At 32.2% G+C, this 72,089-nt stretch overlaps 2 protein-coding genes across 2 annotated transcripts; both read right to left on the bottom strand.

The window, feature by feature from the left end:
* Positions 1-33,318: 33,318 nt before the first annotated feature.
* On the bottom strand, positions 33,319-36,090 carry LOC148601594 (uncharacterized). The gene is made up of 4 exons (XM_088556512.1): positions 35,968-36,090; positions 35,355-35,602; positions 34,181-34,405; positions 33,319-33,691 (listed from the first exon to the last, which is right to left on the bottom strand). The coding sequence occupies exons 1-4, from the start codon at positions 36,042-36,044 to the stop codon at positions 33,426-33,428; spliced, it is 816 nt and encodes a 271-aa protein (XP_088412638.1). The 5' UTR covers positions 36,045-36,090; the 3' UTR covers positions 33,319-33,425.
* A 6,455-nt stretch (positions 36,091-42,545) lies between these two features.
* LOC148601593 (uncharacterized) lies at positions 42,546-71,057 on the bottom strand. Its single transcript, XM_088555935.1, has 12 exons — positions 70,936-71,057; positions 70,586-70,739; positions 66,401-66,642; positions 64,279-64,432; positions 63,698-63,930; positions 62,961-63,114; positions 59,749-59,978; positions 59,231-59,281; positions 47,615-49,000; positions 47,213-47,351; positions 46,093-46,343; positions 42,546-45,760 (listed from the first exon to the last, which is right to left on the bottom strand). The coding sequence occupies exons 1-12, from the start codon at positions 71,006-71,008 to the stop codon at positions 44,028-44,030; spliced, it is 4,800 nt and encodes a 1,599-aa protein (XP_088412061.1). The 5' UTR covers positions 71,009-71,057; the 3' UTR covers positions 42,546-44,027.
* Positions 71,058-72,089: the final 1,032 nt, after the last annotated feature.

Raw genomic sequence — 72,089 nt, 5'->3', positions numbered from 1 at the left:
ATCTCATTTTATACAAACTCGTAGAAACATACCAATTAAAAACATATTTTTCGGCATATTCATTGTCATTTTCAAGTTCGTAGAAACTTACATTTTCCTTGTCCTTTTGTCTTTTTCAAATTCAAGATGGTATGCAAAATACAAACATGTACTATTAATTTACGGGTTAATTTTTTTATCATAAAAAAACTATGCCTTTTTTATCTGAAAAAGTATGTACTTGACTTCCTGTTTCCCTTTTATTATTATCCCGTCACACATGCAATCTATCATGACAAGGACAAAACAAAAAACACTTTTGTAAAGGAAATAAAAGGAAACGAAAATTGTTTAGTATTATCCTTCAAGGATGAGACAAAACTATGTTTTGTTTCTGCCGATTTAATCACAATCAAATTTCTGTGGCATATATACCATTTATAAATTAGGTTATATGACGTACATCAGATTTAATGAGTATTATATGGTTTCTTTATACTTTTTTTATCATTTTGATCCTTATGTGGTTTAGGTATTTTACAATATAACGAGTATAGCAATGTCAATTATCAATTACACAAATGCACAAACTAAGAACTACTAGCAGTTAACTGACAGGCCAGCTCGAGACCAGTTTAAAACCTACGAAATGTTATGTCTCCATCGTATATAAAATCAATCCCAATTCTTCATTTTTACATCATAAGGCATGCAATATTGACACAACCCATGTTATGCCAAACATATATTGGCTTGATTTCTATGTAAATAACGAATCAAAGTTAATACCAAAAAAAAAAAATGCTATTCTTAACAATTAAACAATAATTTCATAACTATACCTCTTAAGAACAAACATATTTAAAAGTTTAAATAACTTATTTGGTGAGAATCGAGCTTTTCGTGCTTTGTGAAGAATATAACCGTAAAACAAACGGTAAGAGATGCATGTAAGTATTAATCCATTACAGGTACATATGTATTTAAGAGTGAGTTCCTTGTATCTGTTGAAAACAAAATTGCAAATGTTTTTGCGAACTTGAGATATCGAAAACCTTGTTGTAGTAAATTCTCGGTAAAGGATGTACACTATGATTGTTCTATAAATGACCAAAACGACACGATGTATGTTTATGCAAATGTTTTACCATACTCTAAAGGATACGATGTATGTTTATGCAAATGTTTTACCATACTCTAAAGGATACGATGTATGTTTATGCAAATGTTTTACCATACTCTAAAGGATACGATGTATGTTTATGCAAAGTTTTTACCATACTCTAAAGGATACGATGTATGTTTATGCAAAGTTTTTACCATACTCTAAAGGATACGATGTATGTTTATGCAAAGTTTTTACCATACTCTAAATGATACGATGTATGTTTATGCAAAGTTTTTACCATACTCTAAAGGATACGATGTATGTTTATGCAAATGTTTTACCATACTCTAAAGGATACGATGTATGTTTATGCAAAGTTTTTACCATACTCTAAAGGATACGATGTATGTTTATGCGAATGTTTTACCATACTCTAAAGGATACGATGTATGTTTATGCAAAGTTTTTACCATATTCTAAATGATACGATGTATGTTTATGCTAAGTTTTTACCATACTCTAAAGGATACGATGTATGTTTATGCAAAGTTTTTACCATACTCTAAAGTATACGACGGTCACTTCATATTCATTAAAAGAAACAAATGGTTTCAGAAATAAAACTATAATTGTGTAAATATGTTTATACCATGACATATTACTCCAATCAATATATATTTAATGTCTTTTGATTTGATTTTTGTTTGTTGTTTGTCTGTTTTTTGGTTTGGTTTTGTTTTGTTTGTTTGTTTGTCTTTGTTTATAATTCACATTCGTGCTAAACCTAACCACTCCAAAACTCTCATTATTGTACTCGAAATGATAACTGAAAAAAAACCGAATAATTTCGCGCCGTTTTTACCAATTCGTTTTTTTATTGTTTCTTTCTTTGTTATGTCATTATTGGTTTTTTTTGTATGTTTGTTTGTATTGTTTGTGTGTTTTGTTTTTTGTCCTGTTTTGTTAGTTGTTTTTTTTTCTTTTTGTCAATTTAATTTTTGTTTATTTCACGATCATTTATCTAATCAAGGAAAGGTCGAGCAGCGTTAAGTAAACCTAGATCACTGACATTGTGTTTATATCATGTATATTTCGTTGTCTTTCTGATAATAGGTTAAGTGTTAACGATAAATATGATTGATCTTATCTGTACAAAATAGAATTGAAAATTAAAACAAAATACAAGAAGAATATTCAAGTATTTTTGTTGATTCAAGGTACGAAGTTAAAACTTCAAAAGGGCTTTATCAAGAAAGTATCCTGTAACAATTACGTTAAAAAATATTGATGAAGGGTTTTCTATAAGTTTTTAATGAAAATAATTGTGCTTTGACTTTAAAACACAATAGTCGTACTAAATTGAAAAATTACAAATTTATGTACGTACTTAAGAAATTGAGAAATATTTTTTTAATCTTTAAACCGTAAAATTATACCCTTGGGTTGCATTATCACATGTAAATGTCAGTCCATTAGATTAAGATGACGACAAGAAAGATAAATGAAATAAAAAAACCAAGCATCGCTTTCACAAATATTCGTAAGTGTGAAATTGATCGTCAATTTTTACGTCACAGTGTTATTTAATGTTGTGACGTCATTATTTACGATTGACTTTACACTTACGACTTTTGATGAAATCGACGCCAAGACCTAATAACGTAAAGAGACATAAACAAGAAGCACTGAGGGTGCACTAAAGGTAACAGCAAAATTATCGAACACTAATGTCAAAATAGCGGCTTGATTTACTCGAGAAATAAAGCCTCCCTATTCATAATCGGAAGTAAATCTGTAACTTTGGAAAAAGGAGTTCAACTTATTATGTCATACAGTTTCTAAATATGTCAGTAGACCGACATTTAAAATTACCTTTTGTTTTAATTGCCTAAAGCTAAATGAAATTATGTTTACCATATGAATAACTAATCAGCAAAATATTTCAATAAATAAACGATCATTATCTAAACAATAAAACCTTAATTTGTACACGCAAAACATATAAGTCTATGGTATGACTTGAACAAAACGAAATTATTATTTATCATTGACGATAAAAAAGAAAACCGATCTTCATTCGGGAATTGTTTATACAAATATCAAACTCAAGGGATGAAATCGTAATTTTGCATTGTTTTTTGTACGACAATCCACATTTGTTAAATTTGCATATAATGCATTTGTCCAGTCTTGGTTGCATTAGATTGTGTTTGAAAATATCAACAGAAGATGGGCCTGTAACAATGATTTTTTTTTATTTAAGGAGGTAGACCTAGGGAAAGAGAAACAACTCTTACAAATCATTGGAACAATTGTATTCAGCATTCGACATCAATTTCATGTAAGCCATAAAGATGCCTAGATTGATTTCATTTTGTTTAAAATGAAAACTGGATAGGATTTGGTGAAATTGAATATACAAATGTATCACTGATCACTGAAAAGTCTTAACTGAAATATCTGTCATATATTGTATAATGATTCGGGAGAAAGATTCCAGAAAGAATATGGTAGAGAAAGGTAAATGAGGGTATTATGATTCCAATCGTAATAAGCGTTTAAGATGGCTCCTTTTCTATGGAATTTCTAATGTTCCCATTTAAGGGAGTCTGAAAACTATTTCATGTCAATATATGGTAATGTGAACAAATTTATATTTGTTAATCTATTTGTTTTAAAGGACAGGGAAGGGCATCAAAATGGGAAGATGACTCAATTATTAGAAAATTATCAAGTATCACAAATATGGCTGTTGTACTATTGATTTTTTGTTGTTGCCAAACTTATTTTCGGATAGCTATTTAATATCAAAATGCTAATTCCAATCCATCGATTTTTTTATGACCAAATATTCAACCTTTGGTAAAAAGAGGGCGATACGACATTTTTTCACATATCTTTGTAAATAGTCCGGTGGACCCATATTTTGTTCTTTTAAATTGTTTCAATTTTATTTCTGTAAAGCATATTAGTTTATGAAAAAATTGAATTAATTTATAAAAAATATAAATTTGTGAATTTTTTTGGGGGGGGGAGGGGGGGCTGAAAATGGGTCTTAATGGCGGAGAACAGATTACTAAATGAACGTTGTACTAATGTAGGATATATTATTGTATTTACAATTAAAAATATTATATGCTGAACAAATAACATCAATAAAGGCGTTTGCGAGACAAAAAAATGGTAATTCATTTATAAAGCAAAATTCCCTATTTTGAGCCCCATTTATAAAAAAATTGAGTTTTTTCATCTGTGGAATAGGGTAAAATGTTGTATAAAATACATCAAAATAAAAAAAAAGTATGGCTTATTAAATGAAGGAGCCACTTTAGATTTTGTTGCACGTGTTTTTACATTTTTTTTTTTCAATCGTACATCGTCCTAACTTGAATTCGAAATATCAATACCGGTATTTAAATCAAATTATGACGCGTATGGTTTTTAAAGACGTTAACGTTTTTAATTCAATAAACTCTTAATGTTTAAGTTTCTTTGTTACTTCATTTTTAATATGTCATTGTTCAATGAATTGCTGAATTTACGATAAAAACTATTAAACTTAACACCTTGTTCGAGACTAAATAATTCATATTATCTTCTATTAATGAAAACTTGCAGTTAGTACATCAAATCTATTAAACTAAAATACAAAAGGATGATTCAAAATCAATACCAAATTTCTATATATAGTAGGACTGATGAGTATAAGTCCAATTTTGCATATTATTTTTGTAAAGAGCGGAAGCTTTGATCAACTGTATTACAATACACTCTCAGGTTTTTACTCGCCGCGCTTTCTAATTTAAATATATATATATATATATATTAATATATACAAAATGCCGTCATGTCAGATAGATCGAGCTGTTTATTAGTTCCCAATCATTATCAAATAGTTAAAATGAATTAACCCTTGAACCTTATATCGTTAACCTAAATAACTTTAGAGTTCCGTATCATTGTCATTGAACATACAATAAATAAATCAAAAAATGCAATGAAATAGGTTAGTAGTATCCGGGGAAACGGTGGATGAGTAATTGATTCAATTGTTTAAATATCAGTCTTTCTAAAACTCAGACAGAAGGTGATTCATGCATGTTTATAGACATCTTGCTTATAATAAGGAGACGCAGTTTCATGAGATTTATTCGGAATCCTAGATCTGTACATTGTTTAGTCCGTCGATGTATCATTGTATTTTTGCACATTAAAATATGTTTAAACTATAATGATTAAGGATATTTTTAGATGTGGACGTCTGTGTCTTAGACATTTTCTGAATAAGTTTAGCGAAGATATTGGTCATTGTCCATTATGCAATAAAAAAATCAAGCTTAAACTCGAACCTTGGTTCTCTTGTTTATACTAACAGTGAAGGCTCTAAATTTAAACGAAACTATTTTGAATTGCTCAATTTTGCGTAAATGTCAAAAAGTAACAACATGTTAAAAGTTTAAAAGCTCAATTTGTATCACTCTTAACTAAAAAGGCAATTTAACATCGGTACAAATCCTAACAGAAGCGTTTTGCATTATTTCAATTGTGAATAAACGTACCACCTAATCAATAGTTAATAAGTGCTTTCAGTACATCTTGCTAGCTTAAATAAGGTTGTTTTCCCTTGTTTTAGTTCGAAAAGTCGAATTAAGTTCAAGAAGTATTTATCTATCGTTTCCAAATAAAGAGAAACGTTAAATATTATATAAAGATAAAATATTAGGTCACATTCAAGAATGTTTCATTTTTTTTTCCATGTTTAACAAACTAATGATTATCCTTTCCAGCCTATCTTGGATGTTAACGACATTTTTGTTTATCTGCTGAACTAAAATGGACTCATGCAGAAGATTGCAGTAATGTGTTATTTGACATTTCAGTCTGTATATGCTACACTTTCACATAAGAGCAATCTTTTCTGCATTCAGATCAGTACATTTTAGAAGATCATGCATTCATCTCCCACTAAAATCAACCAAATGAATTCAAATCAAGAACGTTATCTCTTGTACAATCTACTTATTTTTTTTTTATTTCAAAAGCGCAACAACCAAATGAAAAACTAAGACGGGTTCTGTGATCAGTAATTGTTTCTGAATAGGGAATAATACTGAATTCGGTAGATTTTTGACATACATGAATCACCTTCTGTCTGATTTTTAGAAAGAATGCAACTTACACCATTTTTGTCTATAATGCATTCGCTTCTTGGTTATGTGTCAAATTGTATCACTCTTATTTAAATGTTATGTGTTATGAATTTATTTATTTTTGTTAAGGTATAAGGAGGGGTGGGATTGGTACATTTCCTTTTCATTTATTTGTAATCTTTTTAAAGTGTATGGCATGTTACGGAAGTAGGTCTAGGGTAGGGGACACTTGCAAATAATTGGAACGTTTGTGTTCAGCATTTGATATCAATCTCATATAAGCATTTAAGTAACTTGGATTGGTTTCATTCTGTTTCAAATGAAAGCTTGATATCCTTCGGTGAAATTGAATTATATCGACTAATACTTAAAGTCTTGTTTTTGGATTTTTATGTCTATGAATTATTCTCCTATTCTAATACTTCGGTAAATTGTTCAATACTTAACCATTGATGGAATAGTTTTTGCTATTGTTGGAATAATTTAGTTATAATTTAATTTGATTGTTTATTTCTCATTTGGGTATGATGGGTTATTTTCCATAAATTAATTTGGTACTTCATCGTCATTAACGTCGATTGGCTGCAGTCCGCAACTAAAGTAAGGCCATACTAAGAAAGGTTTGACGAATATTAGAAAAAAATGTAATTAAATATAAATATAAAATTGAAGAGGAAAGTATCAGTACAATAACTGTGCATTTCTTAGACTTGATTTGTTTTGCATTAGATACTTTGAATGGAAGAAAAACATTCAAATTGATTGCATTTTATTTTCTGGGCATGTTTTTGTAACTTTAATATACCATTGAAATGATAATCAAGACAGGGGAAAGATATCGTATTATCAAATTTATGAACGAACATGTTTTTCGGTGATATTGGTGCAATTTCCTATAAAATGCACTCAAAACTCAAACCAAAATAGTCATATATTGAAGGTTCCAAGTTCGTCCTTGTTACTCAATGCACCGATCAATCTGTCTCATATACGCAACGTATTTTCCTATAGTGTAGTCTAATCTTCATGACTAAGAACTTACTACTGTGACCGAGACAAGCTCGTATTTGAATAACTTTCATTACCTTTGTGGTCATGAATAATCCCTTAAGGAGGTAGACCTACCTAGGATAAGGGACATAACTCTTGAAATCAGTGATATGTTTGTATCATATTCAATTTCACCAAAGCCTTTAAAGCCTTCCTTTGAAACAGAATGAAATCAGTCCAAGTTACTTTGATGCTTACATGAGATTGATGTATAATGCTGAATACGATTGACTCAGACAAATCGTGATATAACAAAGTAACACTATAGTAAATGTTTTACTATGAATAAGGAATTTTATGCTTTGTTATAATATTTTGTTCTCGATTTGATAGTGGTTGCTGGCTGTTTTTCTTCTTTTTTATATTTTATATGCTTCAGTAATCTTGAACATGTAGTTATAGGTTGAAATAGGTTTAATTTAAACCAAAAAATAAAAAAAATAAAGACACTTTTTACCTGAAACCCAAAAAGAAAAAAATATGTTTGTTTGATACAAAGAGTAATCAAGGGAACCAAGGTTATGGCGGTAATGAAAATAATTTAATCCAGGGACAAAGACCAGACATGGAAAACAAAAATACACAACAAAGAACATAAAGTAACTAAAATCATACACACAAAGTAACAAAGGCAAAGAAGTAACTCGGACTCCACTAAAAACTGGGAGCATGGACCAGGTACACCGGTAGGGTAAGCGTCCTCTGCTTTTAGAAACACCCGCCGAGTTTATAAAATTTTCGGTGATACAAGTATCACAGGTAACCAAGTTCGAAAGCAGAAATTAGTTCTATCTTATGCTATAATAGATATATACATCATATATCTTAACCTTGTCTGATTATGTATTGCAAAACTATAAAATCAGGATATAATATAGAAATTATACATTGCTGACTGAGCTGACCTTTATGCCCTGACATTGTAATGTGTACAAAACAATGAAGTTGAATTGAAACAAACTAAACTAAAAAAAAAATATATTGACAAATATTATATCAGGAAATGAAAATTAATAAAATTGGTCTTGTGAACTATATAGATACTTGATATATTTTAATTATGTAGTAAGCTGGAGGTGTTTTTTTTAGTAATTGTCTTCTATACTTTCTGTCTCTTTTGCTTCTTCAAAAGTCTACTATATTACTATATAATTTAAGTATACATTTATCTGTACAATAGTGTACATGAAAATAAGATGTCGTTTTAATGGTGAACTTAATCCCTGATACAAAAAATGAGGCGACACATTAAATTCTGGGGTTTTGCGAATAAATCTGTTTTTTTTTTTATTTTCTCTATATTATATATAAGTTATTCATGATCATTTCACGCTCAATATGTTTTCCCCTATACACAGAAAGTGAAACTGTGAAATATTGAAAGACTTGTATATTGAAAAAGTGTTGTGCTCGTCGATGTATTCATTTACCAGAATACATTATTTTTGCTCTTTGTGTCTTAGTTCGATATTTAGTGGATTAACTTATTGACATAAAGTTTCTCTTTTTTAGTTTGAGGCCGTTTCGATTGAACATTTTTGTTTTATTAAAGGTTATAAAGTTTTATATAATGTTAGAATTCAAAAGTCATTCTATTTATACTATTGCTCAGAGCGACAGTGGCAAGTGCATTACTGCATTTCAAAAGATTCCTCTTGCAGCCGCTTATATACATTTCAAACGGAAAAAAATATACTAATTCAGTTTTTTGTTAGGACTTTGAAGTTTAATTTCTTATTTTCAACCATAGTAAAACAAACATGTAATCAAAGGGAAATTTCTAAAACAAGTATTATAATGCTTTTATGTAGTGCAATACTCACACGTTGTAATTGGGCTGATTCAGTTATACCAATGACATTAAATCAAAGAATTGTTTTTGTTTTTTTTCTTGGTAGTAAACAAGTTTATTTACAGTTCTCCTTGTTTGAATATTGTATCTAATTGTTGTACATTTGACAGATCTATTATTGCGAACTGCGAAGCCAAGAAATGTTCAGTATTTATATTTTTGCAAGTGCACTTCTATATATATACTTTGAAACACATTCTAAACGCGATGTTAAACACCAACTATTTGTATTACATACTCTTCCGTAGCTTAGATACGAAATTTGATATTACATTTTTTTATTGCTACAATAAAGATTGTTTAGCGCGTTGTCTTTTAAGTTTTAAATATGTGTTACGTTGCTTTCATCACGTTTCTTCTTATATAAATTTTGTTTTTCTTTATAAAATTGGCCATCAAATTTGCGGCTTTTTTTAAAATTTTTTTTATGAGTTTTGGTTTGTCAAGAAATGCAGGATGATTAAAGAACTGATTTCAAAATAGAGGTTTATAACAATGAAGTAATACAACAAGAGTCATGCAGATAGATTACATTCATGAAATGGTCTTCTTATAGTTGATAAGGCCCTATATTAAAATCAATATATAGGTCTACTGGCGATAACCCTTAATCTTTATTGAAACTAAATGTTAATGTTGAACTTACATAATCAACTTTTTTGTTCTGTTTATTTCATTTTGATCATGTTCTTTTTATTTTTTTTTTTATTTGTTCGTTATGAACTTTGCATATTTTTTTGTGATTTTTTTTTATTTGTTTTATTATCAATTTGAGCACCTGGCGTCGGTTTCACAAAAAGTCGTAAGTCTAAAATTGATCGTAAATCATGACGTCACAATGCTATTTTAGTTTATGACGTCATTACTTCCGATCAATTTTACACTTACGACTTTTGTGAAATTGACGCCTGGACTATCTGGTTGGATCCACCGCAGCTATCTTCTATTATTTTATATATATTTGAAAAAAGAATAAAACGCAATTTTTTTCGCATTGATATCGGATAACATTATCCTTCCTTTTTACATTCCAGTTTGGACAACAGAAATTAAACATCGTTACATATTGTTCAATGTGGAGAGAACATGGATGGAGGCCAAACTTATATGTGAACAAGATAATATGGTTCTTGTGAAGATCGAAACTTTTCAGGAAAATAAATTTATTAAAGATTTAGTCAATACAAATACTGGACCGTATGTACTATTAACACATTAAAAACCTCCATTAGATGTGACACTCATTTGATCAATCTGAACATGTTTGATGATTGTTTCGTTCAGAATTATTCTTGATTATTGAAATATCGGCCAAGATAATACCGAATCATCAGCAATGGGATGATTCAAACAAAATATAACAAACATGGCATTAACGTGAATACACCAAACACAGACGATCATCATACATAATGTAGAAAACCAAATATGAAAGATCAACATAAAATAAATGATAGGAAAACATGACGTCACACAACGAAAAAACTAAAGCACTAGAAATATGAACTTCCACAAAAAAAAACCATGAGGGACATCAGGTGCTCCGGAAGGGTAGGCATGTCTTGCTCCGGCAGTGAATTGAAGTGATTTTCTCTTATTCCTCGTCGTTTAAAGACACCGATTAAATATGTACATCATGATCAGCTGACAACTGTCGGACACTTCATTCCAAACATTTAACCCTGAAATACACATAAATTCTAAATGATAATAAAAATTTCAGACCCTTTTGGAAAGATATTTTTTTTAAAAGTCGTAGAACAATCAAGTACTGCAGTAGTAGTCAATTTTCGTGTCATTTGTAGGTTTCGTTAACCACGAAATTTGCTTTCCTACGAAAGAAGATTTCCCATTCGCTTTGTACGTAAAGTTGTCAAATCCACGAATTCAAGAAACGACGATTTGAAAATCATTCCCTAAATTACAAAAATATGTAACGACGAATAAAAGTACTTTTCGGAGTGACACTCCAGCTAATAATCATGCAAGTTTGAAAGCCTACATATTTTTGTTTTGATATTTTGTTTCAAAATTGAGTAAACAGCAAATAACATGTTAATTTTCATAGAACTCGTGTTCACAAGAGATATAAATTATATTGAAGGTACTGTATAATTCAAAATAAAGGAAGACTATTCTGTAAAAGACACTAAAGTAGAAACCATTGGAATTTCAATTCGAATTATCTCCTAAGAGCTGACAGACTGAAATGAACGGTTGTTTATTTCATTATTTAGACATATAAAACAACTTAATATAAAAATGAAAATGTGTTGCTTATTTGAGGGTATATCACAAATTATTACAGAATTTGCATGATTCTTAGGTGGAGTAATATTTAGGTATTACCATAGGGTGTCTGTGGACTCGTTATCATTCGGGCGTAAGATTCCTATTATAACCAGCTTTTATCAGATATGATAAAAAACTTATAACTATAGTGTTTTACAATCTAAACATTTATACTGGAAGGAAACGTAAAATTATTTTGTCTTTTAATGACAGTGCTGTTAATACATGGTCTGGGCTACATAGAGATACAGTCAGCCAAGAGAAATGGACCGATGGCACTACTCCAATATTCGCTAACTACGGACAAGAAACCCCGACATCAAATGGGGGTACATTTTGTTTTACTTTACGGGCTTCTGATGGCTTCTGGATTGAAAAGGATTGTAACCAACGATACATGTTTGTCTGCAAAATGAATATAGGTAATCAATTGATTTATTTTAAGCATAGATATATAAGTCTTCTATCGCCCTTTTGGTCAAAATCTTGATGTGATTTGAACGTAATATTTGTATTTTTTTCAATTTAAGATCAAGTTATAATTTAAAAAATGCATTCATAAAAATTTTCTGAATAACATAATCTATCCATATTTTGTTAATGCAGGTTCCTGCACATTTGAGAATAGGGGAGCTAATTCCGGATGTAAAAATGGAAATTTAGCCAAGCCTACGGAAATTTTAAATACACACGAAGTTAGTGAAGCACAATGCAAAGATATTTGTCTTACGTCGGCAAATTCGAACAATGTTGAATGTTGGGCAGCTGCTCACTATCCAGATTACGCTGGGAATGATTGTTGGCTGTTTTTCACCAGGGAAACTGACTATTGCGAATTGAACCAAGGTGTTTTTGGTGGAGTAACCTTATTCTTGAAGCACTGTTTTGAAGGTAATGGTATAAACATATTAAGAAGAGATATGCAAAATAACGGCGTATTGAATTGAAATAAAAACAATATACGGATGAGGCTTCAAATCAGGGTTAAAAGGCGAGGCTTCGTCTACCTTTTGTCCGATTAATGCCAAATGTACACAAATAAAGTCTCCTGCAACATTTTGAAGCAAAAATTTAGAAAGTAAAAAGCAATTGGTCCTAGATGAATTAAAATATTAAACTATTTTCTATACACATTGTACTAATTCAACATATTGTTTTTGATCATGTAAAGGATTGTCAACATAATCTATTTTTATATTGTAAACTAGGTAGGTATATATCAATTGAAATTGCAAAAAAAATGTGGAAGAAACTTGACTGGTTAAACAGTTATATGTGGTTAAAAAATGAATATATTTTTTCAACTTTAATCAGATATCAAATGATTTGTTTGACAAATAACATTACTATCTTAACCTTCGATGGAATCATTGGTATTTAAATCCTAGAAGTAAATATTTTAAGGACATTCTATTGTTAAGAAAGTTGATTAACTATTATTTGTCAAATTATTGACAATTACATGATTTTTGTATCAAATTGGATGTAATCCTGTGAGAAAGACCAGATATGGAAAATAAACAATCACAAAAAAGAACATAAAGTAAATAAAATAATACATACAAAATATCAACTGTAAATCAGCAACTCGGACTCTACTAAAAACTGGGAGCATGGACAAAACGAGTAAAACAGATCCAAATGAAAACGCTGGACATATTAAAAGAGTAATCAAGGGAACCGAGGTTTAAGCGGTAATCAAAAGAATGTAATGCAGGAACAAGGATCAGACATGGAAAACAAATATACACAACACAGATCATAAAGTAACTAAACTCATACATACAAAGTAACAGATGCAAATGAGCAACTCGGACTCCACTTACAACTGAAAAAAATGGACCAGGTGAACCAGGAGGGTAAGCTTCCTCTGCTTTTCTAGCCGAGTTACTCAATAAAAGTCAAGTTTGTAATATACCAAGTTCGGTTATTAAGTAAGTTTGGTAACCTTTTACTACTTGTCACTTTTAAAATAATAGCAAGATTCTTGTTTTTATGTAACACTCCAGCTAAGAATCACGCAAAATGTGATTCATGGGTATTTTTATTTTTGATATTTTGTCTGAAAAGTCATAGTAAACAGTAATTAATATATGGTTTGTTATATTACCCGTGCTCATAGGAGATAAAAATTGTATAGAATGCACTGTAGATTTCAATATTAAAGGAGACAACTCTGTAAATGGCGCTCAAATACAATAGAATCCACTGGATTGTCAATGTGGATTATCTCCTAAGAGCATGCAGATTTGAAAGACTAATTACATATTTCATAGTATAGACCCATAAAACAACTTAATTACAAAAAATAAAAATATGTAGCCTTTTTGGGGGTGTATCACATTTTTCAGATTTTACATGATTCTAACAAAGACAGCTACTTAATTGGATGACTGCTTAATAATTTAATCAAAATAATATTGATTGAGTTTTTGTAAACCTTTCATCTCTTTTTATCATTACTACCTTTATTTGTTTATAGGAGGCGTCAGTACACTGACAACAGATATAGAGACCAAAGGTATGATTTTATATGAAAACTTTTTTAACTATTTAATTGAAATATTGTATAGATACAAAATGTATGAAGATGGCAAAATATGAAATTACATGTAAGAGTGACCACAGATTTTTTGTTATACCAATTGCAAATACTCAATATACAATGTAAAGGAGCCAATGGTGGTGCCATTATATCAGCTAAATAACCTTCATGTTAAATTTCATATCGTTTATTATGTAATCTCAAATTGATGTTATGATCACTTTTATTTCTATTTTCTAAAAACTCGTCTATAGTTCTGTAAGTACACCTTTTACGTGTAGTAATTGTATATTGTCTACGGTCATGCAAAAGAATGATTATTTATTTTAAATAAGGAAACATTTCAATTGCCATTCCACTGTTTTGATGGAAAACAAATTCATATCGTCGAAATACATTGAAATCCAGAAGAATGAATAAAATGTTAAAATGGGTCAGAATTGGAATCCAGTTTCTCCTTATATTGATTACTTGACATCTGAAAGAGGAATCAATTGAGCCAAGGTTGAACCGGAAATCAAAAGAATGTAATCAAGGGAAAGAACCAGAGAGGGAAAACAAATACACACAACCAAGAACATAAAGTAACCGAAACAATACGATCAAAGCAACAAAAGTAAACACGGACTCCAATAAATAATGGGAGCACATGCTAGGTGTACCGGTAGGGTCCCCGTCTTCAGCTTTACTAGAAACACCCGCCGAGTTTCTAATAAAAAGTCAAGTCCGGCATATAAAAAATATGGAAAAAACGTGACTTCACACTATGGTGGGTGTACCTGAATACATGTATTTAAAACATTGTTGTAGTGGTCATAGTGTAATTCACCGTGCTCTTATTAACGCTCAATTGTGTCGTTCATACACATTAAAGAATAATCAACATTTTTGTTTTGTTTTGAACATAGTTGATACCACCGAACCAGTCACCCCAGACAAAGTAACTGAAATAATTTCAACAATTAACGAAAGAATTTCACCAGACACTACAGACCCAATCACAACATCAACAGCAGGAGGTATTTTAATTTTTCATAAGAATTATAATCGACTTCTAATCCAGTCAGTGTTTGGGGGAACCCATATATAAACAATGTGGTTTTGTGAAGGGTGAACAAATATTTCGAATTCACTCTTGATTTGTTGGTCCGTAAAGTCATGTTTTCAGTTGCTCTATGTTCTTTGTTGTGTATATCTGTTTTCCATGTCTGGTCTTTGTCCCTGGATTACATTCTGTTGATTACCGCTATAACCTTGGTTTTCTTGATTACTCTTTGATTACTGCTTTAGTAGCAGTCTTTATATAAATCAGACAGGAGGTACTTCATGCATGTTGAAAACTCACCGATTTCAGTTTTATTTCTTGTTCAGAAACCGTTATAAATCACATAACCAGTCTTACTTCTACATTTGGGGATTGCACCATTGAGATAAAATTTAATAAGTGACGAAAAAACATTTATAGAGATGTAGTAGAGAGTTCTATTTTTGATATCACAGAGAAAAAAAATAGGTGATGGGATGACCAAATTTCAAATTTCTATTTCAAAAGTATGTCAGATAACCACTCCTCAAACTTTAAGCAAATCTATTAACCATTAATTCCGTGCAGAACCTTTCTATAATGTCGTAAAAATAACTTACATTTAGGCTCAATGACCACGAAATTAAATTCAGTAACTTCATTTATTATTTTACGGTATGCTTATTCAAGGTTATCTTTGAGAACTATTAAAAAGTGCTAAATATATAATATACCCAACATGCTGTTACTGCAACTACGCATACGTTGTGGTGACAGTTATGCTTCGGAAGCGTCTTTATTTTTTGTCGAACATATAGTGTCTAAATTTCTTGTAGAAACAAAAGAAAAACAAAGCACAAAATATTTCACTTTATACTGTTATATCATTATATGGTCCAATTCACTCATTGTAAAGCATATTCTAAAGAAGGAAGATGGACAGACACCTGTCGATTTTCAGTCAAATAATTTTCTACCTGTTTTATTGCACTTATAGTCATTGAAGTTATGCAAAATTTAAAAAGTGATATACATGTTTCTATAAGTGGAATGTTTAATTTAGGGTAGTTTATTAAGCATCAATTATCAGAATGAAGTATAATCTTCGTGATAATGAGCTATTATTCCGTCTAATAATGAGGCATGATCTCCATTTTGCTTAAAATTCCTTTGATCTTGCTATACGACAATTTTCAATCTCATGCCAGTCCAGTGAGAATGAAACTTATCGCTAGTTTCTATGTCCCGCGTGACATACAAGCAACAGCGTGGGAATATTTGACGACATAAATAACCGTCTGTTTGTATACTGCGTATAAAATAATGGCTAATTTGTGGCAATATTTTCTAGTCTACAATGGAAAATGAATTAATACAGTAACCTACCCGATTAAAATGAATAAATCCCAATATTATTCCACAATTTTAAAAGCGAGTTATAAACGTCATAATTAACCGATTTTTTAATGTGTATCACAGCTGCACAACATACGTGACGTCACGTAGGACGTCGCTGAAAAATAGTCCCGAAAGGAAATTTTGCAGTACTCACAAAATTTACATATTTAGGTCAAGAAAACTGAAAATAAAAGAAAACTAATACCTTACAATTCAGCAAGACAGCGATAAACAGATTATTAATTTGTTTTTGTCAACTCGCGAGAGTTTCTCATGCTCCTCTAGTCTCGCGGCAAGACGAGATAAGCATGAGAAACTCCCTCTTGTTGAAAAATATTAAATAATCTAATAATAAACGAAATATTAATTTATATCTTTTGGGCAAAAGCAAAATAGTTTGGCTGTATATTATTGAAGACATCTTTTCCAACGTCTTTCAACAATATAATTTTCATTCCAAGTTGGATTAAGAACACATTTTTTTAATCTTCTACCAAATAAAACATTTAGAAACGGTCAATTAATTTTATTTGTATTTTAGATAACAATTAAGTGATGGATTATAGTCTTCTGCATAATATTTAGGCAATCTGACATCATTTGATCTTATATCATAATTTAGATATTTCCCCATCACGTTCCTTCCTTGTAGATACACTTTAACAAAAGTCAAATGTTTCTATAATTTTTGTAGTTTAGGTTAATTGTTAGAGAACAGATTGTCGCTTCTCTATTAAGACTTTTATATGTACGCTTATTTGATATAAATAATTATCATATGATTTCTATTTATCTTTTTTCATTTTATATTTATATTTTGTAATTGTTTATGTAATTACTTACGTGTGAATATTTTGAATTTCATCAGGTTCAACGCCTTTCTGTACATGCTTCTGTCAATCCCAAGTATTGCCTGAAGAGCTTCAGCAAAAAATTGATAAACTTGTAAGTGATATAAAGATTGACCGAAAGTCTACATCTCAGTACAAACGGAAGTTAATTAGTGCGCCGGATGGTAGAATAAGTTCTCGTGTGATTGGTGTATCTGGAATTATAATATTATCCTTTGTGTGCGTATTTATTTTTAGCATTGATATAATGAATATATACAGTGCTTTTAGAATGCTATTTCGAAGAATGAAAAACGTGTAGTATACTCTATATTGGAGAATAATGATAAAAATTGTTTTGAAAATGGTCTTATAGCATAAATTAACATCTGCAAAAATGAAATAGAGGACATTACCAAAAAATAACAAGAATTTAGACAACACGACAATCCATTTGCAGTTGTATTACATTGTATTCCTTAGGTTGATCCAATACACGTTAAAAACTCATTTAAACAGTTTGTACTTTAGAATTAAAACATTCATTTATCAATATCTTCACTTAAAAAGACGAAGAAATTAAGAACACCAAATGTCAATGTCTGTGTAACCTACTACTTATTTCATATTTCCAAGTTGCTAAATCAATGTGTAACTCAATGTGGTGAGGAAACTGCAGGCAGGATTATTCTAGAATGTTAACCATATTGGTATTCACGTTAAAACAACATAATTTAAGTATCAGTCTCTGTATGAATCAAGCATCGGGTGAAACATTTTATGAAAAAAACTCCATATTGACGGTCTAATATGTCTATTTGTGGTATCAGAATCAATGATAAAAATATTCAATTTAGTTTCGGTAATGCAAAACGGGTTTTTATTTCAAACACTGACAATGAAATGACAGGTAAGTGTTTAGAAGAACATATTTTTTTAACATTCTTGTAGATCTTTTCTCAAATATCCATCAGTTTAGAGATGTAGAAATGTATATTTCAAGTAGAGAAGACTTCTTCCAAAAGTTTCATAATAATGCACATTTCAATTTTTTATTTTATTTTTATTGTGCATATTTCTAACAAAGCATTGTAATACATTTGTAGCACTTATAAGCTGTGTAAACCTCTTTTTAATACAATATAAATAACTGAAACGTAGTTGATTGCCACTGCTGTATAATTGTTACAATCTATCTAATAAAGTTGAATATGTACTTGTTGTCACTCTTTTCAATCAACCAATGTGCATTTATTTACTGCGTGGTCTGTAATTACACCGTGAAAACAACGAACCATCGATTTTTTTTTTTCAATAATGATAAAAAGACAGTTTAAAAAGAGTACGACACTTCCAAAATAATAATCGGAATTTGAATCAGGTCCATGGACAGGATAAGAATGTCCTGGATCGCCAATGTCATGTTGCACCTTAAAAATTTACAATTTACGGAAAATAATAATTAGAATGTCAAAATCATTAAGTTTGTCAAAACATTTTGATTTCAAATGCAAGTACATTTTGTAATCTTTGAATCTAGGGATGTATTAAGATAATGAATTATCTGTACATGTATAACTGCAATGGAAATTTAGGAATGTAACTGGTTGCTTATTTATTTTTCTATTGTAGTCCTTACGAAATTGATACAAACATATAAAGAGTTCAGGCGGAAGGGTGTGCAGTTAATTTATATGTGTATTCCAATGCTCTGTGGGAAGCCTTGTCCTGTTCTTCAAATTATGAGATATATTGTCATTCAGAAATTTTAATACTTTTACAACAAAACAGTCAAAGTTCCTCTCGTTAGAGCCAGTATCTTTTTACATATCCGCATCCAGACCCAAATAAAAACGCTGGATATATTAAAAATGGTAATCAAGGGAACCAAGGTTTAAGCGGTAATCAAAAGAATGTAATGCAGGGTCAAAGATCAGACGTGGAAAACAGACATATACAACAAAGATCATATAGTAACTAAACTCATACATACAAATAACAGATGCAAATAATCAACTCGGACTGCACTAAAATTGAGAGAATGGACCAGGTGCACCGGTAGGGTACGCGTCTTCTGCTTGTCTAAAAATACCCACCGAATTGCTCATAAAAAGGCAATAAATTTGATGTTCACCCCCAACAGTTACATTTTGTATTGTAATCTTAAGCATTGGGCGGTTATTGTGCTTGCAAAACGTAGAGACTGAACAAAATTGCGGTAAATCTGTACTAAATATGATTGCTGAATATATGAAAGGACGTACGACCTCCTCAATATATAAACAGAATAATGAATAGAAAATATCAATCAATTAGTAAGACATAATAATGTGTGTGTGTTTTATTACAAAAATTGATTGTGCATTGAAAAAAATTAAAAACCCTTTATTAGGTTTTACGTGAATTTTTTTCAATACTATTCATTTTTAAATTAAATACTATCAAATATTATAGGTTCATTAACACATATATCAATAAATAAAATATCAATATTTAATGTGTTATAATGAACAGGATCATTGACCTAAATACGTAATCAATTAATAAAAGTGTCATTTAATAGAAAACATATACAAACAAAGGTACAGCATGCTGTCAATATGTCAAAAACTGCAAATAGACAATCGGTCTTACTGGCAGATGTTGATACTTATGGTTGTCTGCCTATCTTCAGTACTGACGAAAACTTCATTTATTTAGCTGGAGCTGATACTATCTACTGTGACGGTATAACTGGGCGGGTATTTCTAGAAAAGCGGTGGACGCTTATTTTACCTGGTATACGCTCCCAGGTGTTAGTGGAGTCCGAGTTGCCTGTATACCTTTGATGCTCTGTATGTATTATTTTGGTTGTTTTATGACTTTTGTTGTGTCTGATTTCCCTATCTGGTCTTTTATCCTGGATTATATTCCTTTGATTTCAACTAGAGTCTTCATTCCCTGACTACTCTCTAATAACTATTACATGTATCACAAAATGGCACCAATCAAGATTGAAAATGTCATAGTTTCAACTTTTTAACAGGTAGCAGTTAATTATGAAATGTTTCCAAAGTAATCGGAATTTTTACTACAATGTTAGAAAGAATATCATGTTCATGGCTACTAAATGACTCGAAATTTATATTATGAAGAAAGATTAATACATGTACTACGAACTATTGATACACGCGAGAAGCATCATACTTCATGAATGTCCAAGGTCAGGAACACCTAAATGTAGTAGACCTAGTAGACCGAAAACACACAACACAAGAGAAATAACATGTCAAAAGTAACTATATTGTACATAAATAAAAAAAAAACTACCCAAGACGTTGATTTTCTTGATTTTCTATTGTTTTATGAAGCATTACAGATAAGAATCATGCAAAATGTGATTCGAAGTTGGAAAGTCTACATATTTTAATTTTGAAATTTTTTCAAAATATTACAGTAAACTGAAATTATCTTAAAACCCTTGTTCTTAGGAGACAAAATTATATTGAAATTGCTGTTGAGTTCAAAATTAAGGGAGTTAATCTGTAAATGAAACTAGGATACATTAGAAACTGTTTGATTTTCAATGTGGATTATTTCCTAACAGCAGACAGATTGGATTGAATAATCATACATTTCATCGTATATACATATAAACCACCTAAATAACAAAAACAAACAAAAACAAACAAACAAACAAACAAAACAAAACAAAAAAAAAACAAATTTGTAGCCCCTTTTTGGAGAATATTACATATTACAGAATTTGCATGATTCTTATAGAGACTACTACTTAAGAGACTGTCCGTGTAGAAACCTTTGATATGTGTGGCACAGAGGAATTTAATCCCACCATTTGTTGTTTTAGATATAATATCTAATTCATCATGATGTTAAAAAATAAAACAAAGCAAAAACGAAAATGGATGACTTAAAACGGGTTGTTTGTTTTTAAATATAGCAAATGGAAGGGGGTTAGATATTATGAAATTAAGCAGAGATAACTTCCTTAACTGTATGATCATTCCATATACAATGTTGATAAACTTAAAACATTTGTTGATATATTTAATTTTCAGAAAACGCTTTTTGTGATTTATATGGACGATGAAAGTTCGGCAAAAATTTTGAATGACAGCAGACAATTTGAACAGTTGTATATTTTGGACTGCTGAACGAAATGTTATTGCTCTAAAATGGTGTATAGTCTAGTGACTGGTATTACACATAGTTTGGTTAAGAAGATAATTTTGGTAATTTATTTTTGGAAACAAATGTATATGCTTTCTTAATTTTCATTTAAAACATCAAATTAATTTCTTGAGGTAGACATTGTGTATACTTTTCTTTACAATTCGTCTTACAGCAGTATATAATTATGCTTCGTGTTTTTGACTTCATTTTGTCATACTGTACATATGATATGTTACGTACAAAATACAAATAAAGGTTACTTGCAGGCAAAACCCCCTGATTTCAGTTTTATTTCTTGTTCAGAAACAGTTACTGATCACATAACAAGTCATTGTTTTTTTTTTCATTTGGTTTTTGCGCTTTTTTAATAAAAAATATATAGATTTTATATGAAATCGGTACTTTGCAAGAGTTATCTGTCTTGATTTGGTTCCATCTGGTTGATTTTAGTGGGAGATGAATGTATGATTTACCAAAAGTGCATATCTGAATACTGAAATTGTTTTGTAAAGAATGAATGACTTTACCATTGGCAGTACAAGTGTCTGTATTTAATACAGACTGGTACTTAATGTAACAATACAATAAAATAAGATATTTTTAATAATAATTATAATAATAATTTTAAACACATTGTATCTGACAATAGTTTATTGAAAACTGAAGTACTTGCTGTGTTAAAACATCACAGTTTTATAGATTAAATCATGAGAAGACTACATTCGGGAAAAAACTATGTTATCTGCCTACATTTTTACCTCGATGTGGGCTAGCTGTATGACAATATAAATGTCATAATAGTTAATGCAAACTGATTTCTTTTGTATTGTTGTCATGGTTACATTCAATACCCGCCATTGTTTTTAAAATAGCAGTTAAATTATTCCTTGATCTAGGAGATATAAACTTGAACTTGAATATCGTTTTTAAATTGTGTCCTCCCATAATGTTCATGTTCAGATAAAAGAGTAAGCTAAACAGGGAAACACAGACAATGGGATATTGGGTTAAGAGTATTTAAAGGAATTGTTGCTACATGATGTAGAAGTTTGGTCCAGTAACTTTTAAAACATTTTTTTATCATTTTTATTTTTAAAAAGGGTACTTCAGACCAATTTAGTGTTGTCGAACAATTTTCGGACATAAAAAGAAATAGAAAGATTGGAAATATTTTTGAATCGAAAATTGGTCAATGCTTTATTTGAAAGAGTAATCAAGGGAACCAAGGTTATAGCGGTAATCAAAAAAATGTAATTCAGGGACAAAGAGCAGGCATGGAAAACAGACATACACAGCAAAGAACATAAAGTACCTAAAATCATCAAAAAAAAACAAAGTATGTGAACTAATGTAATTACAAGAATTTTATTGCAATTTCAGTCTTTAATTTATGTTTACCACCATGTACTGCATTGTTATCTTCGGCAGATTAACTAGAACTTTGAAGAGCAATGCGCATATATATACATACATGATAATGTTCTATATCTAAATAAAAGATAACTTAATGGTTTTACCGTATTAAAAAAAAAAGATTATCGAAAAACATTTTTTTTCCTCAAAATATGATGAAACAATTTTAATCTGCTTAATTGGTAAACAAGATCTTAGACGTATACTATTGTTACAGTATCAAATTAAAATCTTATTGGCATTAAAGCTATCATTCAATTTTAGTTATAATTTTATTCGCAGCATGTGTATTTTTCATTTTTTAAAGAAAAGATTATAATGTCATTAGGGTGTGAATATATCACTGACTCTGAATCTAATTGCTCTTAGGTCTAAAATAGGGGCCAAAGTTCTTGCATGTTTATAACGTAGGCGGAAGTAAAAAAAAAAAAAGAACAGTGATCAATATAAACAATCTGACATTGAAGTGAAAATCAACTTTCAATATTCAATGCGGGAGATATTCAGTGACTACAAATGGCAATAATGCCAGGGGAAGCGATTTATATCCATTACTAAAAACCTTATTGTATTTATTTGCACAGTAGTAATATAAATAGTGTATTGGTTTTGGTTAACTTGTCTTAGCTGAAAAAAAATTACGTTAAATGCCTTTCTGGATTTTAAAGCTAAAATGTATGTTCGTCTGTTTAATCAATGATTGATCTTTTTGAAAACTTGAGTGTTTGTTTAAGTGGGTGTTTCTTCTATCTTATCTTAAATTATTTTACTATTCAATTTTGGCTGAATTTATGACAAATAGATTTTATTCCCGTACAAAGCAAAACGCAGCAGCTACCAAAATACAATTAAGGGTTATTTCTTTACAAAAATTATATTGTCTATAAACAGAATAGCACTTCTTCAATAGATTAATATAACCATATGATTCACAACCGTTTTACATAAGTGTGTCTTCTTTACATTGTGGCATGGTTTCCATGGTTTTATCGCTTTCGTGGTGTATACCATCCTCGTTCCTCAGCCAAAATAGTCAGATTCGATTTTTGTATAGAACATATTTTATGTAGAGACCATTTTTCAATACATTTATTTATATTTCGCCTGAATATAAATCAGAGAGGATTACATGTAAGTAATTTGCCAATTGTTCTTACTTAAAATTACCAGCAAACAAAGCTCCATTCAATTTCCTGTCCTTAATTTATAATTCACCACGAACAATAGAAAGTAGTGATTTATCTGTTCAAGAAATGCACATGATTTCACAAGACCAAATAATGTAAGGTTAAACCAGAAACATCCAGGTTAAATGCGGCGTTAATGATAGGACCAAATGTTGAATTCATAAAATAGTCTTTGACATTTAGAGAATCGATTAACAAATACAATTTCGTTTAGTCCATGCGATGAAATTTGAAAAAAAATAATCAAAAATCAATATTGGATCTCCATTTTTAGTGTGTTTCAATGAAACGTTATGTACAAGGTTAAAGTTATCATTTAAAAAAATTATGGTCGTCGCCTGAATCCTGTAGATAGTTATGTTGTGTATATCTGCACCATTAAACCATAGTTTTCCTCTTTGGTCAACCACGGTAAGGAAATTTAATGAGCAACTCGAAGGATGCTTTATTAAAAGCATAGGGCGCTTGCCTTACCGATGCACCTGTTCTATACCTCCACTTTACAATGCAGTCCAGTTTAGTCTTATATATTCGTTTTTGTGTACGTGTTATTTTGGAGATTTTATGTTCCATTTTTGTGTTTGTCTATTTTTCATATGAAGTCTAAATTCTTTTTTATGATTTCCGTTTCATTGATATTTTCTCGGTTTCTGCTTTAGTGTAATGAGATTTAACAAAGATTCAAATAATCGTTATTGTAGCAGCGAAAAACAAGTTCAACGGAATAAATCAGATTTGTTTTTAAATAACAATCTTTATAAAAAAAATAGACAGAAGCTGACCAATGCATGTCAAAAACCCACCAAATTCAGTCTGAGTTCTTGTTCAGAAACATTTACTGATCACAAAACTAGTCATAGTTTTTCATTTGATTGTTGCGTCTTTGAGAAAATTACATAGATTGTGCAAGAAATTGGCATTTTGCAAGAGTCACCGTTCTTGATTTGGTTTCATTTGGTTTATTTCAGTGGGACTTAAATGTAGTTTTCCTTTCCTCGTTTGTCTACCCCGGACTTGACTTTTTATGAGCAACTCGGCGGGTGTTTATAGAAAAGCAGAGGACGCTTACCCTACCTGTGCACCTGGTCCATGTTCCTAGTTTTTAGTGGAGTCCGAGTTGCTCATTTACTTTTGTTACTTTGTATGTATGATTTTAGTTACTTTATGTTCTTTGTTGTGTATGTCTGTTTTCCATGTCTGGTCTTTGTCCCTGGATTACATTCTTTTGATTACCGCTATAACCTTGGTTCCCTTGATTACTCTTCCAAAAATGTGCAGATCTAAATGCAAAAATAATTACCGTTATGTGAAAGTATAGCATATACAGACTTAAAAAGAATCGTTTTTTTTTTTGTGGGTTTTTATGCCATGAATCGCGTTATCACCGACAGTGTTCAACGTTTATGTGGACATACTAAAAAGGAAGATAATGTACTGTTTTATTGTTGTAATAATTATCATTTATAACACATTTAGTTATAATTTTTAAATTTAATTTTAAAGAGCACGGACTAAGTACACTTTGTCCATGCTCCCAGTTTTTAGTGGAGTCAAAGTTGCTCATTTGCTTTTGTTACTTTGTATGTATGATGTTAGTTACTTCATGTTCTTTGTTGTGTATGTGTGTTTTCCAGTCTGGTCTTTATCCCTGGATTACATTCTTTTGATTACCGCTATAACCTTGGTTTCCTTAATTACTCTTTCATATCTAATTTTGGTTACTATAATAATATGGAACTCACTGTTTAATCCATGAATATCTTACTATGACAATAGATATGGGTACAAATTGTGCACTTTTTATGTTGCCACTGTCTAATGAGACCGATATCATCCTTGGTTTACTGCAAGTTAGCCAGTCTTACGGTTTTATTCTACTTTCACTTTATACATTTTTTTAATCTTCTGTGATTTCTCAACCTTTTATCTTTTCGAAAGAGCTTGAAATATGGGTCACCACTGTCAATTCAAACATCATTTTCCCTTCTTGGAGTACTCCACGCTGGTCTTATATCGTTCATGGCGTGGATATTGCTGAGTTTCATTTTTTTTTTTCGCGATATTTTTGTCGTATGAATGGCGGTGTAATATATATATTAAGTTTTCAATGGACTCAACATGAGTTTTTTATAACTTTCACAGGGGATATGGATTCAGAGTTCAATACGGTAGTAATACTTCAGAGTCAGACTATGGTTTCGCCCATTGTTTAGAACATCAGCCGTGTTGAAATGGGGATACATGTATATGGAAATTAAACTTTGGCCTATGTTAGAAACAGTAAAAAATGTAAGAGTAAATTGAATGTGGAAAAGTTTTCTGGAATTAAATGTAAACCTCAAGTTACGATTTGGATTAAATATTGAAGAGACTTAATCAGAAGTGAAAAGATGTGATCAAGAGATTCGTGATAAATGAAGATGGACACAATTTATATATTTTAGATTTTTGTTCTTTAGTTTGCGTTGCATTTATGTTGTACCTTGACTGTAAGAGAGTGTAAGTAGTGTGTCATGCGTTTAAATGTTTATTTTGTTCTTTCTTTTTCATCATTATAAGTAAGTTTTTATAAGTTGATTTTAACGCCAATTGATTTTTTGTTTTGGTTCTACTCCCGTCTTAAAAGAGTCCTTCGTAGTGAAAGTCATTTTGTTACGTATACCTTTTATCTTTTCTAAAGACCTTTCTTCAAAATGCTGGAATGTTTGATCTACAACATATGTGTTTCAAGGGAACCAAGGTTCTAGCTGAAATCAAAGGAATATTATCCAGGGACAAAAACCAGACATGGAAAACAGACAAACACAACAAAGAACATAAAGTAACTGATGATTTTAGAAAAGCAGCAGACGCTTACCCTACCAGTGCACCTGGTCCATGCTCACAGTTTTTAGTTTAGTCCGAGTTGCTCGTTCTTTTTTATTGCTTTATATGTATTGTTTTTAGTATTTTATTTTCTTTGCTGTATTTGTCTGTTTTCCATGTCTGGTCTCTGTTTTTTTTTTTGGATTTCGTTCTTTTGATTTCCGCTAGAATCTTGGTTCCTTTGATTATTCATCATCACTGTGAATAAACGTTAACTCATCACGATTGTAGGACTTACATAATTATTACGACTTTCTCGTTTTGAACAACTGATTTCTATATGGTCACATTTAGTTCATCTCCGAAAGAATGGTCCTTGTATATCCTACGTCAATCAATCACAGTACAGGGACGACGGAGCTATAAACCTTGAAGTCGGAGATTGACATTTGATTTGAGGTTCCAATTCACAGCGCATATATCTTGCTAGAAGTTATGGCAATTTTCTAGAAACTATTTGAACATGAATATGTAGTCCTTACACTGACGTATACGATTCGAAAAGCCTATGATGTCACTGGGACTTAGTTGGTCGTCATGACGTAACTGATCTGGAATAACTAAAGAACTACATTTGCCGTAGGTTTTATTTAATTTCCCGGACTTGACCTTCGTCGGGACGCACACTGGACAGCTTGCAAGAAGTTGGAACTGTTCACATTTCCGGAGTCTCTGAGTTCACTTAAAAATTATGTGGTGCGTCTCTTTTGTCTCATGCATATTGGCAGTTAATCTTAGCGGCAGAAAATGGATTCCTTTTTTATTTTTTTCAAATTTGAAGCATAACACTGCTTAATACTGGAGTACAAAAGGTTTGAAAATATAATATAGCAATGCGTTCTTGACATCAGAGTCTTCACAGATGTGCTTGATTGCTTCTACATATCTATATTGATAAATACGTGATTGTTTAAATATTTGTTTTGATTTAATATTCTCATGATCTGTTCCGTGGAAATTACAACTAACATTTCAATCAATGGCGAAAGGGTATTATTTTGGTCGCCTTTGTGAATAATGCAAATTATATGCTTCACTTATAATACCTAGTATCCTGTGTATGATGATAGTCTTTTACTTTCACAATCAATATAGATAAATGTATCTTACCCTTTTTAGTATTTTGTAAAACTCCTTGAATGAATCTGCAAATACCTACCGGTTCATTCAAACATTTTATTTTCAATGCACTTATTTTGCACTCAAAGTGTAATGAATTTAAGTACACGTAAATCATCAGAGCGTAAATGGTAAAATGTATTCTTAAAGTGTGCAAATAGAAAATAGAAAAACTCTGACCACCTTTGGCAAGTTATCAATATCTCAAAGTCGTAGCGGTACTATTTTATACGATTATTTTACGACTCATCTGTAAGCGATTGCGAGTAGTTAACGATAGATTAATGGATACACAAGACTGTACGCATTTATTTCACAACAAAAATAAGAATACCTAGCCTAGGACGAAGAGGGATAGATTGTATTGACAGGGGGAAAAAAGTCGAAATAAATGTTTTGTTTGATATTGAAGAATGCACGATGTTCTGTGTTTTTAATGCATATGACAAAATGCAACTCCGTTACCGCTTGGAATAACAATCGTAACCAAATCGCAAAAAACTCGTTAAGGTATCCTACACCATTCGTAAACTATCCGTAAAAGCTTGGACTAAAGCGTACCAATTGACATAGCTCTTCCAATTATTCTTAACAATATTTTGTGCATTCGAAACTTCCTCGTATTTAATCGCAATGAATCGTGGAATGTCATCGTAAACGCATTCATTCAAGTAAATCGTAAAGTGATCGTTCATATTCGTAATAAAGCGTAAAGCATTCACAAATCACTAGTTAAAGCAAACATTCGTGTTAGTTTAACGAATCTTATAAATTTTGGAGAATCGTGAGAATTCATAAGAAAGATTTGTGTATGTGAAGAGGGTATAAACAATTTATAGTATAATGTTTAAAATTTCTAACGAGTGGGCAGGGGGAATACCTCTAGGAACGTATATGTGTTCTTACTAACTCTTATACATCTTGACGTTGTTACTGACTTAAAGGAAAAATTCAATTAATATATATGACGTCGATCGTATTTTGCGTTTTTTGTACTATAATGCAGTTTTACCTAGGATTTAAAAAAAATTACAAAATATAAATCTATCCACGGTTTCCCCGAGCGTTTGAATAAATGTTTCTTTTTAGGAAACAAACTTCTAACGTTAAACTAACCCTGCAGGATTTGACTTTCTAGCAATGCATTAGTACTTAGATATTCAATATTTCTGATGATTACTTTTATATCTCTGACAAAAACCAACTAAGAATAAACCATATCAAAAAGAAATTAAGAATGTAAAACATGTCTTTTATAGAAACATGTCAGATAATTCAATGTAAATTGAATTTCGTTGCTGCTTTAATTACTTATAATGTCAGATAAAGATTTAAAATAGAAAGCGATTAAGACTCCAACCTGTCAAGTATGCCACGTTCTAAGAACCATTCAGTTACATTTTACCTAATCCAAGGTTAAGAATATAGAAATGTAGATGCTGGTTAAAATACACATTACAAGGATATTCAAATGTGCGCACAAAAACGAGCAGCATACATCGAACCAACAATCGGGGAGAACACGAATTATTCTATGGGGTTACCCTTCTATTTTCTGTACGACATTCCTCTCGCAAATTGAGGGTTAAATGAGAAGAAAAAAACATTCAAAACCATCATTAGCAACTTAAATTTCAAATATAAAATATTCAAGTCAAAACCACACAAAACAGTTCATTGCTATGTTAGTATGTGTAGGATTAGTAATTGTGCTAATCGCAACAGTCGCGATAAGATTTAATTTCTGCATTTTAAATAAAACTCAGGTCTTGCAAAATATGACATGCCTGATTTTAAGATATACGGATACTACTCGCACTCAGCTATTCGCTGTCGACCTGATTGTCTGAACAGTTAATTTTTTTTTAGCTGCCTGTACTTTACGAATTGCATCATTAAAGGAAGAAAATAGTTGTTTCGGAAGTGCATGCATTTAACGTTGCGTTATAAATAAATTTGTGAATATGTAGTCCTTACACTGACGTATACGATTCGAAAAGCCTATGATGTCACTGGGACTTAGTTGATCGTTATGCCGTTAAGAACTACATTTGCCGTAGGTTTTATTTAATTTCCCGGACTTGACCTTCGTCGGGACGCACACTGGATAGCTTGTAAGAAGTTGGAACTGTTCACATTTCCGGAGTCTCTGAGTTCACTTAAAAATTATGTGGTGCGTCTCTTTTGTCTCATGCATATTGGCAGTTAATCTTAGCGAAAGGAAATGGATTCCTTTTTTTATTTTTTTTGCAAATTTGAACCATAACACTGCTTAATACTGGAGTACAAAAGGTTTGAAAATATAATATAGCAATGCGTTCTTGACATCAGAGTCTTCACAGATGTGCTTGATTGCTTCTACATATCTATATTGATAAATACGTGATTGTTTAAATATTTGTTTTGATTTAATATTCTCATGATCTGTTCCGTGGAAATTACAACTAACATTTCAATCAATGGCGAAAGGGTATTATTTTTGTCGCCTTTGTGAATAATGCAAATTATATGCTTCACTTATAATACCTAGTATCCTGTGTATGATGATAGTCTTTTACTTTCACGATCATTATAGATAAATGTATCTTACCCTTTTTAGTATTTTGTAAAACTCCTTGAATGAAACTGCAAATACCTACCGGTTCATTCAAATATTTTTTTTTTTACAATGCACTTATTTTGCACTCGAAGTGTAATGAATTTAAGTACACGTTATTCATCAGAGCGTAAATGGTAAAATGTATTCTTAAAGTGTGCAAATAGAAAATGCTCATCTAGAAAAACTCTGACCACCTTTGGCAAATTATCAATATCTCAAAGTCGTAGCGGTACTATTTTAAACGATTGTTTTACGACTCATTTGTAAGCGATTGCGAGTAGTTAACGATAGATTAATGGATACACAAGACTGTACGCATTCATTTCACGACAAAAATACGAATACCTAGCCTACGACGAAGAGGGATAGATTGTATTGACAGGGGGAAAAAAAGTCGAAATAAATGTTTTGTTTGATATTGAAGAATGCACGATGCTCTGTGTTTTTAATGCATATGACAAAATGCAACTCCGTTACCGCTTGGAATAACAATCGTAACCAAATCGCAAAAAAACTCGTTTAGTTATCCTACACCATTCGTAAACTATCCGTAAAAGCTTGGACTAAAGCGTACCAATTGACATAGCTCTTCCAATTATTCTTAACAATATTTTGTGCATTCGAAACTTCCTCGTATTTAATCGCAATGAATCGTGGAATGTCATCGTAAACGCATTCATTCAAGTAAATCGTAAAGTGATCGTTCATATTCGTAATAAAGCGTAAAAGCATTCACAAATCGCTAGTTAAAGCAAACATTCATGTTAGTTTAACGAATCTTATAAATTTTGGAGAATCGTGAGAATTCATAAGAAAGATTTGTGTATGTGAAGAGGGTATAAACAATTTATTGTATAATGTTTAAAATTTCTAACAAGTGGGCAGGGGGAGTACCTCTAGGAACGTATACGTGTTCTTTCTAACTCTTATACATCTTGACGTTGTTACTGACTCAAAGGAAAAATTCGATTAATATATATGACGTCGATCGTATTTTGCGTTTTTTGTACTATAATGCAGTTTTACCTAGGATTTAAAAAAAATTACAAAATATAAATCTATCCACGGTTTCCCCGAGCGTTTGAATAAATGTTTCTTTTTAGGAAACAAACTTCTAACGTTAAACTAACCCTGCAGGATTTGACTTTCTAGCAATGCATTAGTACTTAGATATTCAATATTTCTGATGATTACTTTTATATCTCTGACAAAAACCAACTAAGAATAAACCATATCAAAAAGAAATTAAGAATGTAAAACATGTCTTTTATAGAAACATGTCAGATAATTCAATGTAAATTGAATTTCGTTGCTGCTTTAATTACTTATAATGTCAGATAAAGATTTAAAATAGAAAGCGATTAAGACTCCAACCTGTCAAGTATGCCACGTTCTAAGAACCATTCAGTTACATTTTACCTAATCCAAGGTTAAGAATATAGAAATGTAGATGCTGGTTAAAATACACATTACAAGGATATTCAAATGTGCGCACAAAAACGAGCAGCATACATCGAACCAACAATCGGGGAGAACACGAATTATTCTATGGGGTTACCCTTCTTTTTTCTGTACGACATTCCTCTCGCAAATTGAGGGTTAAATGAGAAGAAAAAACATTCAAAACCATCATTAGCAACTTAAATTTCAAATATTAAATATTCAAGTCAAAACCACACAAAACAGTTCATTGCTATATTAGTATGTGTAGGATTAGTAATTGTGCTAATCGCAACAGTCGCGATAAGATTTAATTTCTGCATTTTAAATAAAACTCAGGTCTTGAAAATATGACATGCCTGATTTTAAGATAAACGGATACTACTCGCACTTAGCTATTCGCTGTCGACCTGATTGTCCGAACAGTTAATTTTTTTAGCTGCCTGTACTTTACGAATTGCATCATTAAAGGAAGAAAATAGTTGTTTCGGAAGTGCATGCAATTAACGTTGCGTTATAAATAAATTTGTGTGTTTGATTTTAATGATGCATCTCGTCTTCTGCCATTGTTAAGATAATAACAATTTGTGGACTTGTACAAAGACAAATACAAACTGTAATGCGTTCCATTAATTTTGTTGACGTACTTTTACTAAGCTGTGTTGCTAACTTATTCAATGATCAGACTTGCATAAAAAGCTTGCAGACGATGATGTTATTTTTCTTCAACTTAAGGAGGCAGATCTGGGGTAAGGGACAAAACTCTTGAAATTAGTGATATGTTTGTAAAATATTCAATTTTACCAAAGCCTATCAAGGTTTCATTTGAAAGAGAATTAAACCGAATCAATCCAAGTTACTTTGATGCTTACATGAAATTGATGTAAAATACTGTACACAAACATTTCAATGATTTGTGAGAGTCTTGTTCATTACCTTAGATATACCTCTTTAAACTCGCAATGTTTCATCTATTATGTGCATTTCAACGTGTCATGTCAATGCTGTGTCTGTCGCTATTAAGAACATAAACAATCTACTCTATCAGGAAAAAAACATGGAGTGACTGTGTACCGACACCAACTGTTATCTTTACCAATCAAGCAATTTATTTCCAGTGTATTGAGGTCGATCGGAAGTTATTTGTACGCATGAAGATAGAATAAACTCCCGCGTAAATGGTATCTGTTTGTCTGCTATAGGGTGTAGTAAACATACTTTTCTACGTGATGATAATATGAACAATATCCTTAAATTTAAAATCATCTGCTGACAGCCAGGTACAGTCGTTATTATGAATTTTAATTGCAGAATAATAGCTATGAAATATATAAAAACTTTACAAATACTAAGTACAAATAAGTATATGTGACACACATGTCATAAACTAGATCAAGCGTGTTATTCCGGTGTGAACTTCACGATGATCCGGATTGCATCAATTGATATCACAGCCAGTACTACAAGTGCAATTACTATTGCCCCTGTCAGTCCCATTATTTTAGCAGATAATCTCTCATCATACGCTGACGTATGGGCTCTTCTGTAAATACTGGTCGTCTTCCTGTCAACAGCTATAGGATGTACAGGTGTGTGATCTGTATTTGAGGTATGTGTTGCACCGGTACCGGTACTGTGACATACGTATACACAGGCTGTTGCTGAACCTGAAATAGTTATACGATGTAAAGAATTTCTGTCGTGACGATTCAACTTGTTGGGATGGTAAATATAGAATGCATTTTCCATTATTTGTCACGTTAATGTGTATTTAATATTCTTTTTTTTGAAAATAAAACTATGAATCGTGATTAAATACTCAATAAAGCTGAGACCATCGTCACAACATTGTAAAGTCGTACGCATTGACTTCTGTTCCGACCGATTACTTTTTGTGATGCTTGTAATGTTTTTACTATATCTTCATTGACATTGCTTTATATTTGTTTGTACTAAAGACTTTTAAGTCAAATGTGACGTTACGATAAGATGTGATTCTAAGCTGTAACGAAAGATACGTAAGCTCGGTCCTTTTGTTCTCGGGGAAAATACTTACGATTAGTATGCCTGTCCATACTTAAATCCTGACAATATGCAGAGATTTTAATTATATCTAAATATTTCGATAATATTTAAGGGTACGACTACATATGTACCATTGCTTGGTGTTTTGAGGGTACCATTAGCGGTGACCTGTACTGGTGAGGCTCCTACTTTAATTATTCCAATATTAGCGTCCGACGTAGTTGTGACCTCCTTTGAACTTCCTGCTGCTTCATGAGTTACAATAGAGGTAAAGTCATTCATTAATGATGTAGTTGTCATTTTATCAGTATCAGAAGGAGTTTTATCAGTCGTCCTTTCTGGTACAGGCTGTGGTACTGTAAATATGTAACAGATACAAAAATGAAGTTTCCCATTTCTTTCATTATTGTAAAGTCAACATTGGCTTCTGAGAAGGTAATGAATTAGGTATACCTTGTCATAATAAAACAGATACAAGAATGAAGTTTCCCATTTCTTTCATTATTGTCAAGTCAATATTGGTATCTGTAAATGTACAATATTTTTTATCCTTGGATGTTTGCTACGATAACGTGATTTTTACATGCAAACAGGATTTCAGCTAATGACTTTTAGCATGTACAAAGTGACACAGCAAAGAAGGTCGATCTGTATGATTTCTTAAAGAAGTTTATTTCATATACCCGCGATGCAAAATAAGGACGCTATCTTTTAGAAGAGACATGCTCATTTAAATAATATTTTTGAGAAACTGAAAGGGTACATTTACATTAATCAATCGTAAGGATTATATATATTATTTAGTTTTCCTTAATAAAAGAATAAACAAATGCGTTTATTACATCCTTAAAATGCCAAGATAAAGACGCTATCTTTTAGAAGAGACATGCTCATTTAATGTCCTGTGCACCTTTATGCTTTATGCTGCGGTTAATTCCTCGAATACCAACATTCATTGAACTTGTCTGTAAATGACAATATATTTTATGTCAGCACAGACATAGCACGAATAAGACAGACCTAAGAGAGAAAAAATCATACAATTTAGGATATGTTGTTCTCCTGTATGCTGAATCAAATTTATTACGGCGGATATTTTTTTTTCGCAATTTAGTATGTCTATTCGACATTTTTTTAGTTTTGGGATAACCAATTACTCTGAGAGTAGTCTATAATAAAGAGTCTTATTCGCGGTTATCTCTTTTCTTGATCGCAAAATAAGTTGGGAAAAAAATAAATCTTTGGCTAAAATATATTGATTGACAGAATATTGAAACCATTCAACTTTGCAAAATCAGTACCTACGTTCCATGCATAGACCCTCATACGTTTTATAACAGCCATGAGTCTTCCAATCTAGATTCCTCATTCGAACACAATCTTGGTCATAAGAAGCGGGACAGACAGGGTGTGTTAATTCTGTATTTGTCATACAGTTTGGTTCATGGGGGTAATTTTCCCAATTGTGAAACGTTCCTAGCTTACTACCATCAACCCAATTAAAATTCCTTGTGTCTTTACTCCACCACAATCCAATCCAAACCTCAGTTAATCTAAAATGGTACAAACTAACAAAGTACAGTGCAACCTGTCTAAAATGATCTCATTCTGGACTGGTATTTAAAAAATTGATAGTTATACAGGTTCAAATTGTTTGATATTGATGTAAACGGAATCGGGTTTTAGTCTGGTTTTCGGTTTATTCAGGATATGGTTAAGGTAGGTTACACCGTTACTTAAGGAGAATGAAATCAGTCCAGATTACTTTGATGCTTACATGACATTGATGTAAAATGCTGAATACAAACGTTCCAATGATTTGTCACAGTTGTGTCCTTTACCCTATGTCTACCAGCTTAAAAGTGGTACTGACGTTATCAAATGTTTCATAATTAATCTTCAGCACTGTGCTACTTACCCGTGATTTGATAAAAATGAAGATGCGTCACTGAGAGTAGCAGCGTCTTTTATCATAGCTAAATCCATCCCTAGCATTTGACATTTTGTCTTTGCGTTTTCCCATGTGTCCCTAGTAACATGTTTGAACAAAGCACAACCTGTACAATCTGAATTAAAAAAGTGTGAAACCTTGAAAGAAATATATTACATATCATCGATATCGGATGTCAAATCTATAGAAATCCTACTGCTGTTTTTATGTGGCTTATTTTATCTTTTAAGGGGGTAAAGTTTTCAGTGAACATAGAAAACATAAGAAGAGGATGGTATAGCTTAATTTTAATTAAAATGAAAAATAAACTGTAGATGTTAAGTGCTTAAATAATTCATATTGTCAAATTAAACTCACCGATGCTTAACTTAATCAGCAATAATTCAAAGAACAACATAGATTCCATGACTTCAAACCGCAAGTTGTTGAACAAAGAAACGCAGTTTACCATATACAATTTGTGCAAAAAATAATGATATTTCAAGAATATCTGGTATATTTATTTAGTCCTATTATTTACTTGAACTAATCGATACACAGGCGCTGTTTTATAGGTTGAGCACTACAAAAGAACAATGATAATTGTTTCAAAATCTTTGGTGTTTTTAGACTTTTTGGGACAAATAAATACAATTTACAATAAATCGAAACTTACAAACTCATTAAAGATGTTTGTTTATGTTAAAGTGAACAAACATGCCAGGATTATGTTGAGATAAACTCGGAAGTCGATACGTAATGGATTGAATAAATTTTGTCTTGTGTTTCGTTTCATTATAATTGCAATATAAAAGTATAAAAACTTAAATCATTAATGGAAAGAACACACCAGGAAAGACCGTAGTAAAGATTTCCAAAAGAACTTTGCAGTTTTAGAGTTATATACGAAAGACCTCTTTTTGACTCCTATGTGATATTTTAGTAATGGCGACCAAGTTTTTTTTCGGTGCATAAAAAATAAAAAATCTCGAATTTATTGACGATTAGCTTCTGTTTACTGTTAAAATAAGACATAGGCTACAACAGAATTCATCTAATCTGAATACATTTCTAAAGTGTCTGTTTAGAAAACCATGCGTATTAGGATCATCCGACATACAGAACACAGAGTTTTAAACTCTTGGTTTACATTTTGAATTCTGAATTTTGGAATCTCGTTCTCGGCTTTTGTATAAGGGGGTGGTGACAACTTCATTTCCTCATTTATTCATTGTTGCAATACGATAATCGAAAAAAATGATACTCTTTTAATAAGATGTTGTAAGTTATATGTGCAATTACATTCGTTTGTTTACGTTTATATGCAAATTTAACATTGGATTATCAATTATTTATCATTTTTTGTTGGTCAATTGTTGGTTACTTCACAGTAGTAATGAAACTGTACTTTTCTGATGTATTTTTCTAGGTATATGGAGCTTCCATCCATTTTGCTGGAAACAACTTTAATGTGTATTAAGGTATATGACTGCATTTTTTTGCGATTAAGATCATTATCATGATTATGTTACGGTAATGTAATATGGTTTCACAAAAAAAAAGGAGATAATAATATCCTGATCATATTTGTTCAATTACGGCTCAAAAACTTTTTTTAGAATGAGATGACGTTGCTAATTTAGAGTTTAAATTTATAACAAAAGCTTTCGCGTATAGAAGGTCGTATGAATGACTGTTTAATTGTAAATCATGGTGTTGTTTTTTTTTCCTTTCTTATGATTATATATATTTATGTATTACCGACACATGGTAATTCTGTAATTCACTAAATTGGTTGGAGAAGGAGTTTTGTACTATAACCGTTAATAATGTCAATTTGAGATAGAAAAAAATCTAAGTGTTTATTTTCATTTCATTTTTTGTTACTGTTGACTGTTTTGTATTTTTTTATTTGTTTGTATGTTCCCTTATATTAATGCAAGGAACTAACTGAGATAGAACATGGACGAAATCTGCTTAACGATTTTTCCTTAAAATTGTCAAACTGAATTGCTATGTCTATTTAATTTTGCTCAAAGAACAACTTGATGATTGGTAAATGAAACCTGCAGTATTGAAGGGTAGTAACAATATTACCGACATGACAGGTAAAACACCCAGACATCAGTAAAAATGAAATATATGTATCACAGCCATCAACATAATAATGATATAGACAATTTTAACATTTTTTTTTACAATACTTTTAGACTAATAGGTATATTAAAAGTGTTCGCACACGTACATTTTGCAAACATATGTCATTTGGAAGTTTTTTGACTGAAATATGAGTGTTGCAACCACCAACAGGATACAAGTATTGCCAATTTTAATATTTTGAACAATAATTTGGGACCATTATTGAAATTAAAATTATTCGCACCCTTACAATCTGCAAGAATATGCTATTTTGGAGAAATTTGATTGAAATAAATGTATCACACCCAAACATGATGCTTATTTTGACAATCTTAACCTTTTAAACAATTATATAAGACCTTTAAGGTAATTTTAAGTGTTCGCACTCATTTAATTTTAAAAAATATCTTACTTTCAAGAATTTGGTCTGAAATATATGTATAACAATAATCTACAAAAATATTATCCGGACAATTTTAACATTTTTAAGAATAATTTTAGAAATCGAATTCATTCAGAATTTATACATATATCTAAAGTTTTAAGAATATCTAACATGAATATTTCTCATGCACCTCGGAGTGGCGATTATACGTGTAAACAATGCAAATATCGCGTGATTTCGGTAATTCTCGAACTCGCCGGCGAGATTCTAAAACCAATATTGATTGCACAAAACTTTCTGCATCCTAATGCATTATATGTCTTTGATAAAATATTTACTATACTTTTTTTTCTTTTCGGAATGGGAAAAGGCATTGAACAACGGGAAATAAGTCGACGCAATGGGGGGTGGAGGAATGGGGAATGGGCTATAAGGAATAGGGTATGGGGCAATGGGGGATGGGGGACGGGAAGCAGAAGTTATCAACTATGCAAAACTAATGATTGTAGAATTAAGTTTCAGTTGGAGAGTTGAAAGAGTCCAACTAATATCATAGCCAGTGATATAACATTAACAAATATAACATTTACACTATAACGTTGACGAATATACGATCTTATGAAAGTTGACATCGTTCATCAGAAAATTTGTACTGCAACTTCAAAGAAGAGCTCATCTTACACTGTGACATGACATTTACCTGTCGTCTTCGCAGATTTACATTTAAAACAGATTGATACAGAAGTAGTATTACACCAGTTAATAAACTGCACATGCGTTACGCTGGTATTTGACTTTGTTTGTATTTAAACGGGTAACACGTCTGTTAAAAGTTCAGTAATCTCACAAATATAAGAATCATCTTTTACAATTTTTTTATTATTGGATAATCAATTCAAAATTTGAACAACGATATCTACATCATTGTTTATAGTAAACAAATATCATTTAAAAGAAAACGATGTCTCCATTTTTAACTATTTCAAAATCTTAGGACAAAACAAAACGACGAAAATGAAATCCAGAATGTAAACACCACCTTGTCTTTGGCCAAAAAAAAAACTTTTTGCACATGATAAATTTCGTTTTTTTAAGTACTTCATCCATTTCGTATGTCAATTGCATCATTTCACCAAGTTGGATGCTGGTTATTGATTAACTGCAACGGTTAAATAGAAATAAATCACATAGAAAGCACTAAAATGTATTAAAAAGGGAGACAACTCTTTATATTGGTGCAAAATGGTTTTGCTTTCTTAGGGAAATATAAAATAATTGCCTGAGCCATCCATTGTCGATATTTAAACATATCTTCGTACTACAGTACTTGGATAAACTTTCCATTTTATGGGATATAGGGCAATGAGGCATTGGGAATGGGGCAATTAGGAATGGGGGATGGGGCAATGGGACATGGTGAATGGGGCAATGGGGCATGGAGGATGGGGAATGGTGCGAGGAAATATCTGTGATTGGTCAATCGAACCGTTCATTCTTCCTTTTTCCACATGCAACAGACCTATCATATTCAATGAAGGCAATTAAAATAGTATATATAAAACGTCATTTAAAAATAATATTGAATAAAATACATGCATGTGTCGCAGTTCATTAACTATTTTAGTATTTAGCACAATAGTTTCTGGTTTCTAGATTAAAATGTTCGCGCTCATAAGAATTCTAAAAATATTTCATTTTCAAAACATTTCAAGGAAACGATTTTGTGTCACAGACATTAAAATAATATTTATATTGACATATCTAACTTATATCAATAATATTAGACAATTTGTGAACCTGGAAGTATTCGCTTCCATTCTAAAAGTGTAATGAAAAAAATTATTTAGCACTAATCCGATCCATAATCAAGTCAATTCTAAAATAAATCAGGCAAAATAGATATTACACCACCAGAACAGCTGTTACCGCAAAGGTCCTGACTTGGTACAGACATTGCAAACGAAATTGTTTGTATAAGAGTAATCAAGGAAACCATGATTCGAGCGGAAATCAAAAGAATATAATCCAAATACCAGACATGGAAAACTGACAAACAGAGAACATAAAGTAAGTAATATAATACATACAAAGTACCAAAAGTAAATGAGACCCCACTATAAACTGGGAGCATGGACCAGGCGCACCGGTAGGGTAAGCGACCTCTGCTTTTCTAGAAACACACGCCGAGTTGCTCATAAAAAGTCAAGTCCGGGGTAGACGAAAGAGGAAAGGAAAACTATGACACGTTGAACAAATCAGTTCTCATGGTGCAGATGGATACACCGTAACGATCCACGAGTTCATGATGACGACCATAAAACTCTGTAGTGATGCCTTCAATCTTGTAGCAACATAACCCTGTTCCAGATGCACACTTTTAAGAAGACTAGCACGATACAAAAAAGTCTGCGTAGCTACAGCTCTGGTATAGCGTACGAGTTGTGATTTGAAACTACATACGCAGGTGCTGAATGGATGTTGCCACATTCATGTATGCAAGGAAAGTTGACAATTCTGAATGAAAAGTCATCACGTTTGTCGTAAAGTTTGGTCAATAGTTTTCCTTTACCATCGATCTCTATATGTGTAGGTAAACATATGAAGCTGACTTCACAGTGTAGTATCCTATATCTCAAGTTCTTTGGGGTACATGCCATGTATGAAATCCCCGAAAATAGGATTGTTTAAAGCTAGGTTTTACAGCGCGATAATCCTCGATCTTTGAGTGCGGTGTGAATATACCTGTGGTGATTAAATATAATTTGCATGTCATTGCGTCATGTAGCAGTAAATAAGCGGTCACATTAGCACAAAGAGTAATATGCAAATACTTAATTATTATTGAAAAAGAAACCGAGAATTTTTTCAACCAAGTATTGATATCTAAGAGTGAATTTGGAGACCTTTTGAGACGCTATTATCATACCCGTGAATTAGGAGTCTGTTATGCAGATATTCATGGCGTTCAAGGAAATTATAGTAGTTAGTACTAGAACTTGCTCTATCGTAGCGAATCAGTTGTGAAATATTAACAACATATACAAGAGATGACGGTGTATTGCTACACAGGCAAGGAAAATTCATGATTTAAAAATAAAAGTCGTCTTTTTTATCATAAATCTTAGTGCTGAGATGACCACTTTTTGTCCAATTTGGGATGAAGGTCCAATTAAGATGCAGAACAAGATATTTCGTAGTCAGTCTCCTTCATCTCTGGCTTTGGTAGATATATTGAAGGTAACCATTTACCAAAAGATGTGTTGATGGCCAGTACATCATCAAAATATCTGTATGTAAAGGGTTTGGCATCTTGTATATTTTTGTTCTTTACTAGATTCTGCAAAATTCAGTCTTGTATGAATATAAAACCATATCGGCTACGAAAGGACAATATGAATGCCAAATTGTTGAAAAAAAATTAGCTCCTCCAAATGTGACAAGTTTGTTATCAATGAGAAAACCAGGCATATCGCACCTGCTCTCTGTGTAACACACATAACCCGTCTGTGATGTTCAAGAAAAAATATGTTGATTTGTTATCAAGAACAACATTATGTTTCGAATCAGCAAAAGATTTACGAATTAGTCCTTTCAAACACGATTTTAATACAAGTTCGGAGAGAACTAATTTCCGAGGTTTTGAAGTAAATCTTTAGAACTTATCCACATAAGATTAATGCACTACGGGAGTGTGCGGTATTGAAACTAACTTGCTGTCAATCTTTTACCGCGGACAATATCTTTGTAAGGGGAATTGACTTATCCTTCGAGGAGCAAGATGAAGATCCAGCTATATATCTTTCGTTGAATGGATTCGTATGAAGTTTGGGAATCCAACACAAGTAAGGTAAGTTTTCACATTTGTTTTAATGTTGAGAGAATGCATGAAGGATTTATGGTTGTTAAGTTTTTTTTATCTCAGTCATTTGGAAGAATCTGTCATTTGTTAAGAATTATGACTAAAATTTTTGTATCGCAGCAAACTATATGATACCATATTATTTTTTAACATTTTATTGAAATTACATCTGTAAAAGTGTTCACACCCATACAATTTGCAGGTATATGTTATTTTATAGATTTGGACGGAAATATATGTGTCGCAACAACACATATAATGCATATATATGTTGACAATTTTAACATTTTAAACAATAATAGCATACCATTTGTCAAATTTCAAGTGTTCACACTCATTCAATTTGCAAAAAAATCTCAAATTTAATAGTTAGTATGAAATATATGTATCATCACAGCCATCTGTATAAAATTTTCATTGACAATTTTGATATTTTGTACGATAGTTTTAGACTTATAGGTATACTATAAGTGTTCGCACACATACACTTTGCAAACATGTGCCATTTTGAAGTTTTAGAATGAAATATAAGTGTCACTACCACCAACTTGACACCAATTTATCAATTTTTAATATTTTAAACAATAACATCATACTTTTTTTTGAAGTTTGAAATGTTCGCTCTTAATCACACTGCAGAAATATTTTTTTTAGAATTTTGACTGAAATAAATGAGTTGCTGGCCCCCACATGATTCTAGCATTAACATATTTAATAATCTTATACAATTATTCCAGATAATTATGTAAATTAAAAAAAAAGAAGATGTTTTAATGTTTTTACAATTATATGTATTTTTTAAGAAATTGGACTGAAATATTAGTTTCAGCCATCCCAGTATAAAGTGTTTCAATGATCAATTAGATGGTATAACAGGAAGCACATCTATTGTGTATAAGAATTAAAGTGGTTCCATTGAACCAAAACATTATAATTTATATGAAATTTAGAAGTTTTATAATAATTAAAAGTTAATAAATGAATATGCAACATATCTCCAATCGTTAAACTTAGAAACGCCTTTTCCATCTGAAATTAAGCAAGAGTATCCATAAATGCGTAATCTAGAAATGTTTAAAACTTTGAATTCGTTCTCAATTCATGCATGTATATATCTACATTATTATTAATATCTTACATTATTGTTACCATCCACTCGGAGTGCAAATATTGCGTGATTTCGATAATTCTCGAACCCGGCTGCGAGAGATTTTAAATTCGATGTTGATTGATTAATATTAATGCTACAGCACATAACTTTGCACATCTGGTATTTAACGCTTTACAATGTCTATGATATAACATGTATTTTACTTTTTCTTTTCGGAAGGGGTGGATCAGCGACAACGTCAAATAAAACGATGCAATTGGGGTTTGGGCAATGGGAAAGGGGCTACGGGGAATGGGACATGAGGTAATGGGGGATGGGGACAATGGGGTATGGGGCAATTTGGAAATTATCCCACACAGGGACTGTATTTGATAAAAATATGATATAAAGATAATATTTGAACAAACAATTCAGTGGGATAAATTTGCCATATGCCATTCATATCACAGGAAGTGCCTGGTGACTACATGGACAGTTTCTTAGCTGTATGGCCTTATTTTTTGAACAGGCAATAATTCTGTTAATTTCAATAAAATGTTTTGAATTAGTTTGCATTAGTTCCTAGTTCGCAAGCGTTTCGTCTTGTAATTCATGAATAATCGTGTCATATCAAACAGTAGAACAGAACCCAAAACAGAGATAATTATTATAACGCCAATTGCTCCCAAAACTTTCGACGACGTTCTGCCATCATAAGCCGAGGAACGAGCTCGTAAGGCCGAGCCTGTTGACGATTTATCTATTTTTAACTTCTTGCCAGCGTCAGCCGGCGATTCAGTTTTGACTTCATAAGATGCTGTGTTCACCTGTTGTCCTACTAGGTTACATGGACAGAAACATTGTGGATATATACCTGTCGAGGTCTGGGGTGATGATGAAGAGACAAAGACCGAGCTAGACGATGTTTGGGGTACACTCGACGATGAAAAAGATGTCGTAGTCGTCGACTCCAAAGTAGAATCTAATGAAAACTTATCCTTCGATGCGGTCGTTGTTGAATGCTCCGTCGATATTTCTGTCGACGACGAGGGTGATAAGGATACCGAGTCTGTAGTCAGCACATCAGCATTTTCGGAGGTCGATACTGAAAAAGTCGAAGAAGTTGTTGCTTGCGACGCTGTTAAATCGGCTGTTGAGGCATAAGTTGTACTTTGCGATACTGGTGAATTTCTATTAGAATTAAAAGTTGATGAATTAGTTAAATCAGTTGTTGAAGCAGTTCTATTTGGCAAAGTTTGCGAATCAGTGTTTAAAGAAAAAGTTGTAATTTGCGATGCTGTAAAATTACTCGATGAAACAGAAGTATTCGCAAAAGGAGTTGTACTTGGCGGCGTGGACGAATCAGTTGTTGAAGTTGATATTTGTGACGCTGTTACATCAGATGTTGAGGCAGAAATTGTATTTTTCGACATTGATGAATTAGTAAGGAGAAAATGGGTTGTACTTTCTGACATCAACGGGTCACCTTTTAAAGCAATTGTATCATTCGACGCGGTTACGTTAGTTGTAATAGTAGAAGTAGTGTTTTGCGACATTAGTGAATTGGTTAGGGAAGGAAGAGTAGCATTTTCTATCGTTATTGTATCAGTATTTTGCGTTGATGTAAAATTAGTTGCTGAATCAGAAGTATTAGGTTCCGACCCTGTTAAATCGGTTGTTGAAACAGGAGTTGTACTTTGCGACACAACTGAATAAAACATAGAAGCTCGAGATATGCTATGTGACATTGTTGAGTCAGTATTTAAAGCAGAAGTTGTATTTTGCGCCGCAGTTAAATTAGCAAAAAAAGCAGAAATTGTACTTTCTGACGTTGATGAATGAGTTCTTAAAACAGAGGTTGTATTTTGTAATGCATTTGTTAAAGTAAAAGTTGTAGTTTGAGGCGTATTTAGCTCGGTTGTGGAAGTAGGGGTTGTTGTATGTGACGCTGTTACATCTGTTTTTGAAGTTGAAGTTGTGCTGTGCGACAATGATGAAGTATTTTTTGAAGGTGAAGTTGTAATTAGAGAAGCAATTTTTGACGATGTTGTTGAATCAGATGTTACTTCATTCATTGGTGAAGATGTTGTTTGTCTTGTTGTCGAAGCAGTGGTTGTTTGCAACATTTCCAAATCTGTCGTTGATGTTACTGCAGGATTTTCTAGTGATTGTGTCGAAGAATCAGTTGTTGGCGCACTGCTCGAAAAATCGTTCGCTCCAGTTGGTGCTGTGTGTACAACCCATGACATTGCCGTATTATTCAATAAGGTGTTGGCATTTGTGCTGTGTAATGGTGTTGTAAAATTGGCTGAAAACATGTATCATGATTTTAACATATTAAATGAAAAATTGAAAAATATTATCTTTAAAGGAGTCAGCAATACATGAATCGAATATTTGTATTGGTCTTTGATTAGAACTATATGCAATATGTTCAAAAACGTTTATCATAATGTCTTCGCCCTATCAAAGTATAAAGACGAACGAAAGGATGCATATATAATTAATGATATTAAATCATTGTCATGTATGCGGTTACATGTTAAAAAACTTTATTTGCAGCTACATGTTTATGCGTGCAGTGTATGTAATAATAATCGTGTATTCTAGTATTTATCTTATGTAAGATAAATTACTTACTTTTCCAACATAATGCATATCGTGTTTCATTGCAGTTTTTCGTCCTCCATGAAGTGTGATTCCTTGTCAAAACGACACAGTCCGAGTCATATACTGATGATGAACAATTGGGATATGTGTGTTCTGCTCCCACCATACAATCTGGTTCCGTAGATTCCCAGGGACGAAACGTTCCAAGCTCATCACAGTCTATCCACTGAAACGTCTGGTTGTCTGTGCTCCATCTCAAACCGATCCAAAAATCAGTTGCACTACAATTGAATAAAACATATTTTCTGGAAGTGCTTCTATCCACCCGGAGCATCGTTACAGTATCAGAGATTATGCTTTAGATTCCCACGGCTATGAGGGCTTTTTAAACTTTGGGGGTTGCATGTGTAAAAATAAATTGCAGTAAGAACGTTGTTAATTTTTTAGAATATGAAGTTGACAAAAAAGACGATGGTCCATAGACGCACAATTTTCTCGATCGAATACTCTTAAAACTTCAAGCTAAGTGTCCTACCGTAGAGAAGTGTGCTCTCATCAAAGATGCATACATGTTGCATTAATCTACTTCTGACAAAATGAAAAAAGTGAGTTTTCTTTTCAGACTGTTTATGAGCAACACGGCGGGTGTTTCTAAAAAAGCAGAGGACGCTTATGCTAACGGCGCACCTGGTCCATGCTTCCAGTTTTTAGTATAGTCCGAGTTGCTCATTTGCTTTTGTTACTTTGTATGTATGATTTCAGTTACTTCATGTTCTTTGTTGTGTATGTCTGTTGTCCATGTCTGGTCTTTGCCCCTGGATTACATTCTTTTGATTACCGCTATAACCGTGGTTCCCTTGATTACTCTTTCTATATTTGTTCACATGTGTGCATTGATTTTATTAATGTAGAAATGACACTTAAACAAATATTAAAATAACTAGCTCCTAAGTTTCGTGAAGAAAATATTCATTATTATTATTATGGTAACTCTTCAGCAAAAGATAATACGTAATTTTTATCTATTTGCTGTAAGTATTTGATACATTGTCTTATTTTATATGATCATTAAAAGATGATAAACATAAAAAAAAATGTAGCTTTAAAAATTATAATGAAAAGGCTTATTGCAAATCGATTTTGTACTTACTTCTCTGAGTTTTTTAATAAAAAAACGGAAACCGCCTGAAGTGTTACGTTATCTTTGATCGTAACTAATACTAATCCCAGAATTGCACACTCGTTAAAAGCCTCCATCCATGTTAATCCCTCCACAACAGTTAAGTTACCTGAGTGACAAGCATATTTATCTCAAACATCAATAAATCAAATAAAATTAACTGAAACCTCTGATAACGAAAGTGTAAGACCACCACCTTTTAACTGACATATCTTCGTCATCAAATAAAAACAATACAGAAGATAAGATCACCGCTGGGTTGCGGTGCAATTTTGTTACATTTCCACATTCAAAGATAAATATAAAGCCTCAGTTAATTAATTTGTGAAAATTGCTTCTTAAAGTGACTATGTTTTACCAAAAAAAACTTACTTATCAAAGAGAGGGTTTTTAATGGTGAAGACGACAAATTTGTGGATGACATAGTCGCTGTTGAAGGTACTGTTGTCGGAGAAAAGGTCGTTGTTGTAGATGTGGTTGTTGTTGGAGACATCATTGTCGAAGATGTGGTTGGTGAGGATGTTTTTGTCGTAGATGTGGTTGATGGTGATGTTGTAATTGTAGATGCAAAAGTCGGAGAGGTTACTGTCACAGACGTTGTTGTCGGGGCCATTATTGTTGAAGATGTGGTTGTTGCAGACGTCTCCATAGGAGAGTTTGGAGGCGTCGTTGTTTTTGATGTGGTTGTTGGGAACGTCGTTGTCGAAATTGTAGAGTTTGGAGACGTTGTTGAATACATTGTTGTCGGATACATTGTTGTATGTGTGGATGTTGGAGACGTTGTTGTCGTAGAAGTAGAAGTTTGAGACGTTATTGTCGAATATGTGGTTGTCGGGGACGTTACTGTCGTTGAAACTGTTGTTGGAGTCGTAGTGGACTTTGAAGTCGTTAAAGTTGTTGTAGTAGATGTCGACGATGGAGACGTCGTTGTCATGGATGTGGTTGCCGAAGATGTAGAGATTTGAGACGTTGTTGTCGGAGCCATTGTTGAAGATGTGGTTGTTGGAGACGTTGTTGTCGTAGAAGGAGAAGTTGGAGACGTAATTGTCGTAGACTCTGCTGTTGGAGAAGTCGTTGATGAAGATGTGATTGTTTGGGACATTATTGTCGTAGATGCGATAGTTGGAGACATTAATGTCGTAGAAGTAGACGTTGAAGACGAAGCTGACGTAGAAACTCCTAATGGAGAAGTTGTTGCCATAGATTCAATTGTTTGTGATGTTGTTGAAAGTAAGGTGGTTGGAGATGAAGTTGTCGCAGATGTGGTTGTTGTAGACGTTGTAGTTGATGTAGACGTTGGAATCGTCGTTGTCGTAATATTTGTTGTTGCAGATGTCATTGCTGAAGATTTGGATGTATGGGACGTGTATGTCGTAGAGGTAGTTGTTGGAGATGTTGTTGTCATCGAAATAGAATTCGGAGACGTTGTTGTCGACGAAGTTATTGTTTGGGACGTCGTTGTCGTAGATGAAGACGTAGGAGACGTCGTTGGGGTAGTTGTTGTTGTCGTAGATGTTGCTGACGGGAATGTTGTGGTCGTAGATGATGTTGTCGGAGATGTCGTTGTTGAAGATGTGGTTGTAGGGGACGTTGTTATCGTAGATATTATTGTTGGAGATGTTGTTGTTGTAGAAGTAGAAAGCTGAGACGTTGTCGTAGATGCGGTTGCGTGGTTTGTCGCTTGCATGGATGTGGTCGTTGGAGACTTCGTTGCTGTAGAACTTGAAGTTGACGATATCGATATTGGTGATGTTGCAACTAAAATTTTAAAACATATTTATGAGAAGTATATTAATACTATATATGGTATTTATTTTCATTTATTTTTATGCAGAAGTAGTTAAACAGAAAGAAAAATCAGAGTTATTAGAATTTAAAATCATGGTAAACGCCTAAAAACAGGCAACACAGTCGATAACACGTAATATCTAACTTAAGACATTCTGTGACATATGCATAATAGAATCTATATTTCTGTACAGTTTTATTCACAAACGCTCCTATCAAAAGAATTAACGAAATAAATGAGCATGACAAATGCATACTTTATCATATATTTTATTTTTTGTTCTAAAACATTGTACAGTAGCAGTACCAATAAACACAATACTGCAAAAAATATTTTTGTGGTCTTTTTTTAATTTGTTTTAAAATTCCCAACCGGAATATAAAATGTCCTATAAAAACTTAAATGATGTACGAAATCAACGATTATTAAATCACACGAACGCACACACCATTAAAGTTTATTCGCACGAGTATCATTATAGTATCTTGATTAAACTCACCTAAGAAAAATAGAATCATGAAATAACTAATGAAAGTAAATCGCTTCAAACTCATGATTGCTGAGTTTCATGACAAAATTCGAAATGAGCAAATAACTTCAATCGAAATAGATCATACACAATTTGTAATAAGATCACAGAAAACTTATATAAATAGCTCATACAAAAATCATACCAACAACTCCAACATAACCGTACCATAAATCAATAAAAACTCGTACCGATAGCTTCAATGAAACTTATAATGATAATTTAACAAATGCTACAACAACACTGATAAAGTTTTCTAATTTGATGCTTTATTGATATAATTCTAAATTTCCGGAAAAATACTGATGAAAATGACGATTTTTCTAATAACAGGGTTTGAAAAACTGGTCGATGTACTCTATCAATTAAATGCCTACAGGAAATTTTCTTTAACCATCTGGAGGTCTTGCGGTTCAATAATGATGTGTTTCAAAGCTATTAACATGTGGATTTAAAACTTTCTGAGCCGACAAAACAACGGACGTTTGGATGGATGAACACAATGCAAACCATATTCTTTCTATTTTCAAAGAGGAAAAAACAAAACTCTTTTCAAGGCAAATCAGTCGGCATTTGAAATAATATGATTTGATTGACTGAGAATTTGAATGGGAAAACTTTTGCATTTAAGTCTATTTAGCTAACTTTTAAACATACTATTTTGTTTTTATACATTATATTAAACCGCTTCAACAAGCACATTAGAGAATTTGGATTTAGTATATAATATTAAAATAGTTTTATATCGAGGAGTTGTTTTATGTGTATCTATTTAGAGGAAAAGCGTGTAATATCTTCTGATCTTCATAACGAAACCCAAAGGGAGGATTCTTGTTGATCTACAACTATTGATGGATGTTAACTTTCACAGGAAAAATCGCAAAATGTATTTCCATATGTTTCAAAATATATGTAAACATAGACCTGCGATCACTTCTAACCTCTCTTCAATTCCGTCAGGATTGGCTGTCATAGAACGGTTTTAAACTGTCAAAAACTGTTCTGACCCGCGACACATCTTGTCAGGATCTGTCAGGGCTTTGGACAACTCTGTCATTATCTGTCATGGGTCGTGACACCCTCCTGTAATGAATTGCCCTAGGTAGAACTGAGACGTGGATTAGAAGAGTCCCTGACTGATCTGGAGAGATTCTGACAGTCACTAGCCAGAAAATACTTCTCCGACTGAATTACATACAGTACATGTACGTGATTCAGAAAAAAGGCGTAGCACCCGAATCCCGATTCGTACGTCAGGAAGGAAATCCTGATATGTTTCAAATTGTTTTCTGGCACGCGCAGCACCAACAAAATAAATGCTTGCCATACCAAATGCTAACACCCTGACTTTAAAGAATTTGGACTGAATTTGTGTCGCAGTCACCATTGCGATACTGGGTACATACATTCTGCTTATATTGACTATTCTAAACATTTTAAACAAAAAAAAATGAGACCTTCATGAAACCTTAAAGTGTTCACACTCATACATTTTGCAAGAATATGGCATTTTTGAAGAATTTTGAGTATGTGTGTCGAAGTCTCCCTTATGATAGTTACATCGAAACAAATAGCATTTTAGTAAATAATTTAAAACCCTCATGAAAATTAAAAGCCTACGCACTCTTACACTTTGTAGAAATTTGGCATTTTAGTCATTGATTTTGGACCCTTTCGGAATTTAAACGTGCAGATACTCATACATTTTTCAAGAACATGACATTTTGATAGAATTTTGACTCAAATTTATGTGTCGCTGCCCCAACATGATAGTTACATTGAAAAAAATTTAAATTTAGTCAATAATTTCAGATCCTTGTTGAAATTAAACGTAACTGCAGTCATACATTCTGCAAAAATGCCAATTTTAAGAATTTTGATATAAATTGTGTGTCACAGTTACCAATATGATATTTATACTTACATTTTTTACATTTTAAATACATTGTAGTAATTTTATACCCTTTTGGAATTTAAAAGTGCTCACTCTCATACCTTTTGCAAGAATATGAAATTTTAAAATAATTTTTACTCAAATTTATACGTCGCAGTCCTCTACATGATAGTTATATGGAAAAATTTAGCATTTTAGTCAATAATTTTATACCCTAATGGAAATTGAAAGTGCTCGCATTCATACATTTTGCAAGAATATGACATTTTTCAATAATTTTGACTCAAATATATATATGTTGCAGCCACCCAAGTGATAGTTGTATTGAAATATTTAGCATTTTTGTTATTGATTTTAGATCCTTGTTAAAAAATGACCGCACTCATACATTTTGCTAAAATATGTCAATTTTAAGAAGTTTGATTGAAATATATGCGTCACAGCTACCCACATGATAGCTATATGGAATATTTTGACATTTTATTCAAATTCAAGTGTTTGCAGTCATACATTTTGCAAGAATATGATGTTTTTAAGGAATTTTGGCTCAAAGTTATATCTTGAAGCCACCCACATGATAGTTACATTGAAAAAGTTAGCATTTTAGTCAATAGTTTTAGACCTATACGGAAATCAAAAGGGCTCACAATCATAAATTTTGTAGAAATATGTAAATTTTTCGAATTTTGACTGAAATAAAAGTGTCAGAGTCATTAATATGAAACTAATATTTACAATTCTACATATTCAACATTAATTGTAGACCATATAGGTAAATTGGAAGTGCTCACTCTCCTATGTTTTGGCTAAATATGGCATTTTTAATAATTGTGAGCGCAGTTTAAAGGTAGCAGTCACCCATTTAATGCTGAAATTATCAATTTTAACATTTCATAGAATGATTTGAGATTTAAATGTACTTGCACTCAAAAATTACTTAGTCAACCCTGAACTTTGTGAAAAATACCTCACATCTGAAAGTTATCGGTTACCGTTTTTTAGCATAGAAGAAATTCATAGACGTTTGATTAATTATTTATGAATAAATTAAATATAATTACAGGTATATGACAGAATGTAAAAAAAATAAACGTTTTTGTTTTTGAACGATGATCCGATGAGTGACTGGGTCGTGAGCGACGCATGTTGGAAAATGAACCTCCGAGTAATTGAGGGATAATTATCACGATGAGCTTTAATTGGAAATTCAATATCACTTTTTAAACCAAGCTCTTTTCTAATCGGATTTGCTAATTTACATTACGTCATGCAGTGATTAATCGGGGATTTCCTGTTCACGTAGAATAGATATTTCGGTGTCAGGAACTGTCCAGGGCTTTGGCAGTTTAAAACAGTCTTTTATTTGCCGGCACCCAAGACAGTATTTGACAGGACCTGTCAGGGAATATGGCAAAATGTGTTCTGACTCAAGATATACTCTGTCAGACCCTGTCAGACCCTGTCAGGATCTGTCAGGATTTCCATTTTATCTGCTGTCGTAGAACAGTTTTCCTGACAGATTCTAACATAATTAAAGAGAGGTTAGAAGTTATAATAACTGTATGTTTATGACCGGTAATAGTATACAAAATTGTGTGCATATCAATGAACGGACACCATGATGGTCCATTTACAATGAACAAAAAAGAAAACAAACATCTAAAAAAAATTTGATACAAAGTATTTCTCACCTTCCTGGTAAAATAAATGTTATAGGATCCAAATAGTTTGATTTTTAATTCATGTGTCCCGAAAATGAAATAAAGGAACAATCTGATATGTTAAAGACCTTGCGAAATCAGCGCTTAAAAAACAAATAATATATGTTATGAAGTGGTTAAGTTGTGCGCAAATATGAATAATAAATAAGTGAACCATAACCATAATTAAGTACCATTCTGTGTAAGAATCAGGCAATGAGTGGCACATCAATTTCTCGAATTTTGGCTTAAAATATATTCAGTACATCTAGAAAATAACCAAAAAGCTGTTTAAGTTTATACTGAAGCATCTGCGACGTAGATATTTTTGGCTGCTTATATAGGAAAGGAGTGCGGGAAAATTTTAAAGCCATCTTTCCGTAATGCATTTCAATAAATTTTGACTAATCAATATTTCCAATAGGTAAACTTTACAAACACTTTGATGGTTATTTCTGGTTGTTATCAGGTATAATTAATTGGTTAATGCAATAAAATCTCTGCGTATTTTTTCCTTCATGTGCCACACCTTATATACCGTTTGCCCGATTGTTAGACGGAGAAGTACTTAAAAGGTTAAAATAAACTACTAGTAAATAAAAATGTCCAACAACTAGAACGTAGAACGCAGAAGAAATGCTTCAAATGTTCGACCGTACGGCCACGTTCAGAAGGATAACTCATCGATTTTAAAAACATTAATATGGACAATGACTGAAAAGGAACTAGTTGTTTTACTTAAAGGAAGAAAACTATCATATTTCTTAAAAATAATTTTTTAAAAAGAAAAGAAAAGAATCGTCAGTTTAACTTTAAATTCAAAGACATTGTTTTCCTTATAAGCGTTTATATTACAAATTTATAACTATGATGTGAAAACGTGAAAACAATTTAACAAAATATACAGACGAATGTTGGTGGTATACAAGAAGAAGAACGAATTAACGATACTATTGTGTCTTGATTTACCATTAAATGAAATTAATTCCGTTGAGTGTGAGTAAATTGGTAAAACCAATGTAACTTTTTTTTTGTAAATCAGCTACTGCACAGGCAATAAATATTATGTAAATTATAAAGGAAAGGATGATGGTCCAAAATGCCTTGTTCTGCCTACTGAAATAATTGGTAAAAAATTATCATCAATTCGGAAGAAAACTAAATAATAATATAATACATGTTGTAAATTTTCAATTTTATGCATTCAGTTTTGATTTAAAGAGTAACAATACAGAAACGAATGCACAAAAACCGCCTGGAAGGCTATTCTGTAAATAAAATAGCATTTTTTCACCCTTCTGCCACTTATTTTATAGTGAGATCCAGCGTTAGCCAAATAAGATTGAAACTTAAAGTGTGTATTTATATAGTCTTTCTACAGGAAAAAGGATCTTTTGGTTAACGCTGGATCTCTATGTGCATTTAACGAAAAAACCTTCGAAAATTACGCTTAAAGTCGCTTCAAAAATGTCCAACTTTACCTGTACATGTATCATGTGACCTAGCTAACCGTCACACGATTAAGAACATGGCCATTCTACTTACACTGTAGCAAGTGGAGTACATATATTAATTAAAGAGCTTTCATCTCACTTTTATGCCAAAGAATGAAAAAGAGTAATCAAGGGAATCAAGGTTATAGCGGTAATCAAAAGAATGTAATCCAGGGACAAAGACCAGACATGGAAAACAGACATACACAACAAAGAACATGAAGTAACTAAAATCATACATACAAAGTAACAAAAGTAATAGAGCAACTCGGACTCCACTAAAAACTAGGAGCATGGACCAGGTGCACCGGTAGGGTAAGCGTCCTCTGCTTCTCTGGAAACACCCGCCGAGTTGCTCACAAAAAGTCAAGTCCGGGGTAGACAAACGAGGGAAGGAAAATTATGACCCGTTGAATAAATCAGTTTTAATGGTGCTGATAGATACACCATAACGATCCACGAGTTCATGATAACGATCATAAAACTTCTGTAGTGATGACTTCAATCTTGTAGCAACATAACCCTGTTCCAGGAAAAAAAGTCTAAAATAATCTTTGATCAGACGTCGATTTTGATATAGCCACTGCTATGAACATGCATGCATGTACGTGAATGCACTTATATACTTCGAACCGCGTTACTGTTCTTTACGTGGGATTTTATCTATGAATTTAATATTTTAATCCAATAGTTTTGAATATCTTTTTGCTCAAATTCCCAACTTGCGGACCAACATTTTGTCAACATTTATCTCCCTTTGTAGCAGGTATCTATTCGGAACACGTAAGGTTTTCCATCCGATATCGACGATACTTTAGAAAATCTCGAACGTCAAAAGGGAATTTCTCGTTCTACTGACCCTGCCATAAATTTTCTTTACCCGGGATACAAATGAAAATCATCTTTATGTAACCTACCAACAAAATGAAACACCCTGTAATTTTTTTTTTAGTTTGTCTGCTGGGGAGTCCGTTATCATTCGAGTTACCTCTTTTTTCTGCGCCCGAATCCGAACATCGATTATAGAGACTTTGAAATTGTACCTGCTCTTACGGGAGGTAACTCTGCAAAACAGCATAAAATATGGCTGTATCCCGAGTTCCGCAAATAGGAAATACCCGTATAAATCTCCTCGATAAAAAAATTGTTCTACATTTTGATTTACTTTTGCGTGAAACCAAGTACAAAAATGAAATGCTTTAAATAAGCTCGTATAAGCACTATAGTGTATAGAAACCTGTAGCACGCTGTCTAAAGATAATTTTGTTTGTAATAAATGCTGCAAAGCATTTTATATCCTTCTGCGACCGGGCAAAGTTGGAAACACTGTTATAATATATATCAAGCGCGAATAAAGCTTTTAATTGCTTCTGTTTTTTTTTTTATTTTTTTTATTTTGAAAGTAGAAAAATTAAAAGCCGTTTGCATTGTTTTCCTGTAAAACTATCCAGGCTCTGGGTATTAATCTATTACAATGATTAAGCGCAGTTCTATATAAAGAAATTCTTTCAAAACTGCTTTCTTTATCCGGGAAAAATCTTCAATACATATACACTTATAATGCACACATATCAAACATGTCCTTACATGTATTCGATGATGCAAATTTAATATATGCAAAATGCTGGTCAATTGTACGCAATTTTGTGTGTATAAAATCATGTTGCTTAAGTTTCTTGTATATAAAGTAAATATTACAACATTTCTTTCGTATTTAGTGTACACCTACACATACGCCAACAATCATGTAGACACTTAAAATACCCGTTTTTATATCAAAGCTGTTACCTGAGGAAGTACTATGACGCTCCGCTCAGGAGGAGCATGGATGTGCATGTAAATTCGTCATGTTTATGTGTAAATATCTGTGCTTGATAGCCGACATGTTGTTTTAGTATTTGTTATAACAGGTCTTATATAATATTTGTGCCAAGCGGACCTTTCATGCTAATGTTTCATTTTTATTTTTCTCATTTATATATTTTAAAACTTCGCAAATATTATAGAAATTATTGATTTAACTAAAAGTATTGATAAGTTTATCAACAATGATTGGTGCATGTACGTGCTTATTGTTTTTCCGCTATTGTACTCGGAATACTTTTAACACTTTGCTCAGGGATCCGTCTGTTTGTCTGTCTGTCTGTCTGTCTGTCTGTCTGTAGTTAAGCACGAGAATCATTATTGACTTTTAAGTGGTTATGAAGATTTATATGGTCACTCATGCAGTGTTATTATGTAGTTGAGGAGAAACAGTAACACATGATTTGTATATTTGCCCCATCTCGATGTGATGATTCTGTTTTCAGCGTCACATACTCTGAGACTCAATGATTTTCAATATTTTTTTTTTATATTTTATACAAGTTTGATTCAAGTAAAACGATATTTTACTGAAGGGGAGACAAAAATGATTAATAGCCTTACGCTTTATAAAATGTAGAAGTTACTGGGCTAAGTGCGCGACTGCACCAATTCGAAACTACCCAACGAATTGTTACATCGGGCACTGAAGATGAATTAATATATATATACCTCCTTAATTTGAAGCTTCAAAGCTCAATTCATGCGCAAACCAAAAACAATACAATATTTTTCTGGCTGATTGTAGAGCGCAAAACTATAAAGTATTAATACTACATGTATGATATGGCATCATATTATATTTAATTGATAAAAACACACACACACACAACAGATAGACATTTAACAGAAGAGAAATACTTTGTACGTGTATGCCTCTATCACAGGAATTTCCTCCACATCTTGTTACTACATGTCTAACAAATTGCGTAAAACATATCACTAAGGTGTAATTGTTTTTACTTTATTCAACATATGCTAATTGAATATGCATATTACTTTGTTTATTTCTTTTACAAACAAAATAAATTTTCTCTTTTGATTTCGTTAAAAATGATGATGAAATAAAGTGTTTTAATTTAAAAAATGGAACAATTTTGAGTTTATTAAAGGGAGATAATTTCATTTCTTCTAGTAGGCGCTACAGCGCCTTATGTACCCTCATCCTTTGCTTAGAGAATTCTTAAGTAAAATTCAGGCATGTATAGTAGTAACATTCATTTCTGCTGATATAATCGTGATTGCTAAAACATTTTACATGGGCTTGTACATAATTCATACTTGCTGCTGGGGCTGTTGTCATTGTCGAAGTTGTAGAATGGTCCCAACTGCACGCATTTTTTTTTCAACAAAAGTATCTACATATTTATGACATGTGGGATTAATGTATACATGTAGAGCGTAAATTTACCTACTACTGAAAGATGAGTAGCATTCCATGATAACTTAATATTTCTATTTGAGTTTTGAATTTGGCATTTTTTTTCCTCTTATGTCTGCTTTATATACTAGTCTCAGTAATAAACATATCACAAATCGGTATTTTTTTTGTATTTTATAAACAATAATCCCATATGTGGAATTATGTTCAATGCTTTATTTCATTGTTAAGGGAGGGGTCTCTACGAATCGTTGCATTTTGCCTGTTCCTCAGCATTATACCCATACACAGTTTGTTAGCATTACATTGTATATGACTATACCTAGTGACCTTATAAGGCTTTCAATTACAGAACCATGCGAGAAACAAGTAGGTAAAAACAGAAAACGTATTTTCGCTGAAATGATTTTGTAAAATGAACGTATTCACAGATATTTTATACTAGTGTTTTATATTTTTTTTGTTTGTTTATGTTTTCGTTTTTTTATTTTTTTTGTTTTGTTTTTTTTTTTTTGTTGTTGTTTTGTTGTTTTGTTTTTTTGTTTTGGTTTGATTTTATTTTGTTTTTTGTTTTGTTTTTTTTTTGTTTGTTTTGTTTTTATGTTTGTTTTGTTTTTATAATTAGTTTTTCATAGTCCTACATATCATTTTCATGTGTACTTTATCCGCGCTTATTGACTATTTTCGAACACAGCAAAAAGTATTAGATCGTAAAAATAATATTTGTTTCAGTAGTAACAGTCTGTTTCTTTCACCAGCTACAACCCATCACATTCAGCCAACTGAATTAAAGATCCCTTTACTATATAATTGTAGTGTATACATTGGTGAGAATTTTGAATTTTTATATTTTGGATTTTTAATTCCGACCTGATCATTGTAAACTGCTGAAACATGGTAATGTTGCTACATGATTGAAGTCATCATTACATAGGCTTTATGGTCGCACGCGTCCCCATGAACTCGTGGATCGTTACGGTGAATCCATCCGAACCATGAAAACTGATTTGTTCAACGCGTCATAGTTTTCCTTCCCTCTTTCGTCTACCCAGACTTGACTTTTTATGAGCAACTCGGTGGGTGTTTTCTAGAAAAGCAGACACATACCCTACCGGTGCATGTGATCCCCAGTTTTTAGTGGAGTCCGAGTTGTTCATTTACTTTTGTTAACTTTGTATGAATCAATTTAGTTATTATATGCTCATTCTTGTGTTTTCCTGTTTTCCTGTTTGTCTGTTTTCCTTGTCTGGTCTTTGTCCCTGGATTACATTCTTTTGATTTCTGCTAGAATCTTGGTTCCCTTGATTATTTTTTGATGTGTTTGGACATTAAATCATACTTGTTTGCGAGGTTGTTGTCGTCGTTGTCATAGTTGTGGTTGTAATGCCATCTGCAAAATGATAAATATCGAATATATAAACATACGCGTACGCATTAAGACAAGTAGGGTTGATAATGTCATATCAGTTTATTTTATTTTTTATTTGCATGTGAAGAAATATCATAAGATTTCTGTTCATATTTAATCTTGCATCCTACATTTCGTGTATATGTTGTATATATATGTTATGTTTTTTTTTGTGAAAGGTTCCTGCTTTTGTTTCGTTTTTGTTTTTTGTTGTTGTTCTTTTTGTTTTGTTTTGTTTTTTTTTTTTTGGTGTCTTTTTTGGGGGTTTTTTTTTTGTTGTTTTTTTTTGTTTTGTTTATTCCCATTACTGTATTTGTTTTGTTTAATTATTATTTTTTTCCTTAATTGTTTGCGATATTATGAGCAGTTATATAAACCAAAATATCATGGTATCAAACTTACTCACGTATGTTACCGCCACGCTCCAAACTAACAGAGTACGTACGTACCATTCATGCAAAGAGCTTTATATGTTTCCCCACATCGCGAAGTCCTCCATAACAAATCCTTCATACTGACACAGTTCATTGTATGTGGGCAATCAGTTCCGTCAATTCCACTAGCACAACGTGGATTCGAGGTGTCCCAGTGGGTATTAGCACCTAATATCGTCGAATCTACCCATCGAAAGTCACTTGCATCTATATTCCACATTAGACCTATCCAGAAATCAAGCGAACTGAAAGATAAAGTATCGTATATTGACAATTAATGTATTACCCTATCGCACAATTGAGCTTATAACATATCTGGATGTGAAATGGACGTTTTTGTCCCTTTAATATCATCTGATTTTGCATGCCACTATCAGCCCCATCTGATACCTGCTTATTGGCAAGTCGTCAACAGCAGCGTCATCGATATCAGCACATCATCATAAATGGAAACGTCAACGGTAAATGCAAGTAACTTTCTAGTTATAAATCAAACAGTTTGCTTATAAATAAGAATTTGAAAGTTCTTTATATTGATTTAAATATGTAATAAAAAGATCATGACTTTTGAAAAACTATTGACCAAACTTTACGAAAAACGTGATGACTTTTCATTCAGAATTGTCAACTTTCCTTTCATCTGTGGCAACATCCCTTCGGCTCCTGCGTATGGAGTGTTCATATCACATTTGATACGTTATGCCAGAGCTTGACGAAACTACGCAGACTTTTTGTATCGCGCTAGAACTCTAAGAAATAGGCTTCTTTAACAAACAGGGTTATGTTGCTACAAGATTGAAGTCATCAAGACAGAAGTTTTATGGTCGTCATCATGAACTCATGGATCGTTATGGTGTATCCATCAGCACGAAGAAAACTGATTTATTCAACGGGTCATAGTTTTCCTTTCCTCGTTTGTCTACCCCGGACTTGACTTTTTATGAGCAACTCGGCGGGTGTTTCTAGAAAAGCAGAGGACGCTTACCCTACCGGTGCACCTGGTCCATGCTCCCAGTTTTTAGTGGAGTCCGAGTTGCTCATTTACTTTTGTTTCTTTGTATGTATGATTTTAGTTACTTTATGTTCTTTGTTGTGTATGTCTGTTTTCCATGTCTGGTCTTTGTCCCTGGATTACATTCTTTTGATTACCGCTATAACCTTGGTTCCCTTGATTACTTTTGCATTGCTCCGTGTCATCTATTGCATCAACTTGTTGATACAAGGCAAGAAACACAAATATCAATGTAATAATCTATAGTTATACCTTTGTCCGATATTCTACATTGTCATGAAATCATTACCCGTATCGCAGTTTCTCCCGTTCATGGTATGCATATATTGCACATCGTCAAATGTTTATTGCCCGTATCGCATACTTTCATTGGGTTGATTATCCATTTATGGTATTAAACATTACCATAAAGTTGTTATTACTTGTTTTGCACACTTTCATTGCGTTTATTACCCTTTACGGTATTGAACATCGTCAAAGTATTGAGCACTTTCATTGCGTTTATTACACTTTACGGTATTGCACATCCTCAGAGTATTGCACACTTTCATTGAGTTTATTACCCGTTTGCAATATTGCGCTTATATTTCAGTGAGTTTATGTCCCTTTTACGGTATTACACATCGTTAAAAATAGTATTACCCGTATCGCATACTTTCATTGAATTTATTACACGTTTTCGGGTTAGCACATTGACAAAAAAGTTTTTTTAAATAACGGGCATTTACACTTTTAATCGGTAAATGTCCGTTTACAGTATCGTAATTTTCATAAAGTTTATTACAAATTCATTTCAGTTATTACCCTATTGCACTATATTTCATACAACGCACTGTAAAAGAGTTAATTTCCCGCTACTGTTAAGCACTCTGTCATATACAGGACCATAAATGATTGCATTTATTTTCGTGAATGTTGACCCTAGTGGATATATGAAATTGCTAGTGTGATATTCTGCAATGGACAATATTTACCAATGTGAATACAATAATTTTAAGGCATCCCATGTGTTTGTATGGAGAAAATCATTTTGTAATAATTATTTTCATTCATTAGTATTGAACTAGAAGTCAAGTATTGATCCAAACTTTTAGATTTGTTCTAGTGCAATATACATGTTGCTTCATTTTTTTTAATGAGCCATTAAGATTACTGTCGATATGATAATTATCTATATCATATCAATCACGCAATTATTTATGGAATGATAGGAATCCACTATTGTCAACACTTGAAAACAATGCAATACTACCAGGGTTAATTTCGAAAGCATCGATATGTTTCGACAAGGAGTATGATAGCTTTCTAGTAGACTTGAGACGACTTCAAAGTGGATCGAGTACTTCAACGTGTTTTTGCACGACAAAAACTACTATGACATTTTCGCTTCACTTTCGTAGTACAAGTAGTAGTAAGTTGTTAAATATAGTGATTTTCAAACAGTGTTTCCAAGACTATAGGTTAAATTTCTATAGATATTCGTTATGAGGACTCTGTCTTCTAGAATTATATTTCGTTATCTGTACTGCACACAGTCATAGAATATCAAATGCTTGATAACTCACTATGCACTTTTATAGTTAACTTTAAAGAAAGATGTTAGTTTTTCAAATGTCTTCGGAAACAAGATGGCATGTTCTCATTTTTCTCGTTACATAATCAATCAAAACGAAAATTTCGGCCATGTCACAGGCAGTTTGTGATTTTGCAAAGAAATATCGCAATGACAGTTGTGGAAAATGATGGATGTATTTTTCCTGAATGAAAGTATATTTCTTGTTAAATACGGCATTTTATGGAAGGAGCAAGTACATTTACCTCAATAATGAATCTTTGAGATGTCTTTCTCATATGCAAAACAATACAATCCCAGTATTAAGACGTGTATCAGAATTTCAAGACCTGCTAAGTCCACACTTCATGAGTGCAATCAAAATATTTATTTGCTAATACCGGTATTCGAATCGATACAAGTAATATTTACCTTATAATATATCGACCAAGTATCTGCTTTGTTTACTTCGATATTTAAATTCAACATTTGTCATTTCATACGAACTACATTAAGCAGTGTACCTTTCCATGGACAGTGACAGTCTCCCTTATGCTAGAAAAACTGGTTTATTATATAGAAAAACACCAGTGGAAATCACCGGGGTCTCCTTTATTAAGGCCAGTCAGGGTCTAAATTTTGTCACTGTGCTATCTTACTTACGTATACCCAATTGATGTCAGATAATCTTCTGCAGCATTAAAAGTGTTCGCGTCTTTGATTATTGCTAACGTCATTCCTAATTCAACACATCTATCTCTTGAATCTGGCCAGCTACCTGCATCTGTCACTATAGAGAACTGTAAAAAGCTTGAACCTAAAGCATATAAATGAGATGACAATTTAAAAAAAAGCCAACAATAATAGCCAAAATAGTCCAGTCTGTTTCTTTTATCCGGTTAGCCTAAGTTCATTCCAATAAATCTTTTTGATAATAGAACCACTAGACCAGACACCGGTATTTCGAATTTAATACTTAATACCACTAACGCTGACGTCACCAAACTGTGCCACAATAATTAAAACAACAAACCTCACCAATGATAACAAAAGCTTTTAAGAGACTACAACCATTCTAATGCGATACAAGAGGATATTTGAATGACTTCTACTGTATAATTAACATTCGTTTTACCCTGCGACCCTCAACCACTATATAAAATGTTTTATTTGTTATTAAAATTGTAGTTTGTTAATTACTTTTTTTCAATTTTATATTCGGATTGAAGTCTACCTCTGTATTTGTTTCTGATGGTGCTGATGAGAAATTATTCCTTAAAATCTGTGTACAGCATACCGAAATTTGCAGTATTGATATGAGTGGTACATTTTTGTACCTGATTTTAGTTATTTTACAAGTCATGGACATATATTATAGTAATTAAAAACCGAAAACTTACTTATACAAAGTGCTTGAAATGTTTCGCTACATCGAGACGTCCTCCATAACATATTTTTCATACTGACGCAGTTCATTGTATGCAGACAATCAGTTCCATTAGTTGCTTCCGTGCAACGTGGATTAGAAGTGTTCCAGTAGATAATCGCTCCTAGTGTTGTAAAATCGACCCACTGAAAGGTCATAGGATTTCTGTTGATATTCCATTTAAGACCAATCCAGACATCAAGTGAACTGAAACAGTAGTTTATTACGTAAAAATCGTTTTCAGTATCGCATGCTATCATTTATAAAGGACAGTACGTTTTCATTAGCTCCCAATTTCTTGAAGGTACGTACATCACTTTGGAAAGCTCTAATGTCGATATCTTCATACTTAAAATTATTATATCATAGGATGACGATGAAAAAAAAACTTCACTATTTTATACTGAAATAGGATTTGGTAAAAATTCTGATAAATATGTACTTGGATGTAGGAAACTAAATACAAATCGGTCCTCTGTTTCGGATCAAAACGAATAAAACAAACAAGACTTACATGCCCTATTGTGAAAGGAAATTGTTTGCTCTCTTACTTACGTATAACCATTTGATGTGAGATAAGCCTCTACTGCATTATAAGTGGTTGCGTCTTTGATTATCGCTAACTTCATTCCTAACTCCACACATTTATCACGTGCATGGGCCCAGTTTCCCATTTCTGTCACTATAGAGAACTGTAAAGTGTCAGAACCTAAAACGTAAATGTGAAAGGAGTTGCAAGTATGAAAGTGTCAGTCATTGTAAGTATCAAGCAGTGGTTGAAACAATGTTAAAATATTCCAAAACTATGACAGTGGAGTTTGTCTATATACCCCGTTAGAATCAAGAATCCAGAAAAAAATTTTTAGAAATGCTCACAAATTTGATACCCCCACAATCCCCTATTTCCAAACCTTTTAATTCCAAAAGAATATTGATCAAAATTCAACTAGGGAGGTGCACAATGGGAATATATCATAAAAGTTCGGTGAAAGTTTCATAAAATTTAATTAATTAATGTAGGGGAGTAACGGATAAGAGATGGGTACCTCCCTGCATTACGGAGGGTAGGAAGTGTGGACGGAAAGACAAACTGATACCTCTATTACTACAAACCCCTCCCACTTAAAGTGGTGGTATAATAAAGACAATATTTTCCATATCATATTAATAAAACAATTTCATTAGCATGCACTGCAAATAAATATTTCAGTGGCAAATAATTTTGTCAAAACCTCAATTTTCTAACTTCGTAATAAAAGATATTCACAACCAGCCGAAGTTCCATAGAAGGAATAGTGACACTTCCTAAACAGACAAGACTTCCTTGAGTGTAAATTTCTTGTTAGAACGGAAAATTACAATTCAGATTTTTCACAAGAATAAGCGAATGAAGTACGTCACACCATTCATTTCTTTCCATGCGAACCTTAAACATAGCATATATCTTTGTGTTTGTATCTATTATACCTACTGTGCGTTTTGATTTGTCCCTGGATAACAATTTTTTTATTACCGCTATAAACTTGGTTCCCTTGATTACTCTTTTTATGAGTGATTTTACAAATTATGGACATGCATTATGGTAATTAAAATTCTTTTGGAAATGAGTTCAAGGGTGTGTTCCGTATTTTTTTTTTATTGTTTTGTCTAGATTTGTTTGTTTGTATGTATTTTGTGTTGGTTTAGGGCTGTGCTTTGTTGTTCGTTTGAAAATTTGAAAGGTATTTTGAGAAAATATTCCAGATATTCTCAATTTCTAGGAAAATGATGTCGACCTGTGATTTTCTAGATTTGTTCTGTTTGGAAGGTTTACTTACTGTAATATCACTTTTCACATTTGCAAGTGTTACAACAATGACCAGAGTAATCGCAGACAGCCTTTTTTTTTTTGAATAATTGTGTGTCTTTTTTAAATAAGAATTATGATGAATATTTGATTAATGATTTTTTATAACGTATATTAGTAATTAGGACTACAAACTTTGCTTTTTTCAGAAACAAAGTTGAATAAGGGGTGTATCAAATGGAATGTTCTTTTAAAGGTCAATGTACTTCTTTAATTGGTTTACAGTAGCTGACTCTAACATAGCATTACATCGGAAAAAAAAACAGACCTGAAGACTCAGGTTCAAGATCACGGGATGAGCTTGCAAACTGTAACATGCATCTGTCTGTCAATTGGTAACAAAACAAAAAATTACCAAGGTCACATTAGATAAATAAGTCCTGGTATAAATGGTTATAATTATACCATAGGATAATGATGGACTATTGGATACAATTTTGATTCCGTTGTTACTAAATGTATAACAAAGGTGTATAGATTCATAAATGGATTAAAACACCACAATGAAACGATTGTATGCTATAAACATAATAAAATTGGTCCAAACGAAACCGATTTCAAAAAATTGATAAACAAATGAAAGATTCACCTTAATTATGAACCAAAATTTTTAAAAAAATGCAATATCACACACAACTAGAACCGCGTGGGATTTGCACAGGAAAGATATAAACAGTTGATTTTCAAATGCACCAACAGTTCCAAATATCGGAAAACGGCGCTGAAAACATTTGGTCAGGAGTAGTTTGCTAAACCCAAAATTGAATTACCTCCTGTTTGTACTGTTTTACCAGTCACCGAGATTCGGGAACGCGCGGAGTAAGCAGTTACCTTTCAAACATAGTGGCTGAAATTCTTCGTCACATATACTAGTCCTCCATGACGTGCCACTCATTGAGACGCAATCACTGTTATATGTCGATGGACAATTTGGGTGTGTTTCTTCTGCTCCAGTCATACAATCTGGCTCCAAAGCATCCCATGGTGAGTTCGCCCCAATCATTGCATTATCAATCCAATGAAAAGACTCTAAATTTCGATTCCACTTCAGACCGATCCAAACTTCTGGTGACCTGATATAGGAGTGTGTTTTATTGATATAAATTAACCTGATATTAATCGAATGTGATAAAAGCATATCTTATGAAAAATGCAAGGTGGATCCAGATATTTATAAAAGCGGACTGGAGTAAGATTTTAAAAAAGATAAATAAGTAGTACTAATTTTTGCCGAATTTTTGCACCATTTTTTTTTCACAAAAAGGAGGGTTGCAATCCCCAACCCTCGTTATGAATCATTCGTTACTATATACGGGTATTTATTTGAATTTCCTTTGATGTTTGTTTGTAAACTTTGTAAAATTTTAGCACCATTCCCCTTCTGCTGTCTTCGTTGATTTTTTTAAACTTTTGTATTGATGGGTTTCAGTTACATGTGTCAGATGTAAAACATTGCATTATTATTGTATTTAGATCACGATGTACAGTAATTATGTCACAATTACATAGGATATGGAAATACATAAAAGGTCTCTTTGTCAATTTTGGCACTTCTAAAATTCCACAATTATCCTTAAAGACACCATACAAGATTTTTAGCTGATTTGGGTTCACATCTTGAAAAAAAACATACAAGTAAAAAAGCGGCTTTCAGTTGTTGAAAAGATTTGTACACAGGAGAACAACAATCTGGGTAAAAACACTTTAGGTGCCTCCGAATTTGCCTAAACACTTTTACAGTGACTTTCCGACAACCATGACAGTCTTTTTTTACCAATCTGGTTAACAATTCGATGGATTGACAAAGCTATTGGGACATTTAAACTGACCAGTTGTAATTTGAAAGAGTTGATGAATACTCACTTATGAATCTTTTCATAGCTAGCTCCTAGTTATTTAAAATCTGAAGCAGCTACCCGGGTTATTCTATTTATCATTGGTGAGGGGAGTTCAAATTAATACATTATATTTTGTTTTTGTATTTTGTTGACAAGGTTGATTTAGAATAGTATATTAAAGTACTTATTTTACCTTAACTACATTGCACAGAAGTTTTAAATATTATTTTAAAAATGAGACCTCAATCAGTACTTATTCCCTCCTTCATAAAACTGGAATAGGCCTACCAGTGTGCCATTTTAATGGAAAGTATATGATTCATACTATAGTTAAGGAACAAGTGTTATACAAAATGCAAACAGTTTGAGGTTCACGTGAATAACATTTTTTTGAAATAGTGCTATGAGTTTATTTTATTCAATTTTGAGTATGAGTAAGCTTAAAAGTGAATTAAGTGCTTTATCAATTGTGAAGGATTTTTATTGGAATTATGATGTTCCGGATTAATTACACTGGTTTTTATAGTTTGGGATTAAGTTTCATGTTAATAATAATTTTCATTTGTGTCATAGTTTGGGATTTAGTGCATTTCGTTTGATTGAAATTATACTTTGGGATTATAAGTGCAATGATTTTCAATGAAATTTAAGATTTGGAATAAGTGTTATATACATTGAAACTTCTTTGGATTAAGTGCAGTTCACTGAATGTATAGCTTTGGATTTAAATGATGTTTTCCTTGAAACTTTTGTGGATTATTAAATTGCAATGATTTTCATTACCGTAAACTGTAGTTTGGGATCTAGTGCAATTGTTATTTTTAAATTAAAGATTTTTGGAAGTACAGCTTGGGATAATGTGCAATGATATACATGTAACTGGAATTATATGGAGAATATTTCTTATGGCTGAAGTGCATTACATTTCATCAGAACTATATATACATTTTGTACATGTATATTTTAAATAATATAAAAATGTGTGCAAGAAATTCATAAGAATCCAAACTATTGTTAAAGTAGATACTTTGTAGGATTATATTTCAATGCATATATTTAAAAACCAGTATTCAATGGATTCAGCTTTGAGATGGGACAAATAAATAAATAGTAGCATAACATTGTAACGTCAAGTCATTGTTCATTACATGAAAGTGTTACTATTTTACTTTAATTTGCATTTTTCATATTTACTAACTACTTGGGGACCTGTGGGTCTAAAGCTTTTTTTTTCTTGGAAAAATATAAACAATATTCACAACCAATAGTACTTTTCCTGTGTTAGCAAGTACAAAAAATACAAACTATGTTAAAGACAAATTAAATTCACTCAAAACATATTGTGAGTAATATTCACAAGCTGAGGAGAAAATTCAATATAATGTGAAACATAGCCAGTATTGGCTGCCTTACACCTGACCAGGTAAATTTTTATTGGTGAGTGGCTACCTATTTGTCAACTCTTACAATAGCAACTGGTCAATGTCCCAGTAGCTTTGTCAGTCCATTGTATTGTTAACCAAATTGGTAACAAAAGACTGTCATGGTTCAAGGAAAGCCACTGTAACGTACCCATAATGAATAATCGCTTATACGAATTCCAAATTAAATATAACAAAATAATCATGATACCCAACGAATGAGTGGAATCACTTTGTTCCTCTGTGCGTCCGAATTTTGTTGCTATACTGTATTTTCTCAGCTCCCAATGGAAAGATTGATTTTAAATTTGGTGTGTAGCTTTACATAAAATTAGCACAATCATGTTGTCAGCTATATTGTTAGCTGTCTTGTTCGTGGGACTTTGCCATTTTTAGTTGCTAATATTGTTAGTGACTTCCTGCATTCGTAATTTCAGTACTTTGTATTGGCATATGACTTGCATAATTATAATTTATACTCGACGTAATTCCGCAGATCTTTGTCGTGTTTACCGCCATAGCGTCAAATATAGTTCTAGCTTCATACGAGGTAAAAATGTACCTCTTAAATATCATATTCGAGTATTCTACGTTTGTATCTTGCTTGTATGAGAACGGGAATTTTACATGAAATGATCGGTCAGCATTCAACATTACCCAGTTTCCGATTGAGGCACGGGGGTTCGTTTCAAGACTATATAGGTCATATACATCAGCACCACCCCGATATCCATGAATATTCATTGCCAGTTGTTTAATCCGGTTCCCTGGTCAATATCATAAGCGACCCAAACATCGCTACAACGTACTTCTGTCAAAAAAATCATACAGATGCGTGTGTGTGCGTGTGTGTGTGTGTTTACTTTTTTATTTTGTTTTATTATTATTATTTTTTCGCCTGTAAGAGAACAGGAATTATACATTAAAAGATGATATGATCGGTTAGTTTACAATTTATGTAATATTACCCAGTTTCCGACTCAAACACAGGGGCTCGTTACAATTGACTATATATAGGCCATATATACTATCAGGACCCCGATATCTACGTATATCCATTACCAGTCGTTTAATCTGGTTCCGGGTAATTGAAAACATTCAGGTCATCGCGGTTACAAAAGAGTATGCAATCACATCATGGGAACCAAGAATTTAAAGCATTTGCATTCGTGCCATTTCGGATGCTGAGATTAAGCCAAAATCAGTGACAGAGAATATTTGACAATTAGCGACTTTGAAGACATCAGTCTTTGATTAACTAAAGTGAATGATTGAGAATATTTTCGTCATAAAAATCATGGCTCCCAACGGATGGAATCATTTCAACTTTAGTTCGTGACTTAATGTAGATAGGGCATAAGTTAAAAGTTATTTTGGGAGCTGTCCGATATCAACTTCCTATACGAGTGGGTTATGCCCAGTAAAATAACACGTGCAACGCAATTTTTCTTCCTGGTGCTTATAAATAATCAATTTATGCCTTTTAAAACGTCTAGTTTAAGGAAATAGACCTCGAGTAAGGGAATTTAGTGATATGTTTGTATCACATTTAATTTCATCAAAGCCTTTCAAATTTTCATTTGAAACGGAATGAAATCAATCCAAGCTACTTTGATGCTTACTTAAAATCGGTGTAAAATATTGAATATAAACGTTCCAATGATTTATAAGAGTTGTGTCCCTTACTCTTGGTCTATACCTGTAGTTGTACATGTGATTACCCTTTACTCAGTATATTCAAATGATCCCTTACTTACACAGTATCACTCAATGTATCCAAAATGTCAACTGCGCTATTGAAAGTTTGCGCGTCTTTGAGGATGGCTAATTTCATTCCACGGGCTATACAACTCTGTATCCCATCGTTCCATTTGCTTGCATTCAATACTACAAACAATTCATTTTCTGCACCTTAAAAATACCAAATTAAATCTCAAATCAAATCAAAATCGATCCGTTCACCAAATTCTATTTAGTTTTCTGTTATTTCGAATAATTTCGCTTCGCATTTTATACATAATTTTACTTTTCACTTTCATCTCTTTTGGCAAAGTAATCTTTTAAGTTTTCTGTTTTTTTCCTGTATAAATAAATTTTAAAATCTTACCACCAGCTTGATTTGCAGTTGTACAGGAAACCAAGAAACTCATTAAAATAAAAAACAGATTAAGTCCAATCATAGCTAAATGCAATTATTGAAAACAGTTACAAGACTTAACATAAATGCACTGAACGGTGAAATCGAAAAGACTTGTTAAATATGATATAGATAAGTTTGTTTTTGAAGCAATACGGAGCAAACTCCCGCAGTAAAGTATGAGGGTCACAAGGAGTTTCTAATTTTGCATAGGCGACATTGTTACGACCATAACAATTCATAGCAATATATATGAACGATATTTAAACCCCATAAGAGTCATACAAACAGAATAGATGATTTTCCCAACAAATTCAAAACACAACTGATTGAATTTTGTAAACTTGCTTAAAAAGCTCATATAACGGCCGCTCCATCTAAAGACTGACTGGTTATATTTTACGTTGTGTATGGATACAGACACAACAAATAACATATCAGTAGAAAGCAACAAAAGTTAAATATACAAAAAAGCAAACTTGGGCTAAACTCGGGTTAAATTGGAGACGTTTGATCAGAAGCTTCGTTATGTACTGCCTTGAATATCACGACAACTATGGCGTGCCAATCTATTTTTACGAAGATGGCCGTTATGTTCCGATAATCTAGAATTCAAAATTTTCCTCCACCTTACTCAGGAAGAGTATTTCTAGTAAAACAGATGACATTCAACCTACCGGTGGACTTGGTAGCTGCATTAAGATTTATGATTTGTTTTTGACTATTTTGTTTGCTTTTTTCCTTTTTTTTTATTTTATTTTTTTTGCTTTGTTTTTTGTTTGCTTGCTTGTTGTTGTTATTTTTTTTTTTATTTTTTATTTTATTTTTTTGTGTGTGTGTAGTCACATTTTCTAATTTACTTATAATCTTGAATCTTAATTCCATCTTTCGTCGGTTCTTATTGTTGTATGGTGTTTTTTTTCCATTTTCGAAACCTTTGCTTTGCGTTTGTCACTTGACTTTTGAATTTTCATGTGTATATAAATACTTTAAACAGAAACATCCTATGGCCCCCCATTATCATTGTCTTCTCAAGAGTGCAATAATTACTTATGCATGAATCATACATCGATAACTCTTCAAAAATATAAAAACAAACAAACATAACCAAATACGCATACTGA

The sequence above is a fragment of the Perna viridis genome, chromosome 12 (genome assembly GCF_037379345.1).
Source record: "Perna viridis isolate PV_CMFRI_1.1 ecotype Kerala chromosome 12, ASM3737934v1, whole genome shotgun sequence".
NCBI classification, from domain to species: Eukaryota; Metazoa; Mollusca; class Bivalvia; order Mytilida; family Mytilidae; genus Perna; species Perna viridis.
Note: the sequence above shows the minus strand (reverse complement) of the source record. Positions and strands in the feature narration are given on the sequence as shown.

Bases quoted from the DNA above. Each gene is read 5' to 3' on its own strand.
- LOC148601594 (XM_088556512.1), bottom strand. From the start codon at position 36,044: ATGCTAGGGATGGATTTAGCTATGATAAAAGACGCTGCTACTCTCAGT. The intron at 34,406-35,354 runs GTAGGTACTGAT...ACATATTTACAG, and splicing joins TGAGGGTCTATGCATGGAAC to TACCACAGCCTGTACCAGAA. The intron at 33,692-34,180 runs GTACATATGTAG...TAACTATTTCAG, and splicing joins CCTCAAAACACCAAGCAATG to GTTCAGCAACAGCCTGTGTA.
- LOC148601593 (XM_088555935.1), bottom strand. From the start codon at position 71,008: ATGATTGGACTTAATCTGTTTTTTATTTTAATGAGTTTCTTGGTTTCC. The intron at 59,979-62,960 runs GTAAGTAAGATA...TTTATCTTTCAG, and splicing joins CTGACATCAATTGGGTATAC to TTCGCTTGATTTCTGGATAG. The intron at 59,282-59,748 runs GTACGTACGTAC...ATCATTTTGCAG, and splicing joins TAAAGCTCTTTGCATGAATG to ATGGCATTACAACCACAACT.